Genomic DNA, 58,059 nt, shown 5'->3' with positions numbered 1-58,059 from the left:
ATGAAAACAAATAACAAATGAAGACCTAACATCCTCGAGCCATAGGAATAAATTTATAGAAATAAAAAGAACAAAAGGAATACAATCAACCTGAGCAACGATGTTTTAGTCTCGAAAAATAAAATGAAATGAAATAGAAGAAAAGGAAGAAGATAAATGCCAAATTTCCACGATGATCCTTCCAATCTCATGATTTGAAATCCATAAAACGATTAATTGCCAACTTGATATAATTGTCCAAATTTAAAGACTAAACATATAACAATAGAAAATAAATTAAAAAACAGTAATTGCAATAAGAAAAACGATAATAACCAAGTGTACAAAAACATTTTTTTTTAAAAAAACAAGTATAACAAATTTTGTTGATAACATGACCTGTAGTTGACGATAGATTTCTATTAGCGATATAGTCCATCCACAAGAGTTGAATCTTTGTAACGAACTTAATTAATATATTTACTAATATTTTATTTTATTTTTAATTCTAATAAACTAAATTATAGACTAAAATAATTAAAAATTTCTTTTTTAGGTACATCATGAAGGTAGAATGAAATATATTTTGAAAGTTTAAATAAAAAAAGGATTTTTTTTGAGGGTTTAAAACCAAAATATAATAATCTCAAAAGTTCATTTAAAAAAAAAGAAAGAAATAGAAAAAAACTCAAAAGTTTAGGGAAGAAAAATGAAAATGAGAAAAATGAAAAAGAAAGGGGAGAGAGAGAGAAAGAAAAGAAAGAAAAAAAAAAGGAGGGGGCAAAGACAGAGGAAAAAAGCTCTGTTTTTTCCCTTTAATCAATGACTGTGCCCTGTCTCTCCTCGTCTCTCACACACATTGTTTTTTCTTTCGACATTTTCAGGTTTAATGTTACCAAAGAAACGGATTAGATTAGAGATTTTCAAAATCTCTTTACCAAAATTCCATTCCCAATACAAAATTACACCATAACCCACATCCATTAATGTTTATTTTCTAATCTCCCTCTTTCTCTTTTTCATTTCTTCTTTTCTTCTTCTTCTTCTTCTTCTTCTTCATTCCCCCTTTTCCCTTTTTCTTCTTCTTGCCACTCATTCTCTCCTTCTAGGGTTTTGAAAACCAAATCATACCCAATCCCCACCAATTTCAGCTAATTACATCATTAATTTTTCCTTCTTAATTCTTCTCTCTTTTGGGTTCTGTAAAAAAAAATCCCTTCTCTCTGATCACCTCCTTCTCTGTACCCTTTGGGGTTAATAATTTTTCCCTTTTGATTTCTGGGTTTTCATTCTTTTTCCCTTTCTCTTATGCTGGGTTGTTGTTGTTGTTAGGTTTCTTTTACCGGGGTTGTTGATAGGGGGCGGTTCCTGTTGTTGTTTCTTGCTTTTCTTTTTGTGGGTTGTTCTTGTTGTTGATCATGGACTAGAATGTGGAAGATCTGATTCTGTTTCTCACGATTTTTGGGGGATCCATGTCTTGGTTTGCTCCCCTTTACCTTGATCGAGTTTTAATGGCGCCTTGTTATTGACATTTGTTCTTCCCTTCCTTGGCTGCAAGTATATTAGTTTTTTCTCAAAATGCATTTCGCGAAGCTTGATGACTCTCCTATGTTCCGCAAGCAGGTTAGCTCTCTCTTTCTCTCTCTCCATTTCACTTTATAATTAATGTGTGTGTGTTTGTGTGTTTTTTTTTAATTCATCTTCTCTATTGAGCTCAATTTTGATGGGTATTAATTATTATTGGGTTTCTGAGACATACAAGGAAACTAGCTTAAGAATTTTTAAGGGCATTTTTTTATTTCGACGAACCCTTCTGAGAATCCTGGAAACCGTCCTTTTCTTTTAATGAACACTTTCCATATTTGTTTCAAATAGTCAATTTCATTCTCTCGGAAAATTCCTTTAATGAGAGGATATGCCAATAACTATCACCATTCAGTAGATTACTAGCTAGTTTGGTCATTGTTTAAACGGGTAGATATTGTCTCAATGAGCCTATTTCAGATTATCTCATATTCCCAATTTTGAAATTTACTTGCTCAGGAAAATTGGGTTGGTAACTGTGTTAGCATGGGGATTTACTAGTCCTTTATAGCAGTTTTAGTAGGAGTTTTGACAAATCGTGTTTGAGACTGCAAGGATAATAGACAATTATTCTCGTGCTTGAGTGCATTCCCCATAATACATGAATGTGTTTTGTTTTTACATTTAAATTTTTTTGTTATGTATTCATCAGCAGAAAAGAAACTATGGTCCTTGATAAGTGTATAGGCTCTGATTTGTGCATTCGCTATGCTAATTAGGATTTTGAAGTTTCTGTATGTTTGTGTGGGTGTGCGTGTCTTCTGGAGGTCTCCCAATGAGTATGTAGCGAACACTCATATAGGGGAAAAAAAAGGAAAACAGTTATTTTGGCAGGCTCATAAACGATTGAATGATGTCTTGGTATTTTTTAATTGTGAATTAATCCTATATAACTTGACTACTACTACTATTCTTTAATGAATAACCAAATTTCCCAACGAGAAAAAAACAGACATAATAAAAATAAACCACAGAAGAGAGCCTAACTACAAAAGGAGCTCCAATTAAATAAAATAAAACCTAGAGTATAATTACAAAAAGGCATTGTCATCAAAGGCCACAAAGAAACGTGAATTCATCCATGGACTAAACGTTGTTAGATAATGTCTTACACTCTCTGAAGATTCTATTATCTCTGACGCTCAAAAGATCCTATAAAATTGCTCAAACTCTTGCTTGCCACACAACTCATTCTCATAGCAAGGCGAATGGAGATAAGCTCCTAGATTGTCTCCCTACACTCCTAAGAGCTGGCAAAGCAAAAGCCGGATGTCTCCAAGAAACAACTCCAAACAAAATCGACAGAATCACTTCTTTAGAGGATATGATCCACGTCTTTTGTTGCCCTCCACAAAGAATAAAAGAAAGCATGCCAGCCAAAATTGACCCTTGCTCAAGATCCTATTCAAGGTTTTAACCCTTTGTCTTTCTGTGCATAATCTGCCTTACGAAAAACTTAGCCTTCTTGGAAATCTTCACCCTGTAGACTGAGGAAAAGACAAATCACCTAACTAGGAGGAATTCACCAAAGTCTGGAAGAAAAAATTTCGGGGAAAGCTTTTGGACTAAGAACCGGGACTCTGATGACAAGCATCCTCTTGTGAAACAAAGACATCTGTTTCACTAACTTGAGTTGTATATAGGAGTTCAACCAAAACAGTTATTTTAAGGAACGCCAATTGGATAATTTAAACCTTGCCTTCTTAACAACACACTCTCCATTTCCTGTCTTGTCAATAAAAATTATTTATCCTATCTGCTGAAAAGAAATTATGTTCTTTTTCTGACATGAATCCCATAGATGCTTCTCGTCCACTAATTATGCCTGGAACAAAATTGTGCCTATAGAAAGGTATTTGTGAGGCTCACGATGATCAGAAGGTAAATCTTTGAAAATATTATCATAAGTTAGAATTCCCCATGGGAAAGGAAACGGAAAGTAAAAAATGGAACAATGATGTATGCTAAATGAATGCAAGAGTTCACTGAAGCCTGCAAAAAAAAAAAAAAAAAAAAAAAAAAAAAAAAAAAAAAAAAAAGAAAAAGAAAAAAGAAAAGAAAAGAAAGAGAAGAAGAAGGAGGAGAAAAGAAGAAAAGAAAGAAATATGGCTATTGTAAATTCTGTCATTGGCTCTGAATGCAGTTAAATACATCTTAAGATTAATTTATGTGAAATGTGCATCTTGCTAAGTTTTTCTTACAGTAAGTCTAAAGATGGGCATATACTCTTGTGGCACCCATGAATGAAAAGTAGGTGTTATTTCTGCTGTTAATGTCATTTTGTGATACAGATACAATGCTTGGAGGAAAGTGCTGAATTATTGAGGGAGCGGAGTTTGAAGTTTTATAAAGGATGTCGAAAATACACGTATGTTTATTTTGGCATTTTTGATTCTTTAGTTTGTTTATTGTTTAAAAAAATATGTAGAGTTTCTATATCAACCCAGTTGGGCTTCTACTTGACATCGGAGTCTTCTTTAGAGGACTTATTCAAGTTGGAAATTCCAATTAGTGTTTAAGTTCTCTAATTTGCTTCTTTCATTTTTTCTCAACAAAAGTTGTTCTTATATATATATATATATATAAAAGGCTCTCTAATTTGCTATTCTCCATTATAAACTTCTTTTATGATGTATATAATCCTGATCTGTATTGTTACATGGGAGATGATAGCATTTCATGTTTTCCTATGATAAGGAAATTGAAATAGAATGTTATTTTATGGTTATTCATGTTTTATGTGCAGATGTCTTGGGTTTACGATGTGGTTGTACACCAATGACATTAATTTTCTTCATTTACTCTCACACATGTAAAACTTATAAAAGTTCATTTATTAACAATAGCTACTCACACAAGGATTTTCTCTACTATTCAATGTAGTCCTGGTTATACTTGGGTTTGGTCAACTTTTATTCTCAAGGCCAAGATTTTGCAATAATTTTCTAATTCTTTATTTTTCTATTTTGCAGTGAAGGACTTGGTGAGGGATATGATGGTGATATTGCCTTCGCAAGTTCCTTGGAAACTTTTGGGGGCGGGCATAATGACCCAATCAGTGTTGCTTTTGGAGGTATGCTTGTTTATTTTAAAATTTATTTGGTAATGTTAGATGTGTGAGTTGTACACCAGCTTGAGACGTTAGACCACAAGAATTTTGTGTAACTCTTGCATTGATGGTTGTGATTGTTTTGTAGCATTTTCTTGTTTGCTTTGTTTGAGTGTAGTCATATCAACATCACTTTATTTGCAAATACTCTTGCTTTGTTTCCTTTATTTTTCACTTGATAATTGCATGTATGACATATATTATAAATTTTCTTCCTATTTGAAGTTGATCTATATCTGCTAGTTATGCTTGGTCAATTAACTTTTAGATGATATTTCAGGACCTGTCATGACCAAATTTACAATTGCTTTGAGGGAAATTGGGACATACAAGGAAGTTCTTCGTTCCCAGGTATATATATACATTACAAAATCAATGACTTTTCTTGAGAAAAAATGAAAGAATACAAGGGCATACAAAAAAAAAAAAAAAAATAGAAGTCCACGAAAGCGCCCTCTAAAGAAAGGGTTTCCAATTCCAACTAAGTAAAATGTTATCTGGGGAATAATTACAGAAAAGCTTTGAAACTGAAGCCCATAGTGAGACAGATACCTCACTAGGAATAGCCTGTCTCATATATAAATTTCTTCTAGTCTTCCACTATATTTTCTTTAATCACTGTCTACAATTGAAGTTTTTACCCTTCTTTCCTGCAATTATAGTTTTGCCTTGTAAAAGTGGGATGAAATTTATATTTTGCTTTGAGTGGTGATCAGTTTCTTTGACTAACTCCTTCCTGCGTAATATTCTTCTCTGAATTCAAGTTCTGTAGGTAGAGGACTCTAAAAGAGTTTTTAGACGTTGAATATTATCTTAGAACTTTAGAACACATTTTCTATTTTCATTTTTCTTTTTGTTTTCTATTCGTTAGGTGGAGCATATGCTTAACGACAGATTACTGCAGTTTGTCAACATTGATTTGCTTGAAGTCAAGGTACTACAAATTACAAATTGCTTTTTAACATTCATTCTCGACGAGTGAATTGGCCAGTTAAACTTCCTTTTCCTTTGGTTGGGTGGTCCAAGGGACAAGCTTCTTGAAACACAACTATGTCATTACCATGGGTTCAACTATCTAAGATACTATATCCTATGAATTTATGAGACTAAATGTTACCTGGTTGACTAAATCCACGTAATTTGGTACAAAAACTCATGGTTTAACGAAACCACATTTGATTTTTGCATGCAATCACTATGTTTGTACGATTTTATTTGAATCAGGAACTGTGGAAAAGTTGGGAGAATCTTGATCTTCTCTTTTTCCATTGTTCCTATGACCAAACCTTATGGGGAATGGTTTCTCTTTTAAGATTTCATTTTAGCTTGGCAGCTTCAGAATCTCTCCCTGTTTACCATCCTTTAAAGAGAAAAGAAAGAGTTCTTGGGACTTTATCATTTTGTCAATGGAACTGTATCTTTAAAAAAAGAAAAAAAAAGGTTTCCTTTGGTTTGGGATACTTCCAAGTTTCACTATGGATCTTTCTCTGAAAACTCTTTTTTATACTTTTTTGAAGTTCGTTTCCTACATAAGACTATAAGGAACAAAATATGCAGCTTGTCCGTTTGTTGTTGGGCACCTCTTTTAAGGTATCTATTGTTAGTGCAGGAAGCAAGGAAGCGTTTTGACAAGGCTAGTCTTCTCTATGACCAGGTGTGTGATTTTTGTAACATCTGTAGTTCTGTATGAAATACATATAGGTACACTCCCATGTGCGTGGAAAAAGATTTATGAGTACATCATCATAACCATTTTAAATACTAAATAGTTATTTAATTGTTTGTTATTAAATTTTGTTTACTTTAAATATTGTGAGGTTCTAGAGGCCAGTGTCTTAGCTTGATCTAACAAAGGTTTCCTTGGATCTATCCAGCTTATTTGTAAGCCTAAAGGACAGCTTCTGAAGCATGTAATAATTAAGTGCATTCTTTTATTTTATTAATGAAAAATTGGACTTTCATTGAAAAAAAAAATGAAAGGATACATGAACATACAAAAAGGAGAAGCCCAGAAAAAGGCAGGTCACTGAAAAAGGCTCGAATAGAGTAAAATGGGATCTAGCAAATTATTACAAATAGATCTGGGAACTGAAGCCCAAAGCGAAATAGATAATCTAACAAGGGATCAAATATCGAAAAAAACTCTCCCAACCCCTCTCTATTATTTCTCTCCCACTACCTAATAGCACAAACTCCAACCTACTAGAAAACAACCCTTTCTCTGAAATGGTGGATGGAGTAGAAGTTCCCCTATCATCTCCTACAACTTGGAGAGTTGGCGAGGCTAAAGCTAAACACGTTGAAGAAGCCACACCAAACAGCCTGAGCGAATTCACAACTTTGTAGGATATGGTTGAGGTTCTCAACTGTTGCAAACTAGGCGGACAGACGAAAAAAGGCCTCTCATCAAGATTCAATCATGGTGTTAACTTGTCTATGCAAAACCTACCACACAAACAACTTGACCTTGGAAAATTTTCACCTTCCTCATGGAAGAAAAGCATAGGCTCACTGGCTGCAAACGGATTGGACAAGCAATGGAAGAAGAAACTGCAAGAAAAACCTTTGGAAGGCAGGCCAAGGACTCTAAAAGTGAACATCCACCTATCAAGCAAGGAAAAAAGAGCAAAGACAACCGTCGATTTCCTATTGGTCAACAAACATTGGAAACCCAAAATAGGAGAAGGCGGGCCACTAGTCAGGACAGGAAAGGAAAGATGCAAATGAATGATTTCTAGATGAAGATAAATGGAATATACATGAAAACAAACAGCATAGGGGTCTGTCCCAACCTCTTATCCCCCCTAAAACAAGCATCTTCCCATCCCCCACTTTTGTTTATAAATGAAATGGGAAAGCAAAGGATACTCGGGCGAGATAATAAAGTGAACTTTGAAGTGTGGCTAGGTTGGCGAGACCTGAAATTCAAGAGAGGTTGTAAAGTGACTTTTGTAGTCTGCAAGTGACCGAAACAACTTCACTCTAGTAGTTTCAGTTCGTTTGAAGTTATTTTAGTAAGTTCTAATGTTGAAGTATCGATGTCGTCTTTGATTTTTTTCGTTAACTTTAGAAAAATATGACATTGCAGGCTCGTGAGAAATTCCTGTCACTGAGAAAAGGGACTAAAAGTGACGTTGCTAGTCTTTTGGAAGAGGTATTAAGCTAACCCCAAGGTTTTAAATGTTCTCATCCCATTTTTTAAGCGTAGAATTTAGTGGTATTTATTTTGCTCACTAGGTCTAATTTGGTCTTCCAGGAACTTCATAATGCAAGATCTGCATTTGAGCAGGCGCGCTTTAGTCTAGTAATTTCTGCAATATACTTTGACTCCTGATATATGATTCAAATTATATTTCCTAATAATTCAACTCAAAATTTTATAATTTTATCCATCTTTGTAGGTGACTGCTCTTTCTAATGTTGAGGCCAAGAAAAGGTTTGAATTTTTAGAGGCGGTCAGTGGGACAATGGATGCACATCTTCGTTACTTCAAACAGGTCAGCTTTCAAATTAATTTTAGCACATTTGTTAACAGTATTGGTGTGTTCCTTCTCATCTTTTAACTTTACCCTGTAGGGATATGAATTGTTGCATCAAATGGAGCCTTATATTAATCAGGTTAGCTTCTATATGTTTTGGGCTAAACGTTTAATGAGTGTCGATCATTATTATTTTCACATCTCCCAGTTTTAGAATAACAATTAATTTGCTGTTTCTTATAAAAAAATTAAAAAAGAACAAAAAAGAAAGGAGAAGGAAGAACAATTACTGAAAGGAAGATCAACGAGACGAGAGAGTTTTGTGCTGAATGTTCAATAAATTTAACTTCAAGCAAGGATATTTTGCTACATCATTGGAATAATTTTCAAATTTGGTTTGCTGGAAACCTGAGGTAATGTAAGGCTCTGCTGCTTAGGAGGATAAAGTTAGTAGTTTTAATTGGGACTGATGGACTGTTTTTCATGCGTTAATTTTATTTTTTGGACCAACCAGCACCAAGAAAAGAAAGAAAGGGCAGTATCCAAAATCTAATCAACAGAAAAAATGCTGTAATCTTTGTAGCTGCAAAGAAAACTTCCCGCATCCCCCCATTTTCTTTTCATTACTTGGAGAAAACAACAGAGAAAAATCCTATTGTTTTCTCCTTGAATTTAGTTTCTGATGGTACAACCATGGGGTAGAATTCCCACCACTGTTCAAGTTTGAAAATATGAATGAAGCTAGACTTCTTTGTTCCCAGGAGGGTTGGCACGCAAGAGATTTTGGCTAAGACCTGGTATAGCTAAACAGTCTTTAATTTGTTCATAAGGCTCTCTTGTTTAGTGGGGATGGAAATTAAGCTTTGGATAACCTGTCAATGACCTCTAATGTACGTGCTTAAGAAGGCTTCTACATTGAAAATTAATTGTCTCAAACCATCATGAGTTGACCTAGTGGTAAAAAGGAAAATATAGTCTCAGTAACCAACTAAGAGGTCATAGGTTCAATCCATGGTGGCCACCTATCTAGGATTAATTTCCTATGAGTTCCTTTGACATCCAAATGTTGGTACCTCAGTTGTGCATCAAAAGTTTTGGTGGCAGTTTTTCAGCAATTGAATTGGGAAATTTTTTACGAACCAGATGGTTTTTGGTTGGAATTGAGATAGTGCAGCTCTTTCGTTTCATCCTTTTGAGATGCATCTTCTTCAAGCTTCTAAAAAATTTCTTCTTTCATGGTTATGGTTTTTTTTGGCGCTCTTTTGTTTTCCCTTCCCTTCATTTCGTTTGGGTTGAATTTTTTTTCAGTTGCTGTTTTGATTGTTTTTCTGCCTTGTTTGGGTTTGTTAAGCTCTTGGACCTCGTTTTGTTTGTCCAATGTATTTGGTTTCAGGTTTCTTTGTCCCTTAGAAATTCAAGCTTTTTGTACTTTTACTTTGAGCATTAGTCTCATTTCATCATATTAATGAAGACGCTCGTTTCCTTTTTTAGAAAAATATTTTGGTAAGAATGGAATCCTTTCCGTTATTGGTGTTAAAATCCCTATAAATTTTATTTAAAAGAAACCATTGTAAAACATGCTTATCTATTGACCTGTGTTTTGACTTGATAAAAGATAGTTCCTTGTGAGGTAGTTTCTGGTTTCACACGCACTAAATTATCGGAAACCTGACTTGGTTTAATATGTCAATATTACATGCCTCTGTCAAACAGTATATTTATATAATACTGGTGTTAAAATAACTGATGTACTTTTATTTTGCAGGTGTTGACCTATGCCCAGCAATCGAGAGAAAGGTCCAACTATGAGCAGGCTGCTCTTAGTGAACGGATGCAAGAGTACAAGAGGCAGGTTGATCGGGAGAGTAGGTGGTCATCAAATGGTTCTAATGGTTCTCCTAATGGAGATGGTATTCAAGCCATTGGTAGAAGTTCACATAAAATGATAGAGGAAGTCATGCAATCTGCTGCAAAAGGAAAGGTCGGAAATATTTCATCTTTATGTTCATTTGCGTTATATCACTGATCTCCCCACAAACATTTATCTATCTTTTTTGGGTGACTAATTTTTCTTTCCATTTTGCCCGCATGGCTTTAATTTTTTTCTGTTCAACTATAATTTAGGTTCAAACCATTCGACAAGGTTATCTCTCAAAGCGTTCTTCAAACTTGAGAGGTGACTGGAAAAGAAGATTTTTTGTTCTTGATAGCCGGGGATTGCTGTATTATTATCGCAAGCAGTGTAGCAAATCATCTGTGAGTAATTTATTCATGTTACCTTGTCGTGAGCAGGAAGTTTTTTCCCTCCCTCTGTTAAATGATAGTGGCTGAATTTGCTTCATGTGTATGTGGGTTTGTAGGCGTCTCTATCACAACTAGGAGGTCAGAGGAATAGTTCAGAGCTTGGTTCTGGCCTTTTGAGCCGCTGGCTTTCTTCCCATTATCATGGTGGGGTGCATGATGAGAAATCTGTAGCTCATCATACAGTAAACCTGCTCACTTCAACAATCAAAGTTGATGCAGACCAGTCTGATCTTAGGTTCTGCTTTCGCATCATATCACCAACCAAAAGTTATACTTTGCAGGTTTGATTTAGGGGCTAGTTTGAGCTGTAAATTGACGCTTCACTTCCAGAATTGTTGTATGAAGATTCTATAATTTTAAGGTTCCCTATAAATCTATTTCTGCATGTTAGTGCAGGCAGAGAGTGCACTTGATCAAATGGATTGGATTGAAAAAATAACTGGAGTTATTGCTTCATTACTAAGCTCTCAGGCTCCAGAGAGGGTATTTACTCTGCCTTTCTTTTTGCTCGACTCTTGAACTCTTCAAATATTAATGTTCAAAGTTATTTGTGCAACTTTTTTATCTGCATATCAGTGTCTTGCGGGTAGTCCCATGGGAAGTGGTCATCACAGATCTACTAGTGAGAGTAGTTCTTTTGAAAGTTCTGACTTTGATCAGACTGCGGTTGAAGAATACACATCGGAAAGAAGCCTTAGTTCCTCTCATATGGACCGCCCTTCAAGAAATTTGCAACAGCAACGATCAGTGATGAAAATTGAGAAGCCAATAGATATACTTCGTAGAGTATGTGGGAATGATAAGTGCGCGGACTGTGGTGCTCCTGAACCTGACTGGGCATCCTTGAATCTTGGTGTTCTTGTTTGTATTGAATGTTCTGGTGTTCATCGTAATCTTGGTGTTCACATATCAAAGGTATCTTAAACTTGCTTTTCATGCACTTTATCCAGTAGTGGTGTATTCTATGTGCGATCTCCTACAATTAAGAAAGCATCATGCTATTATAAAGGGGCCGTGTATGCGTGCGACATATGTAATTATCTTGTTAATGATTGATTGAAAATGTGAAAATTAATTCCATGAAAATGATCTGAGTAGCATGGCAGCAGCATCCAAATGGCTGTTGGGTAATCCTCGACAAGCCTTGCGTGATAAAACTTTTGTGGAACTAACCATGTAGACAAAGAAATTCACTCAGTATTTGTGTTGTAGTTCTGTCGTGTTCCTAGTTCTATTTGAGTAGGTAGAAGAGAATGCTAAAAAACTTGTCAGTCCCATATGTGAAATAAAGGGTCCCTAGTGGAAAGTAACGTGGGAAGAACTCATATAAATAACTGTAGTGCTGATGTTGCCTAGGTGGTCTCTAGGAGCAATCCTCCAAGAACCAAGATTGTGAATCTTTTATTAGAATGAATAATGTGTTCCATACAAGAGGGAAATACACCTATTTATAGAGTTTTATTACGAGTGGGGATGGAAAGGAAATTAACTTAGAGTATTAATTAATTACCCAGTTAACCCCTATTCTTCTTATATCAGCTGTTTTATGTCAGCCCCTATTTTTTTTAATCTCATTGTGGTTTTCCTTTGTGAAATGGAGTTGATTATTGTTAACGCCTCCTTCTTTACCGTTAAAGGTCAATGTGTGCAGCCATAAGACAATTTTACATCACAATAACTCGATTACTAGCTTTCATATAGTTACCTTATAATAGGACCTTTGGTATTCATTTCACCACATCAATGATATGCTTTTGTTCCATATGAACAATATAGTTCTGTAACCTTTATGTGATATTGCATTTATTGTCCTGTTTACAGGAAGTATGTGAATGTATTCCTTGTTGCTTTTTAAAAGTGAAAAAAATTAACCTAGAAATTAATTTGGTTGGTACACAAGATTGCTAAAAGTAAAAAGCTTTGCACTTGGTCGTGTTCTTGGTTTTTGATAAAGATGTTTCTGTGGTTAGTAATTCTTATTGTTTCCTAAATGCTAAATGCTTACCTCTGCAACTGTGTAGGTGAGATCCCTTACATTGGATGTCAAAGTGTGGGAACCTTCAGTTATCAGTTTGTTTCAATCCCTTGGAAATACATTTGCGAACTCGGTTTGGGAGGAGATGCTGCAATCTAGAAGTGCCTTTCAGGTTGATCTTGTTACGGCAGGGTAAATGAACTTCACTATTCAGTCACAAGTTTTTCAAGACAATGTTCAATATCCAATTTCATTTTATTTGGTTTTGCTAACATTCACCTATTATTTTTTGTGGCGAAGCTTGTACAAGTCTGATAAACAGAATATGCATTTTATCAGCAAACCTAGTCATTCTGATCCAATATCAGTGAAGGAGAAGTTCATTCATGCAAAGGTATGATCACAAATCTTCTAGGTCATGAAATTTATACAAATGTTCATATTTTTTTTTCTTCCTCTTAGTAGATTATCAAAAGCTATTTGTACTGGAAACTCAACGAACTTGATAAAAGTACCTCTAAAATTGTAGTATAAGATTCTGTATAAAACCTTTAAATATGGACTTCCTAGTTGGATGTGGCCTTAAACTTGGAAAAAATGCCAATTTTCCATAAGCTAATCTCTAGAGTTTGACAAGTTTTTCAGAATGATCTGCACCTGTGTTTCCAAGAATGAGAAAATCAACATGAAACCTGATTGCTTTTTCCTTCTTTTGAAACGGAAACAAAAGTTTTCTTTTCATCTGGCAAGTTCATGAGCTGGCCATTACTTGTGGGACCTGTGCAATTAAACTGAGCAAGTAAAAGAGTAAACATCTATCTAACATACACATGATTAGCTCCTGGGATACCGAATGGTAGCAAAGTTCATAGCAGATTGACGTCGTAGATGTATGAATAACAGCGACAATCACAAAGGCCTCTAGTATTTCGGTCCTGAGTTAAGCCAAAGTTTTTCTCAGTCTTGGATTTTCGAGAGTGTATTTCAGGCAATTGTATCATTTTCTGTAAATACAGAATCCAAATCTCAATATCAGTACAACCATCTTTTTGTTCATCAACAATAATCCTTTTATTTACTAACTTCTTGATTTTGAAAATAAATGATGTTGCAATCCTGTCATTTATGATGTAAGTCGTAAGCGCTTTCTGCATTAACATTACTTTAGCAAATATGGTGTTTGAAATTAGCTAACAAGTACTCTATCGCTTTTATTGGTTTTGAAGTTAAATGAATTCATGGTTATCACTTCTCTTGAATGTTGGCAGTATGCAGAAAAGGCTTTCGTTCGGAAACCAAAGGAAAATCAATATCCACATTTAGTGGCGCAACAAATATGGGACGGTGTACGCTCAAATGACAAAAAAGCCGTTTATCGTCACATCATAAACTCGGAAGCCGATGTAAATGCTGTGTATAAGCAAGTGCCATGTGGCTCTTTAACTCTTGCTAAAGTAATGTTAATGCAGGAGCCAACTGGCCTTGAGCAACATAATTACAAAGCCAGTGATTTTGTTGAGAGATCAACAAGCTCTTCGATCTCAGAAGGTACAAGTGAAGGCCAAGCTATGGAGAGCCTAGATGGCTGCACACTCCTACATCTCGCTTGTGAAACTGGAGACATTGGTATGCTCGAGCTCCTTCTACAGTGTGGGGCAAATGTTAATGCCATCGACTCTCGACGTCAATCGGCACTCCATCATAGTATCACTAAAGGAAGAACTGCACTTGCCAAATTGCTTCTTTCCAGGTAAGATAGTGATAAATGTGAAGGGATCCTTCTTTAACTTCAGTTCTTTCCACCATGCGACCATTAACGGTTCTACGAAATGACTATACGTTACAGGGGAGCCGATCCACGAGCAGTGAACGAAGATGGTAAAACCCCTTTCGAGTTGGCAGTAGAATTAAAACTTAATGATGCGGAGATTCTTGCTATACTATCTGATGCAAATGGATGAGATTGTTGTGGAAATTCAAGAAAAAAAGGAAGAAATTTGAAGGCATCAAGATATAAGTTAAATGAAATTTGTAAGATAGAATGTATTTATGACTTTGGAGAGGTGGGTGTTTTTTCTGTTCTTTTTCTTTTTCTTTCTTTTTTTTGGAAAAAAAATCCGGTGGGAAGTAAAATGGCAAGAGTGTTTTTGAGAGAGGGGTTAAAGAGAGTGGTAGGTCAGCTTGCCTGCCCTCCTGGGCAATCTTTGCAAGTTAGTCCAACAGAGTTGTATTATTGTAAAATAGCCCCAGTTTGGCTTTGGAGTTTTTGCTGTGGCCTGATGAGTAGTCAGTCAAATAGCAGCTTCAACTTTGAAGCCAAGCCATAAAGGGCTAATCCCTTTTGTTTCTTTTCTTTGGTTTTATTCAGTTTGCTTCCATTTCATGGTGAAGCTTTTGATGATTATTATTAATCTTTAGGGCGTTGTGTATTTGTACATTGGTTTCTTATTATTCCCCCCCCCTATTATTTATTAGTGAAGCCTTAGCTGTTTGTTGTATCAATATCACTTCTTCTATCACTACTATGAAAATCAAATTTGGTGGCCACCCAATTAATAAAAATATTTATTATTGTTTTTTTAAGTAAATACTTAAACAACTCCTTGGTCCTATTGGGTAAGAAAAAGAATTAAAAAGGTAAAAAGGAGGATAAGATATATAAACGAACAAAAAGTAAAGAAAAAAACATATAAAATAAAAAAATAAAAAAGCAAAGTGAAAGATAAAAAGAGAGTATTATTATTATTATTATTATTATGTATAATTTTCAATAATAATTAGAAAAAAGAAAGAGCAATTATCGGAGGGAAAAAGGAAAAGAAAAAGAAAAAGGAAGTTTTAGTGATTATGGTCAGTAATCAATATTACTTAGCAAAAAGCAAAAATAAGCAAAAGCACAAATTCCAAAGACTTTGGCAACCAACGGTCAGGATGTGTTTGAGAACCAAGATAGTGTTGACGTGGCCAGTGGGACCCACTGAAAACTCTCTCAAAAGGCGGGAAGGAGAAACTCTGTTTTTGCTCTGTTCTCTTCTGTTTTGTTGTGTCGCTAAGGACTCGGGAAGAAAAAATGGGGTCCGTCTCTTTGCCCTTGCAGCAGTTGCATTCTCAACTTTCACTCTCTGTCTCTTACAACCCTCTTTTTTGTTTTTCTGCGTTCTCTCTCTGTTTTCCTTCATTCGGTGTTCATTTTCAATCTCTCTCTCTTTGAATTTTTCTATTTTCTTCTTGTCCGTTTAGGAGCTACTACCATTCAGGCGGGCTCAGTTTGTATGTTTTGTCTTTATTAATTGAGTTTTGGAGTCGATTTTTTCATTTGGCTATCTGAAACTTTCCAATTTCCTCTATATTTTGTTGTTTTTCTTTCTGGGTCTCTCGCTTTTGTTACTGGAAAGAGCTACAGAAAGTGTGGTTGTTGTTTATTCAATGGTGAGAGTAGCGGATTCTCATTTGACTGGTCTCTCATTCCCATTACGGATCAATTTCTCTAATGCCCTGCTTCCTAATTTTGATTCTTTTGAGTCTTCCCCCCGAAGATTTTCCTCCTCTGTTTGATATTCCCTTGCATTTTAACTACTTCCTCCAATGAATCCATGGACACGTCTCCTTCAACTTGAGGGATTTCTCCATTAGCTTCGGTACCCAGTTTTGAGATTCGAATATTTTTCTCAAATGGGTTTGAGTAACTTTAATCGCACTATTATGTAGGAATTGAATGAAGAAGCCTTGTTTGGAATTAATTTGGTTTTCAAATGGGGAAGAAAAGATATAGCGTTAAGTTTATGATTCTATTACTGTTAGTATTCTCTTTTTTCCATCTCTCCGACGAAAAATGCCAGGAAAGAACAAGCAATCACTTCGCTTCTTCAGGACCGCCATTGCCAACAACATCATCAACACCAACAAGCTCTCCACGGTTCAAAAATGGCGTCCGAAGAATCATCTTCAGTGTTCTATTAGGAGTAGTTATAGGCTTAATGGGTTCCTTTCTTTTTGCTTGTTTAATCCGCAGCTTCGTCCGTTACCTAAACAAAACCCCAATTCTCAAAGGCCCTGTCATATTCTCCCCCATAATCGACCCTAAAACCCTCCATCTCGCCCTCAGAAACGAAAATCAGCTTCTGGGGTCCAATCCCCATGGGAAATACTACAGAACTATTCTAGATAACGGGCTGACGATCGCCGTGAAACGGCTTGAAGGGTCCGAGAACACGGCAAGGAAGTCGGAGAAGAGGCTGACACAGCTGCAACTTGAGAGGCTGGCCAGGCTTAGACATAGGAATTTAATGAGCTTAAGGGCTTATGTTGGGGAAGGAGAAGGAGTGTGGTTGGTTTATGATTATGTGGGAACAGGAAGCCTTGAGGATGTGATGAAGAGAGTGAGGGAGAATGAAGTAAGGTTGGGATGGGAAATTAGGCTTGGGATTGCAGTTGGGGTTATAAAGGGTCTTCAGTATCTTCATTTTGAGTGTGATCCTCAGATTCTTCACTATAATTTGAAGCCTTCAAATGTTATGTTGGATGGTGAGTATGAACCAAGGTTGGCTGACTGTGGCTTGCCTAAGTTGTTCTCTAACTTGAACATGGCTTCTACCTCTGCCTATACCTCACCTGAGTGCTTGCAGGACTGCAGGTTAGGATTCCATTACCAACTAACACGTTCGTATGATACTCTCATTTTGATTCATGTTTGTTCTTGTGTTTTGAAACTTCGATGTTGCAAATGTTAAACTACTGCTAAAACGTGTGAGGAATGATGATGTTGTAGAATTGTGAACATGGGACAGTCTATTTTCATACTATAGCCAAGTACTATCGAATCCAAAAGGCTAAAAGGTTGAGATATTTGTTCCATTATTAGTACGAAAATGATTTAGTGGTTGGAATATCTTTTGGTGCTTATGCTAAAGTTTAAGATAGGAGTTTGAACCGAAGTTCTTTTAAACCACTATTAGAAGATGAGTTAATCCATGGTGGCGAATAGCTACTTATGATTTAATATCCTACAAGTCTTTTTGACAAATTGGAGGATCGTGTGAGTTGTTTTGTGAGTTTAGTTGATGTAAGTGTCAACTCGCTAGGACATTTGTGGATATAAAAAATAATGGAAATAAATCGCTTTTAAACTCAAAAGCTTAACTGGTATTTAATTTTTAATGCATCATCTTTAGAAGGAAAAAGGTTTAAGTAGGCCAGGATATATTGTTAAATGTGTAGCATCTAGTACATGAAAATTAATGTAGAAACTAGAGCAAACTAATATCACTTTGATGGAGATATAGAAGTTAGGATATTCAGAGTTACTCTCTGTTTAGAATCTTGATTGACGAGCACTTGTTTCGAAAAGTAGTAGAGTTAGTACTAAGTGGATTCGACTTTTGCGGTCTCCAGTTTAAACAGGTATAGCGATAAGAGCGACATCTTCAGCTTCGGGATGATTTTGGCTGTTCTACTGACAGGTAAAGATCCAACAGATCCGTTCTTTGGAGAAGCAGCAAGCGGAGGTAGTTTAGGTCAGTGGCTACGACATTTACAGGTTGCCGGGGAGGCACGAGAAGCGCTAGATAAGAGTATCATAGGAGAAGAAGGGGAAGAAGATGAAATGCTAATGGCAGTGAGGATTGCTGTTGTTTGTTTATCAGAACAGCCAATAGATAGACCTTCAAGTGATGAGTTGGTACACATGTTAACCCAATTGCATAGTTTTTGAAAACTCATCCAATTCAATCTTGAATTAGGATTTTTATTTTTATTTTTTAGAATCTGAAAAGAAGAAAGAGTATTACTGTAAAGTGGTTTTTGACCTGTCTGTTGATGATGAAAAAGAAGCTTTTTTGTGCAAAGGAAATTCCATTTTGGAGAGTTATGATTGTTTGATGAAATGACCATTCAACAAACATCTAGCAGTGGGGTTCTGTTTCCTGACAAATCCAACCTTTATTTGAGCTGTTCTTCTTTTTTCCTTTCAGCTGCTTGTTTCCCAAAATTTAGAGTTTTTTAATCTGAGAAAACAAACATAATCTTGTCCTTCAAGATTATAATGTAGGTCACTTTTGATAATTATCAAGTTTACAAAAGTTTCATCTTTTAAATATGAAAGGCAAAATTTGAAACCTACAAATAAAAAAAATCTTCATTTTAAACTATTGTATTTAATATATGATTATTAAAAGGTATCAAAGTTTTTATAAAGTTGACCAAGAATTCAATTTTATTATATGAGAAGTTAGAAAACTATGAATAGAAAATAGTGTGAAAACGAACGTAATTTTGAAAAACCAAAAACAAATTATTTGATTCTTGAAATTTACCCTTCTTTTCCCACCAAATCTTTACAGTAATTTTCATCATTTCTAAAAAATTTATATTTAACTAAATATAGTAAAATGAACAAAAATAAATTATAAAATATAACAAATTTTTAGATTTTATAAAAAAAATAGACATTGGTCGAAAGATCGATGCTTGATTAGGGTCTATTGAATCTGAAATTTTACTATGTTTTTAAATATTTTCAGCAGATTTGATATTTACAATAATTTCATAACTTTAAAAAAATTAAACTATAATACATAAATAATATTTATAAGTTTAATTTAAAAAAGTCAAATGATTTTTAAACAATACCAATATCATAATAAAATAAAACTTTAAAACTCATTATTTCTTTTTTAGTTTTTCCGTTTCTAAAACTTGTCTAAGATAAACATAGTTCAACAATAACTGACAAAGTATTATCTATTTGAAAGTATAAATCTCACGTCTCATTTGTTCTCCTTAAAAAAACATTTGACTTAATCTTTTACAGCGTCGGTAGAAAGCTAATAACAAATTAAACATACTTAAAAAGAGGAAGAGTAATGCTTTATAAATTTAATGGCCAAATAATTATAGAACAGAATCAAGTAATTGGTTGACATAATAATTGTTTGTGTTGGGGAAGAAATCATCCAAAGGGGTTGGTAAAGAGTCTTCTTCAAGTGATGTTACCTTCATGAGGAAACGCAATTTTTTTTCTCTTTTCAACTTTTTCCTTCACCCTCTAATCCACCAACACGTGTTAGGTTCGATCAGTCAATTCCAACGGTAGTAAAAAAAGAAATCCTAATTTCGTTCCTCTCAAGTTTAGTCAGGAAAGAAATTATAGACAACTAAATTATGAGTACTCATCTAATTTTAAGTAATTCTGATTACATTCCAACTTCTTAATGTACTCTTTAAATTTTTAGGAAACATATATATTTTTTTTCTGTTCAATTGATTTCATTTGGAAAAAAACATTTTAACTAATGGTAATTAAAAAGGCCATTCTTATTTCAATTTAGTTGCATCTCATGCCTTAAAAAAATACATCAAGTTCATGCATTGTTAATACACATGTGATGCCAAAGTAGTACTAATAATACATAAATGCCGACTGATTTGATCCACACAACAAACAAATCATTGAAAAACCATCTCAAATAGTTAGAATGAAATCAAGTCACACACACAAACTACTTCAATATGTTAGCCTCCTACTCGTTATTTGTGATGCTCTAACGCCACTTCATTATACGATCTTCCTTTTTAAGGTTAGAGGTAATTCAATTCACCATCTTTATAGTTGTTATACTAGAGTTAAAAAAAAAAAAAAAAACTAAGTTTGACATAATAAAGAACAAACTTGTAGACATCTTAACAATGTTTTTGGTTCATTCAAAACGGTTTCATATCATCCCTAATTCAACCGATGTGTAACCTCGATTACATACTTCAAATTGATAATCAAATCATCGTGTTTTCTTTTCCACTTATAGGGGAGGAAATTTCAAAGATAAAAGGGTAGGTGAGAAGGATGTTTGAGAATTGTCCGAAGATGGGCAACAAAAGTGAAAGAGTGATGGAAAATGAGAAGGGGGTTTGGTTTGAAAAATGAAAATGGATTGAACGTTACAAACAAAATAATATAGCAAAGAAAAAAAGAATTGTGCACTGCAAAGTCGTCCTAAAAGTGGCACCACGCTCCAAAAAGAGTACCAAAACCTTTCATCTCATCCCAATGTCCATCCAACCTTTCTCTCTCTCCATCTTTTTTACTATAAGAATCAAATACATTGTCCCCTCATCTTTATGTAATGCATTCAAGTCTTCAATGGTAAATTGTTCAAGTTTGATTTTTTTTCTTTTGTTATGGAAGGAGATGCATAAAGCTTACTAATCTTACATTTTACGTTCTATCTCTTATGCTCTATTTTCTCATATAAATGTAATTACTAGAGAGATTTTGCATCAACCTTATCAACATATTCGTGAAGTTCAAAGACATTCATGACTTTGCTTTTGATACCATCCCAAAAATCCTTATATCAATGGAGATAATTGTCTTCACTTATATGTCAAATATTATACAATGCATTTTTTCTTAGATGATATTCAGATATATAGTACTTTATATATTACTTCTTTTTTATATATATTAAAAAAAGGCATTTTATATTTTAAAATATATGTTTAGATATACTGAAGTTCTTTTTTTTTTTTTTTTTTTTTGTATACATAAACTTTTGCAGTGCTAAGACTAATAAAATATCTCAAAACAATTAAATAAATACTAAATAAAAATTTATAATATCCCAAAAGTGTTATTAAAAATATAAAATACAAATACCAATAAAGTAAAATTTTAATAAGCTCTTCCATTTAAAAATTTAAAATACACACATTTATATATATATATATATATTTAAATAACTAAATAATGAAATATTTAATAAATAATGGATCATTCCAAACCCAATTCAAACTCAAATTTAAGGATGGAGTCATGAGGGGTAACGGTTGAAGGTTGGGTGGGCGCATGATGCGAGCCCAAACAATGTCTTTAGGCTCTTGCACTTGGACTTGAGTTTAGGGTCTCTACTTGCTTGACCGGCCCAAAGTGAACCCTCTCGATCATTTGGACCCATAGTTCACAATTAATCTAAATTAAGAAATTAATTAAAAATGGGAGGGAAGGATTAGTGGATTAATTATTAAATTACTCAAGAAGAATAATACTAATCTACATTACTTTTCATTGATTATAAGATGGTATAGATAATGATTAAAAAAGATTTAATGAAATTGAAAATATAAATTGGAATTGGTGATCCATTCCACTCCTTCAAACATTCGAACATAGAGTCAATCATTTTTCCTTGACATAAAGTTGTGAATATCTTCTCACATTCTTCTCCTAGAGATATCACCCTTTCACTTGTTAGCAATCTTGTTCCTAACTCTTATAATTGGTAGGATCTACGATTCTTGATTTGGTTTTCAATTTTAGAATTTCTATCTTCATATGCCAACCTTACATTTTCAACCTCCTTCAATAAAATTGCCTTTAATTCCTCTTCGAAAGCATCGATCTTTTGAAAAATTGAAGTGTTTGCGTTCATTTCATTTTCAAGCTAAGTGCATGCTCAACAAGAGTTTGCCTCAACTTTTGCATCAGAGGGTAAGTAGCAGTGCATGGATCATCAATGTATGCAAATGTGTATTCTCTATCAATATCTTTAAATAGGATCTTTCTCACAAAATCTTGATGCGTGAAGCACGATGTGGTCAACACCTTTTTTACTGCTTGGCAAATTTCAATACCAAAATAGAATTAGAAAGAGCATTAGTTATATCATTGTTTCTCTTCCTTGAACACCCACGTAACTTTAATTAATTCAACCCATTACATATTAAACATAAACCAAAGTATATATATCATTACTTTCAAAAATAAATATTTGCATTTTTAATATAATTTTTTTTGGAAGAAAATAAATTACTTTATTTTTTCTAATTAGGTTTCGGTCCAAATTTGCATTCGATATTTTCACGTTTCTATAAGTTTGATATCAATATATGAAGAGTGAATCGATATTTCTATTATATCGTACAAAAATCCACGAAAAACAAAAAATAAGCATCAAAATGTCATTACTATAAATAATAGACATGTTTATTTATTTAAAAATAATAAAATGTTTATTTACCGAATTAAACTTAAAGTTATAAACTTTTTTTCTAATTATAGTGAATACATTTGTACTCCTAGTAAAATTTACAATTGTATTAATTAAATTTGGGAGGGAGGGCAAATTGATACACATATAAAAGTCTATCAATTTTATCTTGATGTAATATTTTATCCGTTCAAGGTTTTAATCGATAAAGTTTAGGATTATACGTTAATATTTTTCTCAACTTTTCATTGGTGACTGATATACTTTATCAAAATATCACTGATGCACTATGAATTATTAATTAAGTAAATAGAGATTACTAATATATACTTTTCATTCCTTAACATAATTCTGTACAATACTCACAAATAAGATTGACGTTTATGATTTTGGAACATTTTATCTTTAAGAATAACACTTGATATTTTAATCTCAATAGCTTTTTTGGAAGGCAAAAATCAATGCATCAGAATTTTTTTAAAAAGAATTTTAAAATAGCAACTAGAAGTGACTGATATAATAAGATAATATCAATTTCTGATTAAAACTGATTTAACAAGTAAGAGTAAAATAATAGCAAATACAAATGTGTGTTCTTATCTTTGGACAATTTAAAATGCTGCGGTTCAATTCAACTAATAGAGCATAAGAATTAGCAAAGAGGAATGGGTGCTCCATTCCACTCCTTCAAGCATTCGAAGATAGAGTCGATCATCTTTCCTTGACTTAAAGCAGTGAATACCTTCTCGCACTCTTCTCCTGGAGAAATTACCCTCTCGCCAGTTAGTAATCTTGTTCCCAACTCCTCTCTCACAAATTTGTATATTGGGTAAGATCTGCAATCCTTGATTTGATTTTCAATTTTAGAATTTCCATTCTCATATGCCAACCTCACGTTTTCAACCTCCTTTGGTAAAGTTGCCTTCAGCTCCTCTTCGAAAGCACCGATCTTTTGGAAGATTGAGGTGTTTGTGTCCGTTTCGTTATCGCCATTTTTAAGTGCATGCTCAACCAGAATTTGTCTTAGTTTTTGCATAAGTGGGTAGGTAGCACTGCATGGATCATCTATGTATGCAAAAGTGTATTCTCTGTCGACAACTTTGAGTAAATCTTTCTCACAAAATCTTGATGGATGAAGAGCGCCATTAGAAGAGGTAGTCAACACTTTTTTTGCTACTTGGCTCACCGTGTTTTTCACCGTGCTCTTCAAATTTTCCTCCAAATGCCTCAAATCAATTGCTTGACATAAAGCAACTAAGAATGTGGAAGACATGAGTTTAAGAATATCGATGGCTTCAGCTGTTTTCCTTGAGGAAATTAAACCAAGAGAGTTAACATCTTGGTTGTGTTGCTCCGCGCTTTGGACATGACTTGTCACAGGATTTGCAAGATATTGAAGCTCAGAACAGTACGAAGCCATGGCAATTTCAGCACCTTTAAAGCCATAATCCAAGCTTGGATTTCTACTTGCAGAAAGGTTAGAAGGCAAACCGTTATTGTAAAAATCATTGACCAATTCTGAAAATTGAGCAAACATTAGCTTTCCAATGGATGCAACGGCCAAACGAGTGTTGTCCATAGAAACTCCAATCGGCGTTCCTTGGAAATTACCTCCATGTAGCGCCTTGTTTCTTGAAACATCAATCAAAGGATTATCATTGACTGAATTAATTTCCCGCTCAATTGACTTGGTGGAGAAACGAATCACTTCAATCAAGGGACCCAACCATTGAGGAGAAGTTCTAAGAGCATAACGATCTTGTTTGGGCTTTTGGAGAGGATCCATTTCATGCAATTTCTTTGCCGTTTTCATGTAGGAGCTTCCATCTAAAATGTGCTCCATGATTGCAGCTGCTTCAATTTGACCAGGGTGGTGCTTCAACTTATGGGTCAAATGGTCGGTGAATTCGGGCTTTCCTTGCATCACCTCAGCAAATATGGCAGATAAAATTTCAGACAAAACAGCTAAAATATTTGCCTCAAAGAGAACAATGGAAGCCAATCCAGAACCGACGGCAGTGCCATTAACAAGAGCAAGGCCTTCCTTAGGTTGCAACTCAAAGAACCCAGAATCAATACCAGCTTGTTCAAAAGCAGCCTTTGCATCGAGGGTTTCTCCATTAGGTCCAATAGCTTTTGAATTGTGACGACCAGTAAGCAACCCCGCAATATAAGACAAAGGAACCAAATCTCCAGAAGCAGTAATTGTTCCTCGAAGTGGCAAACATGGAGTGACGTTGTGATTCAAGAGATTAGCAATCGCTTCCAAAATCTCAAATCGAATGCCAGAATACCCTTGAAGAAGAGTGTTGATTCTCACCAACATGGCTGCTCTTGTTGCAGAATGAGGCAAAGTGTGATTCGGTTCACTTCCATTCCCAAAGATGCCAGAATTTAGGAATCGAATCAACTCCTTTTGAAGTGCTCCACCTTGATTGGTTCTTCTATGGGAAGTAGCACCAAAGCCCGTAGTGACACCATAACTATCAGTGCCTTTACCCATGCTCTCCATCACCCAGTCGCTGCTAGCTTTGACGCCAGCCCTTGCAGACTCAGCCAATTCCACAACGACATCATTATCACGAGTGGCAATGGCAGCAACTTGAGAAATGGTGAGAGTTTCTCCTCCAAGCTTCACCAGAGGCCTTCGATACTCTTCCACCATCCGTTTCACCTCATCCAAATGACTTCCCTTCATGGACTCAGCCGCCAGACCCCAGTTGAGTGGATCCTGACCGTTCATGCACAAGCTCTCTAACGAACCATTTTGGGAAGCCATGGCAGTAGGAAGAAGGAAAAAACGGACAAAAAGGGGAGAAAAATAAAAAAGAATGAAGTAATAAAAGAAGAGAAGAATTGAGTAAAATGAGAGTGTTGTTTATGGTGAGAGTCTGAGAAGAAAGGTTCTTAAATAGAGAAAGCTTTTGTGTGTTAGGTGAAGGAAAAGTGGTGGAAACAGCACACCACTGAGAAGGAATTAGGAAATGAATGGTTAGTTTAGAAATTATATCTCTTTACTTAATTATTTTCAATGGTCAAAATAGATCGATTCCAATTTTAAATTTTTTTAATATTTATATACATTACTTTGGCGGCTGTTTTGGGAGTCTTTGGTCTTTCTTGGTTTTGGCTTTTGAGACCAAAATTTATTAAATAATTATAATAATTTTCATAATATATTTTTAGAATTTATAGTAAACATGTCGTAAATTTATTAACCAAAACATTATTATCATTGTCTTTTTAATATAACAAAAATGTGTGGTAAAGAGAGATTTGAACCTCTGACCAAAACATTATTATTAGTATTGCTTTTTTAATACAACAAAATAGGGTAAGAGATATTTAGTTACTTAAACATTAAATAGTCAAGGTTATAAATATTTTTAATTAATACGACAATGGTAGGATTCTTTCCGATTTTTATTGAATCAAGCCCTTTGTGATGTTTTAATCTTAGATTGAAATAGACATAACTTAGCTCTATGCAATTTTTTAGGTTGGAAATTGGAATCTATCATATTATAATAGAAATTAGGAGTCTCCAATTAATTAATTATATGTTCACCAACCCAATGTCACTCACACACTCTCTCTCTCACCTCATCTTTTTCTAACTTATTGACTATATATTTTTTTTATTAAAGATCTAAGTGGATTGAATAAAATGAATAAAGTTAGGTGCCATATCATTCTATTCATACTTTATATCAATATTCATACATATATTTAACTACCACCCACCCATATGAAACATATTGGACTTTTACCTACTTATTTTCTCACCCATTAAACAAATTTAATTACAAAAATTTGATCTTTTTTATGACTTTAAGTATTTTAATTTAATCCTTTGTAATTTAGACTTGCTTGAAATTTAGTTCTTATGCTTTATGGTTAATTTAGTCAAATTTCACCAATTGCCATATATTAATTGACAATTTTTTTTCATGGGGTAGTTTTCTATTTGGGTGTTATTGTGTTAGTTAATTCAAAAATAATGTACACATATTGTTTGTTCAATTTTTTAATTTTGCAAAAAAAAAAAAAAAAAAAAAAACAATTTGTTTTTCATTTAAGAATCTTTATGTTATTTGTGTAGAACTTCGAATTAAACATATGAATTCAAAATGTTATTATAAGATTATACCCATTGATATATATACACTATTAGCTTATTAATGGAACAATTTTCATATATAAGTACTAAAGTTAGTTTTAGCCTTTTCAAAGCTAAATAATATAGTTAAAGGTACCGTTGGCGCTAATCATTTGAGTTTTTATTTTTTGAAAATTTAAGTCCTCTTTTTTTCGGTCTTCTACGATTGTTTTTCATTTTTCTTGAATAAAGTAGTTGAATTTTAGTTAAATTCAAAAAACAAAAAATATATTATCAAAAAACATACTTCTTTCTAATTTTTTTTCCCGAAAGTTAGAGGTAGAAGAAGTATTTGTAAACTATAATTTTTTAAAAATTAAAAATTACAAAAAATAAAATAAAACTATAGGCCAAAATATAGGAAAAATAATCTAATGTTAAAACCGGGTTGTTTTCAAAGGTATAAAAATTGAACCAAAATATTAAATATTGGTTTTGTTATTTAAAATTGTTTTTAAAATAAGGTTTTATTTTTATTTTTTAATTAAAAAAATTTGCTTCGGTAGTTATTGATGATATTTGTGTTCAAATTACAAAAGATTTGAAAACTAAAACTATTGCATGTAAGTGTGTATCTTTTTCTTAACAAAATAAATAAATAAATAAATAAATAAAAACGTTTTTGAAAATTTTGTTTTGAAAAAACAAAGCTGGAATCAAAGAAATTCACATATGATTAAGTTCACCAAACACTTGATTGAAAGCACATCAATCCTGACCCAATGAAAAAGAGTGAGATTGGTATTATATATATTATTCTTTGACCTTTTTGTTTCCACACCAAACCTCCCAACTCTCTCTTTCCTCAACGCTTCCCTTGGTCCTTTACCTAACCCGCCATCGTCCCCACTTTCCCTGTGGCTTAGTACTACTCAAAAACTCTCCATATTTAATCACAACTTCATCTTCCCCATTTCCCTTCAAATCTCATCACCAGATAACCAATTCAGATCCAATTCCATTCATACTTGAACTCCCATCTTTTCGTTCAACTCTGTACTGATCTTATCTTTGTCGTTTATACAAATACAGTTATATATGGCTCAGAATGTTTGTGCTAACCAAAATGGTTCGGTGGAGAGCTTGTGCAATAGCCATCAGGATCCACTCAACTGGGGTTTGGCGGCTGATTCCATGAAGGGAAGTCATTTGGATGAGGTGAAAAGGATGGTGGAAGAGTATCGAAGGCCTCTGGTGAAGCTTGGAGGAGAAACTCTCACCATTTCTCAGGTTGCTGCCATTGCCACTCGTGATAATGATGTCGTTGTAGAATTGGCTGAATCTGCAAGGGCTGGCGTCAAAGCTAGCAGCGATTGGGTGATGGAGAGCATGGGTAAAGGCACCGATAGTTATGGTGTCACTACTGGCTTTGGTGCTACTTCCCATAGAAGAACCAATCAAGGTGGAGCTCTTCAAAAGGAGTTGATTCGATTCCTAAATTCTGGCATCTTTGGGAATGGAAGTGAATCGAATCACACTTTGCCTCATTCCGCAACAAGAGCAGCCATGTTGGTGAGAATCAACACTCTTCTGCAAGGGTATTCTGGCATTCGATTCGAGATTTTGGAAGCGATTGCTAATCTCTTGAACAACAACGTCACTCCATGTTTGCCACTTCGAGGAACAATTACTGCTTCAGGAGATTTGGTTCCTTTGTCTTATATTGCGGGGTTGCTTACTGGTCGTCACAATTCAAAAGCTATTGGACCTAATGGAGAAACCCTCGATGCAAAGGCTGCTTTTGAGCAAGCTGGTATTGATTCTGGGTTCTTTGAGTTGCAACCTAAGGAAGGCCTTGCTCTTGTTAATGGCACTGCCGTCGGTTCTGGATTGGCTTCCATTGTTCTCTTTGAGGCAAATATTTTAGCTGTTTTGTCTGAAATTTTATCTGCAATATTTGCTGAGGTGATGCAAGGAAAACCCGAATTCACCGACCATTTGACCCATAAGTTGAAGCACCACCCTGGTCAAATTGAAGCAGCTGCAATCATGGAGCACATTTTAGATGGCAGCTCCTACATGAAAACGGCAAAGAAATTGCATGAAATGGATCCTCTCCAAAAGCCCAAACAAGATCGTTATGCTCTTAGAACTTCTCCTCAATGGTTGGGTCCCTTGATTGAAGTGATTCGTTTCTCCACCAAGTCAATTGAGAGGGAAATTAATTCAGTCAACGACAATCCTTTGATTGATGTTTCAAGAAACAAGGCACTACATGGAGGTAACTTCCAAGGAACACCGATTGGAGTTTCTATGGACAACACTCGTTTGGCCGTTGCATCCATTGGAAAGCTAATGTTTGCTCAATTTTCAGAATTGGTCAATGATTTTTACAATAATGGTTTGCCTTCTAACCTTTCTGCAAGTAGAAATCCAAGCTTGGATTATGGCTTTAAAGGTGCTGAAATTGCCATGGCTTCATACTGCTCTGAGCTTCAATATCTTGCAAATCCCGTGACAAGTCACGTTCAAAGCGCCGAGCAACAGAACCAAGATGTTAACTCTCTTGGTTTAATTTCATCAAGGAAAACAGCTGAAGCCATCGATATTCTTAAACTCATGTCTTCCACATTCTTAGTGGCTTTATGTCAAGCAATTGACTTGAGGCATTTGGAGGAAAACTTGAAGAGCACGGTGAAAAACACAGTTAGCCAAGTAGCAAAAAAAGTGTTGACTACCTCTTCTAATGGCGCACTTCATCCATCAAGATTTTGTGAGAAAGATTTACTCAAAGTTGTCGACAGAGAATACACTTTTGCATACATAGATGATCCATGCAGTGCTACCTACCCGCTTATGCAAAAGCTAAGGCAAATTCTTGTTGAGCATGCACTTAAAAATGGCGATAACGAAACGAACGCGAACACCTCAATCTTCCAAAAGATCGGTGCTTTCGAAGAGGAGTTGAAGGCAATTTTACCAAAGGAGGTTGAAAACGTAAGGTTGGCATATGAGAATGGAAATTCTAAAATTAAAAATCAAATCAAAGATTGTAGGTCTTACCCATTATACAAATTCGTGAGAGAGGAGTTAGGAACAAAATTGCTAACCGGCGAAAAGGTCATTTCTCCAGGAGAAGAGTGCGAGAAGGTATTCACTGCATTAAGTCAAGGAAAAATGATCGACTCCATCTTCGAGTGCTTAAAGGAGTGGAATGGAGCACCCATTCCCATTTGCTAATAGCTTAATCCTTATGCTATTCGTTTAATTGGACTATATGCATTTCAAATTGTTGAAAGATATGATTACATACATTTTGTATTCGGTATTGTTTTTTATTTACATTAATTAAAATCATTTTTAAACACAAGTGATACCCACGTATAACTTTTATTTTTTGAATAATCACCATATATTATTTTTGTTTTTAATGATGAGACATAATCTAAACCTAAACTAAAGTTTTCAGGCAGCATAATTGAAATCTTATATAGATTTTTTCAGAAATACATTCCATGAAAATCATCCCAAAAAAGAGAAAAAAAAATCTCCAATCAACCATGTGATTATGTAATCGATAAATATATGTCGAAATTATCTTACGTTCCAGTAGAAATTTTCAAATGTTTGGTTGCTATTTAGAAAACGATTTTTTTATTACAATTTTTAGTCTTACCAAAAAGTTATTGAGACTAAAATATCAAAATTTGCAAGTGTTCAATCCAAAATTTTAAAGAGTGAAAAAAAAAAATCAAGCTTCAACCTTTTATGCGTATTATTGCACAAAATTATTATGTATGTGTATTAGTAAGACCTTATGCACTTAATATTATATAATGCATCAGTGATATCATATAAATTTTGGTAATGTATATGAGTAAGGTAATTAAAAAATGGCAAGTTATATAAATTAATTTCTTCTCAAGTTGTATTAACTAAAACGGCCTATTTTGATAGTTGGTATCGAGTCATGTTTTACCAATATTTCGGTAAAAATTGTTTTGAGTCAATTAAGCTCCTAAATTTTCATAGTCAATCGAATTAGACTCTCTTTAATATAATAATGCCTTAGTTCATCCATTAATTGTCGAATCGTGTAGACTTTTTTTTTTTTTAAAATGAAGGATTAAAGTAAATGCACGTGTGATTTTCAAAAGAAACTTTTAACTAATAGTCTACGAGTTGATGAATTTATTAAAGTTTAAGAATTTAATTAACACAATTATATTAGTTTTACGTAAGATTTATCTTAAAAGGAACGAGTATAAATTGATACTATTTCTATATTTTTTTTTATTACAACTTCTAAGGTTTAGAAAATATAAATTGATATTTTTTTTAAAAGTGAATATATATCAATAATGATGTTATATAGTGATAATTATGAATATGATTGTTATTTAAGTATATGTATATCGATAACATAGTTACTGATATAATAATTTTACTATATTTTTAAATATTTTCAACAGTTTTACTATTTAAATTTGTGATTACATTTAATAACTTTCCTGGTATCCGTTATTTTTTATTTTTCTCAAAATTTACTTGAGAAAGCTGATTTTTATTATTTTTATTTATTTATTAATATGTAAAAGAGAAAAAGTGTAGACACCCTTGAAATTCATTTATTTCTTTATATGTAAACTAAATATTTTGTGACCAATATATGTCATTGGAGATAGAATCACTTTCTCATTTTCTCTAAAATTTATAGCTGCCAGAGCTTTTTATTAAAATTGAGGATTAGGTTAATAAAAAATTTCCCACCAACATATTAAATTTAATCAAATTACATTAACAACAAAAAATAAATTAGAAATGCAAATGAGTCAAAGTTCACCAACCCCATCTTTTCACACTCTCGTATATATATTTTTGAAAGTAATGATATATATAGTCCATATTGAACTTTCACCAAATTCTTTAACAAAACAAAACAAAATTTTTACACCACATAATATCACACATGGAAATAATATACTGACAAATAAATTATAAATAAAAGTTATTACCAATGCAATTTGTGGTTGGAATGCCTTGACCTAATTAATCTTCTACTTGCACGAAAAGATTAATAATAATTGATGTTTTGGAAAATTATCTGTTAAAATAATAATTATCTATATCGTAATGAAATTTTAAAATCTATTAACGATAAATATTGATAAGCTTTTATTTACTGTCTACCAATGTCCTTTGATATATAGAAATTGATATAAATTTATCAGAAACTATCGATGTTTATTGTTAATATATTTTGAAATTTTGTTATATATATATATAAATATTGGAAGTATTATTTTAAGTCATTGTTATCGATCTCTAAATTAGATATACCATTTGTTTGATGGAAAAAAATGTGAATGTGACGAATGTTTGGTACTATTATGTTAAAAGTAAAAATTTACGTTTTCTCAAGTACTCTATGTCTTGTTAAACAATCAATTTAAAAAACTATCGGTAAACACTTAAAGTGTTTGTTTTTAGGTGTATTTTTTGAAGTGATAGGTGAAATAGTGATTTTAGATAAAAAAAAATTAAATCGACGTAATTATCTTTAAAAAATTAGTTTTCACGTATTTCGTTCACCATTATTTAAAGCGATTTCTGCTATTCTTGAATTGCTATATTTAATTTGTGATTTTAGAATTACATATACATTACTAAAATTAGTTTTCTTAAGAAAATCAGCACATAGGTGATGCATGCAAATTTTAATTTTAAGAAAACAAATTAAAAAGGTGGACAACAATTTTGTGGGTTGATTCCCTCCATCACCCTAATAATAAAAGTACATTTTAATTATGGGTCAAAACATAGTTCTAATTTATTTTAGATTTTTGTAAAATGATGTTAATCTTTGTCAAACATAAATCTTTAAAAACGATTATTATAAAAGTCATTTTAATCAAATCAGAATGAGTAATATATCAATCAAAACATACCAATAATGCCACAGAAAAAAAAAAGTTGAGAGAAACTTTATTCCTCTATTTAATAATCAAAAGAAATCACAGGGAGTAAAAGAAAGTGAGAGGAGGTGGCCAGCAAACAAAAGAATAGTACTGATGATCAACTTTGACCATATGACCATGTATGTATATATAAAATAGCTTTATGATTATTATTATCATTAACTACTTTGACCTTTCTTTCCACACCAAACTAACTCCCACCACTCTCTCTTTCCTCAACCCTTCCTAAGTCCTTTACCTAACACAGCTCTCTTCTCTATTTAAGCACACAGCTTCTCAGTTTCTCTTCACAAAATAAACTCAGCAACCATTTGAAACCCAATTCAAATTTATCATCTCTCATTATTCCTTGCTCTCTGTTCACTCTTAAAATGGCCCAAAAGGTTCATGCTAACCAAAATGGTTCAACGGAAAGCTTGTGCTGCAGCCATCAGGATCCACTCAACTGGGGTTTGGCGGCTGATTCCATGAAGGGAAGTCATTTGGATGAGGTAAAACGGATGGTGGAAGAGTATCGAAGGCCTCTGGTGAAGCTTGGAGGAGAAACTCTCACCATTTCTCAGGTTGCTGCCATTGCCACTCGTGATAATGATGTCGTTGTAGAATTGGCTGAGTCTGCAAGGGCTGGTGTCAAAGCTAGCAGCGATTGGGTGATGGAGAGCATGGGTAAAGGCACTGATAGCTATGGTGTCACTACTGGCTTTGGTGCTACTTCCCATAGGAGGACCAATCAAGGTGGAGCTCTTCAAAAGGAATTGATTCGGTTCTTGAATTCCGGAATCTTTGGGAATGAAAGTGAATCAAATCACACTTTGCCACACTCCGCAACAAGAGCAGCCATGTTGGTGAGAATCAACACTCTGCTTCAAGGGTATTCTGGCATTCGATTCGAGATTTTGGAAGCGATTGCTAATCTCTTGAACCACAACGTCACTCCATGTTTGCCACTTCGAGGAACAATTACTGCTTCAGGAGATTTGGTTCCTTTGTCTTATATTGCAGGGTTGCTTACTGGTCGTCACAATTCAAAAGCTATTGGACCTAATGGAGAAACCCTCGATGCAAAGGCTGCTTTTGAGCAAGCTGGTATTGATTCTGGGTTCTTTGAGTTGCAACCTAAGGAAGGCCTTGCTCTAGTTAATGGCACTGCCGTCGGTTCTGGATTGGCTTCCATTGTTCTCTTTGAGGCAAATATTTTAGCTGTTTTGTCCGAAATTTTATCTGCAATATTTGCTGAGGTGATGCAAGGAAAACCCGAATTCACTGACCATTTGACCCATAAGTTGAAGCACCACCCTGGTCAAATTGAAGCAGCTGCAATCATGGAGCATATTTTAGATGGCAGCTCCTACATGAAAACGGCAAAGAAATTACATGAAATGGATCCTCTCCAAAAGCCCAAACAAGATCGTTATGCTCTTAGAACTTCTCCTCAATGGTTGGGTCCCTTGATTGAAGTGATTCGTTTCTCCACCAAGTCAATTGAGAGGGAAATTAATTCAGTCAACGACAATCCTTTGATTGATGTTTCAAGAAACAAGGCACTACATGGAGGTAACTTCCAAGGAACGCCGATTGGAGTTTCTATGGACAACACTCGTTTGGCCGTTGCATCCATTGGAAAGCTAATGTTTGCTCAATTTTCAGAATTGGTCAATGATTTTTACAATAACGGTTTGCCTTCTAACCTTTCTGCAAGTAGAAATCCAAGCTTGGATTATGGCTTTAAAGGTGCTGAAATTGCCATGGCTTCATACTGCTCTGAGCTTCAATATCTTGCAAATCCCGTGACAAGTCACGTTCAAAGCGCCGAGCAACATAACCAAGATGTTAACTCTCTTGGTTTAATTTCCTCAAGGAAAACAACTGAAGCCATCGATATTCTTAAACTCATGTCTTCCACATTCTTAGTGGCTTTATGTCAAGCAATTGACTTGAGGCATTTGGAGGAAAACTTGAAGAGCACGGTGAAAAACACAGTTAGCCAAGTAGCAAAAAAAGTGTTGACTACCTCTTCTAACGGCGCACTTCATCCATCAAGATTTTGTGAGAAAGATTTACTCAAAGTTGTCGACAGAGAATACACTTTTGCATACATAGATGATCCATGCAATGCTACCTACCCGCTTATGCAAAAGCTAAGGCAAATTCTTGTTGAGCATGCACTTAAAAGTGGCGATAACGAAACAAACACAAACACCTCAATCTTCCAAAAGATTGGTGCTTTTGAGGAGGAGTTGAAGGCAATTTTATCAAAGGAGGTAGAAAACGTAAGGTTGGCATATGAGAATGGAAATTCTAAAATCGAAAATCAAATCAAGGATTGCAGATCATACCCACTATACAAATTTGTGCGGGAAGAGTTGGGAACAAAATTGCTAACTGGAGAAAGGGTAATTTCTCCCGGAGAAGAGTGCGAGAAAGTATTCACTGCTTTAAGTCAAGGAAAGATGATCGACTCTATCTTCGAATGCTTGAAGGAATGGAATGGAGCACCCATCCCTATTTGTTAATCCAATTGGACAATACGCACTTAAAATTGTTGAAAAATATTATAGCCTTTGTATTTGCAATCTCTCTTTATTTTCTTAATTATTTTCAATAATAATTGATACCATTTAATTCTTCTTCAGTACTCTAATTTGTTCATTAATTATTTCTGTCCTACTCCAATCCAATTAATTAACTTCTTAGTTGGAAGTATTAATTTAATTTGTGAATTATGAGTCCAGTTGACTCTAATATCAAATCACCAATGTTTTTAAAATTATTTAGAATTCATCCCAAAATAAAATTAAACAAATTCCAAAGTATGAAAATTATATTTTAATTAATCCTAAAATTTATTTCTTCGAAAAAATAATAAATAAACTTAGTCAAATAGTAATTGACGTGGTAAATTGATGATTAAATGCAACACCCTAGAAATATATCAACAATAATTTTGCAATTTGATATCGATGTCTTTTGCTTTAAAAAAAATAAAAAGAAAAATAATCATATTTATTATTAATTAAAGTGAACATAAATTAAAAAAAAAATGAAGAAGAAGAAGAAGAAAACTATACGTAAATTATATTAGAATATAATGTGTAAATTAAACAGTACACATGATTTAAGTAAAAAAACAACTAAATTTAGGAAGAAGTAATTATTATGTTGTGTGATGGAGGGAGTTTTCTCCTTGGCGTCCAAGATCGCTGGTTGCCAAAAGTACTTGTCTCTAGGAAGAAACAAAAAAGAGTTTATATTAAAATGTACCAAAGTTATGACTTAATTATGTGTGAGCGATTTAATAGAATACTAAACGCATAAATAATCACATGTTTAGAAGTGATTTTGAAATTGTTAACATCATTCTTGTGCAAATTTAATTTATTTACTTTTTTTTTCCTTAAAATCACGATTCGAACTATTACTTCTTAACGTAACTTTAATGTATGTTTGGAAATAATTTTTGAAAGCGTTCAAAACATGATTTTAGAGTGAATTTGGTCGCATGCTACCAGAATTAACTTGAACTATATATCATAATCACTTTCAAACGTGTTCTTAATCACTCAAAACTAACATAGTTTTTTTTAAATGATTAAAACATATTTAAGAATACCAATTTTGACTAAACCACTCCCAAACTTGTCTTAAATAAACCAAAAAGGAAAAAAATAATAATTAAGATATCACATTTTTTTTTTAATTTATTCAAAATCTTAGTCCTCATATAGCCAATAAATGGATTAAAAAAACATTAATTTTCATAAAAAATAAAATATATGAATATATTTTGAAAATTTATGGTAAAAACGTTATCATTAACTTTTTTTTTCTTTTTAAAAAAATCAACAATGTGATAAATCCTACACTAATGGAAAATGTTAACGAAATTATTAAAAATATTTCTAAATATAACAAAGAAAGATCACGGTAGACAATCTATCAATATCTATCACCACAATAATATTTTGATTCATTTTAATTGTTATTGAAGTTAATGGATGATACACATAAACCAAGATTGTTAGTTACTTGAAAACATAAAATACTAAAATTAAAGAAACATCAAACAAGAAGAAGAAGAAGGGAGAGATTATAACCTTATTGTTTTGGAGGAAACATCGTAGACAATAACCACTTGCTTTGTAAATCAGGCTCCAACAAAGAAAATAACTTGGCATCAAGTTGGTTTCGAACGAAATGTTCACAAGCATTTAATATTGTGATTTTACGAACGTTGGGTATTTGTTGGGCAGCCTTAATCGCAATTACACTGTAATCTGTGGTCTCATTATTAATGTTATTTGTCTGCTCCATGTCTTTCTTCTGATATTCTTCTTCGTCTTCTGCGATATATATATGAAGAACATGAAGAAATGGATGAAAGGAAATGAGGTTGGGGATGGGGAAAGCCAAAGAGACGTATGGAAAAAATGAATAATTCATTAAACCAATAATAATCCATTTTCCCGATGCTATATATTAATTCATTTTCTTTTGATCAGTTTTAATCTGTTTCCATTTCCCAATCTTTTCATCTCATTGTGTATTTTTCTTTTTTCTTCCCCTTGGAAATCATAGAGATAAAGTAGATAGGATTTGGTTTGAATGCTATTTTGATCTTTTGTAATAAGTTTTTTGTATGATCTATTCGTGAATTTAAAAATAAATTTCTTGTTTAAATAACAAAAAATTGAAATATATAGTTGCCAAAAACACTTATTTTAAAAAATACTAATTTTCAAAAAAAAGAAAAAAAAAAGTTTTCTAGGCTTTCAAGTGTAGTCAATTTTGGAAGGGTTAGGGTTTATATGATTGGATTTCTAAATACTAATTGTTTTTAGAAACGTTGTTTTAATTGTTGATCAATGAAAACAACTTGGTCCATTCATTGGATAGTAAGTTAATTAAATATGTTATGTTTCAATGCATGGGATGGTCTTATGCTATCAATTTAGATTATGTGCTATTGAAATTTGGAGTTTTGTAGTTGGTCGCTTGCAAGAGATTTGTGTAGTTCTTTACGAGAATGGTACGTAATTGTTGGTATTTTGCAGTAGTTGGTTTGAAGTTGTTTTATAATTATATGCATGTGATTTTATATATTTTATTGTTTGTGTATAAAGTACAGGTTAGGTAACCGAGATACTTTTGATTGTAAATACAAACTTCAATTAAAAGTTTGTTTAAGGTTGATTACAAGTTGCATATATGGGAGGGTTGTAACAATCCGTACTTTTTTTTAAAGAAAAAACGGTATTGTTGATGGGTAAAAAAACATTAACAAAAGTGTATAATTACATTCAAAAAGTGTTAATAACAAAATAATGGTTGATCGATGGCCAGAAATCATCAATGAAAAGAGAGTTCTTGGAATTTTTAAAAATTAGTTAACGGACAAAAAACGTCAATAATACCTTACATGGGCTTTTTCATATACTCATGGACAAAAAACAACGAAGTCCCATTTCTTGATGGTCGTAACCATAAAAAAAGGGTTTTTATTGACGTTTTTTTTACCATCAAGGAAAGAAATTTTCTTTATCGTTAGGCTTTTTTAATATCTGCATATTTTACTCTTTTTTTGTCCATCAAAATAGACATCTTTTGATATATAAAATTTAACAGTGCGGAGTCCATTTTAGTTCTCAGTATATACATGTGAGTTCTTATAGACAACCAATTTTCTTTCTTAATTGAATGGATGAGAATGAGAGGAAATTTAGAAAAAAAAATGTAGACAGAATAAACTTAATAAAATGATGGCTTTTAAACTTCTCATGCAAAGACATTTTTATACTAACTTACACATTTCTCAAGAGCACTCCTAAAACTCAAAAACTACTTCAAATGTTCCATAAAATTTGGAAAGAAAAAACCTAAAATTTAGTTTTGGTTGTGTTAAAATTAACGATATGAAAAAGTAGGTCCAATAAATTACGTTCGATGTTGTTTTCTTGCGTCATGTACCCGTAAATCTTCGCTAATAAAAAATGCAACCTAATTAATAAGTAAAGGGTGGTCGATCGAATTACATTCGAAAATTATGTTATCGTTACAATTAGTTTTACTATATTGCATGTGAAGTATGAATATGTCATATTATTATTATCGTTACCGTTTGACTCTGAACAATAAATGTAAAAAAATTATAATTTTGAGTCAATAGGATTAAAAAAACAATCAAATTACATTTGCAAAGATTAATCCACAAATGAAATTTCATTATAATTACACTAATTTTCATTATACATTGATAAACATGACCTTCCTTATAAAATTTATCATGGATTGGAGTGATAAAAAGAAAACATAAATAACTAACTAAGAGATTATATGTTTAATCCATAGTAGCCAGTTAACTGGAAATTAATTTATTACGAATTTTTTTGACATCCAAATATTATAGAATCAGACATGTTGTCCCGTGACACTCGTAAATTGTTACTGTGGTTTAATAAAACTTTGGAGTTGTTTACAAAGAATAGATTTGTAAGTTTAGTAAGAATTATGGAATCTAATATAATTTAATTTTATGGGAAAAAGCCAAAAAGTTTGGTTAAGAAAAGGTAGGCTGTGCTGACTAAGACTGGCATGTTGCTTAAAATGGTGCCACGTGTTAGAAACTTTTCTATTTATTTTTTTGGGTTTAAAATCTTTGTCACTAATAACCACCTCCATATATTATGGACCATATCTTATCCTTCAAATTGGATAATAATAATCCCATTTCTCTCTTCTTCCCTTTCAAACCAAACACACACACACACACTAAACTTCCATGGAAATTGGAGACCAAAAATGTTCATCATCAGGCTATGGCAAACCTCCATGGAAATTCAGAGGAAGGTCATTATTATTGAATTCAAACCCTCCATTTTACTTTTTTCTTCATTCTCTTTTCTTTTTTCTTTTTTTCCTTTTATTTGACACTCCCCCATTTCTCAGGGCCTTGTATCAACTACATCTTGTTAAGGCTGGAACTGCTCGAGCTTGTATTCCTAAGGAGTTAAGACTTGTTGAAGCATTTGGGTATTGTTTAATCATTATGAATTTGTTTAATTTCTCTCTGATTATTGAAGATACGATTAATGGGTGTTTTGTTTTTGGTATGAAATCATGAAATGTGACTCGATTGATATATGATTTAATGGTGTGCTTTTGTTTAATGTATGCTTAAAATGTGTTGTTGCTGTCTATTTCTCCCTCTACAGTTATACTCTTGGTGGGTTTTTTCTTGCTAACTATGATGATAGTCCAGCAGGAACTTTTGATGAGGTCTGGTTTTTTTTTTTTTTTTTTGCCTTCTTTTTTCTTTCTTTATGGAAATTAAATCGATGGAAATTTGGTTCTTTAGCTAATATAGAACCCCATGTTTTGGATTTTGTTTTGGCAGCTTGTAGTAATTTCTGGAATTGTTTGGAACCGCCCGACCTCTTGCGCGTAAGCTTTTTCTATCACCCTTTTGTTCCATTGATGATTATGAGAGTGGTTGAATGTTTAGTGGCATACTTTTGAAATTTTGTTTGGTTGATTAGTTTGATCAATGTTCTGATTGAACCGGTTATTAAGTGGAGCTGGGTTTTTTTGGACCGGCTTGGGTTTGGCCTGGAGTGGAGTGGTGGTATAGTTTGAATGATGGGTAAAAATAAGATGAAAGGGGTTTGCAAGAACATTGAATTTGGGAAGACCTATGTCTTATTATTATTATTTTTTTTTTCTTCTAGTTCTTGTTGATTCTTACTTGGCTTTCTTTTATGAAAGCAGATGGGCAGCTAAGGTTCTAGTGAACAGTGTTGAAGCTTGTGATCATGGAAGAAAGGTATGGCATTTGAAGGATTGTTGATATTGATTTCTGAGGCTTGAATATGTATGGAATTTGAAACAAATATTTGTGAACTTGTTTGTTATCGTCCCATGTCTGTTTCTATGGTAATTTGAACATTCTGAATATTGTTTGTTCTCCATCTGTCCTGTAGTCTCTTCTAACCATTCTTTACCCCTAATATATATGAGTGGAGGGATAAGCCAAATTGTCAATATACTACTTTACCCAAGACACTCATATGCCATTCTTGGTTTATCCAATGAGCAAAAGATGAAATTTTTTTTAATTTTCATAGTACATATTTGTGGTATGCTAGAGCCTAGTAGAGATGGAAGTTATCATGCATCACTTTAGGGTTCAATGTACACATGACCCATTTGGTAAGGCCCAAGTGAAATCAAGATCACTCTCAAAGTACATAAGTTTTAGGAAAATCATTTTAAATAGCAAAATTTTAAAAAATATTTAAAAATATCACAATTTAAGATATAGATAGAGTCTATCGTTGTTCATCATAGATCAACTGATGTTTTGCTATGTTTTGTAATTTTTTTTTGTTCATTTTACTATTTTTTAAAATAGCTCTATGTTTTATAACATTGTGTTATCGGGTGAAATTACAAAATCTACTCTATTGTATACGGTAATACTCAACTCTCGCTCTCGATCCTCTCTACTTGTTGTTCGTTATTTTCTTCTTTCTTTTCCTTATTATGTGACTTACTAACGTCATTCTCTTTTTTTTTTCTTTTTTTTTTTGTTTAAATTCTAACTACTAATTACTGCGGACATTTTAAAGGAATGAAAACTCAAAGAAAAAAAAAATCAATGAGTTACGAGAGTAAGGAGCGAGAATCGAAAGTATCAATAGGCATACACAATAGGATGATTTTGTAATTTCATTTAGGCAAAAGGTCACAAAATTTATATATTAAAGTTTGGTCACATCTTATTTTGGCCTTGTCTGAAGGGCATCAATTCCATATTCTCATTACTTTGCCCAAAACATCCACTTTTTCATTGGCTCTTCATCTTATAACACTTCAGTTGCCATTGAAATTTAGTCCTTAAAAAGGTGTTTTTAAGCGAGCTAAGTTTTTAAGCAAGCTAAGTTAGTTATTATAGTCAAGTAGTTATAATAGGATGTGACATGTGTTTGGATGCAAACTATTTTAGTTTGAATTATAATATAGTTTGTGTTTGGAGTGAAGATTATTTTAGTCTGAGTAGGTAATAGTAAACATTGTAACACAATAGGGAGAGAAATGATGGGTAAGAAATAGTACAGAGTAGCAAAGAGGGGTTTTAAATAGTATAACTATAGATAATTGTAGTTTATAATAAAATGGTTGTAAACACCACTATTTTAATTAGAGCCTCAAAAATGAAAGGAGCTTTAATAGCTCACTCCCACCAATTTCAAGTTGGGGTCCTAAACACCCCTTTAGTCATTCCAAATATATGTCTTTTAAGGTCTTAATTCCAACTTTTCAAGGTGATAACATAATGGATTACCAGACCCTAGAAGTGGATAGCATTTACCTTCCATATCAACATACATTTAGTTTTCACCTTTTGACTTCCAGATGTTAGCCAAAATTTTATGGCAATGATAGTCCATACTTCTCTTCAAAGTTATACTTGTAGCTTGAAAGATTTCTGTAAAAAGAAATTCTTGAACACTGTCCCTGTTAGATATTGTAGACTTTGGGTTTCCATAAAACTGGATGATTTGGGATATTTTGGGGGTGAGGAATGATAAGGTGTTTAGAGGAAGGGAAAGGGACCCTTAAGAGATTTGGTCCTTTACGAAATTTCATATCTCTTTGGTCTTCAGTTTCGAACCTTTTTTTTTTGTATTTATTATTTTTCTTTAGTTTATTTCCCTTAGTTGGACCCTCTTCTTAAAGTAGGGGTGCTTTGTTGGGCTGGTTGTTTAGTGAAAGTTGTTGTTTCGTAAAAAAAAATAATAAAACAATTGGCAATGTACTAGGCAGTTATTGAAGCTATATATAGGTGTTATAAATGGAGTTGTGAAGCTTGGTTGAGTTATCTAGCACCATCAGCAGTGTCCTCTCTTTCATTTAGGTTTTCCTTCAATGACTTCACTTTCTATATCGATATTGTCCCAACCTTTTATCCCAATGCTTAAGTTTCTATAATCTGGTAGCCAGTTTTAGATTTTAAAATGCTTCTTTTGCCTGGGTGTAGAGTAAGGCCAAGTCTTGTTTGACAATTCATAGAACCTGTATAAAATGATATATTTTAAGAATTGAAAAATACCTAGGTTAAATCACCAACAAGAATATTTATTGGAACAAGTAATTATTTTATTTTTCCTATAAAACAAATTAAATTGTGCAAAGATTCTCACTACGAGGCTCCTTTTGTTAAGCTCAACTAAAAAATGTAGTTATCATTTATTCTTAGATGTCAAGAAATCTGAATATCTTCATTTTCTAGCATTTGAATGTACCGCCACTCAATCTCTCTGGGAGTTTGTGGCTCCTGACAGTATAATATTCATTTTGATCTTTTGTGATGGATGACATGCAATTCCCGGCATCCTACTGTTTTTCTATGTTTTTGGTTCATTTTTCTATTAACTTTATTGCATTATTCTCTCTTGCAGGAAGTAGGGCTTCCAAGTCATGTTGCAAGGTTTACAAAGGTAGGCTAAAATTTTAAATATTATGGTTTTTCAATATGTAATTCCTGGATACATGCTTGATCAATGTTATAATGCTGTGACCCTTTTATTAATAAGTGTTGCAACATTCACTCATAATAATTATTCTTCTCAATAATATTGGCAATAATCATCTGACCTCCAAACGACATACACATTCTCCTGATCAGCTGGGATTCACTCAACTATTATCTTTATACACTTTTTAGCATTTTGAGCAACATCAGCAAGAACTAATGTATTAAACGGAAACGACATCGTCCCCTGAAACAGAGGATTGAAGCTGTTCCAAAGCGTCAGAGTGAGAGAGGACTTCTCAGCTTCTTACGTGAGAATAGTAATTTCCACAACCAAAAGAATCAGGAGCATGTCCAAGTGACTGAAGTGAAGGGTCCTACGTCAATAGATGTCTGCAATATCAACCTTTCTTTTTCTGGTGAGCTGCTTAATTGTGAAGCCAATATTGCTTAATACTTCGAAAGAGAAAAAATTAGCCCTTCTCATCTCAACTACTCTACACCAATGACATACCGTTGATGTGTTGTGTCATATTTCTTCTGCATTGTCTTCAGATCCTTATCATCTGATAGAGTTCTATTGATCTTCTTAGGAAAGTGGCATCACTAACACTGAATATTCTGAAAACTCAGTGCTATAGGATTATTGTCAAAAAATGTCAAGTTCTCTGCTTGTATGTCTTGCGGATTATATCTTCCATATTGCATCAATTCTATCTATGATAATCTTTGTGGTTGATGTGGGACGTTGAACATGTTCCATGGAAAACCATAAAATAGGATGCCCTACATCAAAAAGGTTAGTTATCTTTTTAGTGGTTGATATAACGTGTTCTGATCTATATCCCCTAATTTGAAAGATTAGTGGACAGTTCTTTTTTGCCTGTTAAGCCTACCATTGTGGTTTATGAACTTTCTTTTCCTAGTCCCTACTTTCAAGGAGTAGTGAGCAAACTTTTATTGGTTGGATTTTCCTGTTCAAATTGAAAGTTCCTTGTGTTTCTGATAACAAGCTGATGTTGGCAGTTCCTTTCAGCAAATGGATGGGACCAGCTATCAAAATGTCTCTCCCAAGTTATAGGTAACTGAATCTTCCAATGTACTAATGGTTATGTTTGCCAAATTTGCACTTCTTTGGCTTATGACACTTTCATTATTCTAAATATCAGCGGGCATACGGAATATTCTCCTGAACTACTCAAATATTCCTGTCAAATTCAATGCCGGTTTGTGTTACGTTTAAGATAGTCAAGTTTAATATTTCTTTGAACTGGAGCATTTGAATATATAATTTGCATTTAGGGTGCGAGCTGTAAAGCCAGCAACGGTCTCAGTCGAACTTCCTGCATTAAACAGAGCAGAAGATGGAGACCACCATTCTCACATTACAAGAAGTGGAGAAGATGGGGAACATGAACAAAGCCTTTGTACATCTGTGCTATTGTCAAAACCTATACTAGCTTTTGAGTTTAGTTGCATGGAAATGCAAGTCCAAGCTCCCACTGTTGTTTCTCAATATTTTAATCACTCACTCAGAACACCATGAACACATTCTATTACATTCTAGTTACAGTTAAATATTATGAAAATTCTTGGCAGAAAATGTTGTACAATCTGAAATACATCACTAATAAAACTCTCTTCTTCCCTCAAAGTTCCAACTGATTCTCATTTTTGTCCGAATGAGCTTTCACAATAAGATGACTCAAGAAAATAGAATTTACAGAATTCATGAAAGATGACAAAAAGAGCTCTGTTCGTCCCTCTTTTCTAGTACAATTTTCTCCTTTTTACCGATGACCTTTACAAAAATCTTCCATTCCAGTGTTGATTAATGACACTGAAGGATAACATGGGAAATAAATTCACTCTCAGATTATTACTTAGGCGATCAAACTTCATTCTCTTCGATCACGAGCTCGACCTGAATTATCTATCAGAAAGCTTCTGGTAGAGGCTGACTTTGTAAAAATGACTTGAACAACACCAATGATCTTTCAGGTTGTGAAAATGGTGCCTCATGTGATGCCCCTCTGATTGTGGCAAAGGAAAGAATATTGCCGTAAACTTGAGTCCACCCACCAACCTGAAGAGCAAGAACCATCCAAATTCACTCATATCTCAAATAATTCTTAACTTTAATGTCAACAACAAGAGAGTTTTTCTTGAACTGTTTATGGGGTTAGGCAACAAGATTTACCTGCTGCCCCTCAAACCAGACTCGATAAGGTACGGTTGTTTGTAGTCCCAACTCTTTGGCCAGTTTGTGAACAAGCGTTCTACTTCCTGTGAGTGGAATGACGGAATCTTGATCTCCACTGAAAATTCAAGATGTTTGATGCAGTCAGCTTTAACACCTTTACGATTGACAAGTATCATGAAATGACCGCAAGAGGCGTTTCACTTTCACATACCTATAGACCAACACTTGTATCCCTGCATTGATCAGTTTTCCCACGATGTTGATAGTCGGCACCTCCAGGTCCAACAGCTCATAATCCAGTATGCTATCAATTTCAAATGAAAAATGTCAATCTGAATGAACATCAAGCTTTTTATGAAAATACATCAAGCTTTTTCATTCTTGGTGAATATTGTTAGTATGAAGAAGTCTGTACCTGCTGCAAACAGCCCATCGCCGCACTCCCACTAGACGTGCATGAAGTGCCTTGTGAACATCTTGCCTATTGAGATAGTTGACTGTTTCGTCCTCCACGCAGACATCAACCGACTCAGTTACTTGCTACACACGATGAAAAAGATTGGAATCAAAGTTTAGTTAGATTCCGATAAAGTGAAAAAGAAGTAAGTTAACTGGTTCACTACTCACTTGAGGGTTGAGGATTTTGGATTGAGAGAACACAGACGATATGCATACATCAAGGGTAACGTCATACTTGTCAACAAATCTACTGGTTTCTTTACTCACTTGGCTCATCACCCTTGAGCAAATGGGTGAAACAGACCCCCTGTAGTACTCACCCACGTAACGAGAGTAGTTGCACATTGACGTAAACATTTTAAATGTTGAATCCGATATTAAACCGTGTGACCAAAGGAACTCAGCCCTTGAGTTGAAGTCAGTAGCAAATTCTAGAACAGGATTGCCAATCTGCAAATGGATATAAGCAGTTCGTTAAGTTATTGAATCTAGAGGTACCTCTAACACGATGTAGTGGTACTGGGTAGTTTAGATTTTAAAAAGGGGTTTGAATTATCTTTTACTTACAGCAATGCCTCTGAGGTTGAATGAGGTTTTGTTAGATTGGACCATAAGCTCTGCCAGTTGGGGAACATAATGACCTACAGAAATCAAGAAAGTGATTATTATTCTGCTTTTCTTCCCCTTTTTGCTTTTCTATTCAAGGAAGATGTGATTTTGAGGAGAAACGTTATCATACCAGCATAGCTTTCTCCTGTAATGAACAAGCTTCTGTTTCTGTAATGTGGGAATCTGACAAACCATTTCTCCAAAAACTCCAGATTGTCCCTTGCTGCAGATATATCAAACATAAACATCACCAAACATCCACTTAGAAACAAAGACATTAAAGAAAGGTATTTTTTTTTCTTTCTTTATTTTTTTACTTATTTAAAGGAAGAATACAAAACCCACCACCCAATTAAACTTTCCATTATAATTGAACTCCAAAACCTTACCAAATCTTTGTCCTTAATAGCTCCTTTTCAAAGCACTACTAAACTTATACGTTATAATAATGATTCAAAATGAAAGTTACTACAGTGATTTTTGTAATTTTCTTTTTCCTACTAGAACAGTGTCACTGAAAATGGCAAAAGTGCAGTTTCCACCAAAAAGAAAAATAAAAATGATAAAACAATTAAAAGAAGAGACGGAAAAGAAAGGGGGAAAAGGTAGAAAAGGCAAAGAAGCATTTTCAATTTCCACTTACTAACAAACAAAAGAAGAGAGGGACCAAGCAATTAGGAAGTGAAAAAGTTGACCTTCAAGTGGTCTTTTTCTTATGAAGGTAGGAAGTTATTTTCAACAACGTCGGAAACTACCATCATCTCACTTTACAGAAAAAAATTACAGAACAAAAAAAAAAGATCCAAACAACTTCATATTCACATATTCCCACCTGTGATTTTGTCTCCCACGGCCTCATATGAAGAAGTATCAGTTGAATACGAAAACCCCACTCCCACAGGCGTCTCCAAATACAACATATTCGCTTCTAAACATCAAAACAAACAGAGGAACAACAACCCATTAACACTCACAAAGTCTTCAAAAAAACAAACCAAACCCATTTCATCAAACACTTAGCAGGCATTACAATCCAAACCTGTATTCCAACTATGCTCATTCCTAACCAAAACCTCCCCTCTAGGCCTAAACGGTCCATTTTCAGAGAATGCCCCAACTCCCAAAGAAGAACACCCAGGACCTGCAAAGTGCAAAGAAAAAAAACCCCAGTTAACCAAAAAAAAAAAAAAGAAAACCCAAATGGGGATTACCCCATTATCCAACAAGTCTGAAGAAAAGCAGAAAATCACCTCCATTAAGCCAAAGAACAAGGGGTTTAGAAGGAGGGTCGACTTGGGCTTCAGCAAAATAATAAAACAAAGCCTTCTGATTACGATCACCAACATTAATATAGCCAGAATAATGACGAAATCCGACAAGGGGTTGACCAGGTAAGGAAGAAATCTTGTCAAGAAGATAAGGGGAAGAGTAAGCTTTAGGAAGAAAGTGGAAGAAAAGCAAGAAGAAAGCAAAGAGGAACAGAGACATGGCGAAGAAAATGGGGGTAGTAGTAGTAGAAGAAGAAGAAGAAGAAGAAGAAGAAGAAGAAATGGGAGAAAGGAAAAGAAAATGTGGGTAGAAGAAGAAGAAAGAAATGGGAATGGTTTTATAAAAAGAAGGGGAAGAGTTGTTGTTTTGTAATGATGATGAATTTCAAAGATTGGGACCCCATTATATTTATTTTTTGCAATTCCAACAGTGGGAGAACATGGCCACTGTTCAACTCAAGCTCTCTCTCTCTCTCTCTCTCTCTCTTTCTGTGTGGTTAATGGATATTCAAAAAATGTTTGGATTTGCTTGTAAGTTTTGTAAAACCAATGAACGAAGAACAAGCAAAGGAAAGGAGTACTGTTTTGTTCTTTTGTCTTGGTGGTTGATTTTTTCACAACACTCTAATTTATAAAAACAAAGTGTGGCAGGAACAGGAACAAGAATAGGATAGTGATGATGATGATGATGCTCTTTGTAAGTTTTTGTTTTCTTTTAAATGCATCTTTCTGTGTAAATATTCTCCAGGTTAGATTAGGCTCTCTTTTTTTTTCTCTACCTTTTAATACTTCTTTTTACTGATTAAAAAAAAACAGTTAATTACACACTTAGTTCCATTGGTTTTAGAAACTAAAATTTTGTTATATTTGTAAAATTTTTTTATATTTAAAAACAACTATTTTACAAATTTATTTTGGTTTTAGGAATTTTGTCAAAAAAAATTTAGTTCTTAATACTTTGAAAATATGCAAACCACTCAAGAAAATAAGAAAAAATAGGTTTAATTTTTAAAAGTCGAGGAAACAAACGAAATTTGGTTACGAGCCTTAATAAATAGTTTTTATGATTTATTAATTCAATGATAAATCATACCAACTAAATTTTAATTTTCTTCGAATTATAAGAATCTCAAATTTACGATTTAAACTTAAATTTACCATATGATTCTTTCATGGCGTACACTTGTACTAAAAAAGACTTTTATAATACATAAATTAGACAATTACAATCTTGTCGTGTTTGGTAATAGCTTATACATGTTATAGAACTACGCACAAATAATTTTAGCTTAATTAGATCAAACATATATATACTAATCATCAAAAAAACCAATAATAAGAAATCTTCAACTTTAACTACTTTCATATTTAAGTTTTTCGAGATCAAGTTGTCTCTCAAGAATGGAGGAATAAATTGATAGATAATCATTTTATTCTACTCGAAAATTTGGACAGTTTATCTTTAAATTCAAATCGTTAACCTCATTAAAATAGTCGGTGAGCAACTCGATTTCAACTAATGGAGTACTCGGGGGAACTCGTGTATCGAACATGTCTACTTCGGAATCTAATACATTTCTTAAATGTTGAGTAACAAAATTTATGATTGAAGTAGAAAAGAAAAGAAAAGGGAAGAAAAGGGAATGGTGGAATGTGAGAGAGAAGTGCAATAATGAGACTTTAGAAATGTAGAGAAAAGTAAGTATTAAAATGAAGGAAAAAGTGTGTATGATACATCATGACATGAGAGGAATTTTGTCAGCTTGATGAGGCTTGTGGTAAAAGATCTTCCTTTTCTTTTTTGTTTTCCCATGTCAAATTTTCTCCATCATTCATTTTTTCACTCTCTCATTCCCCAAAACTATAAGTTAATTCCTAAATATTATTATCCATCCAACCCTAGTTGTTCCAAAAAGTAGGTCCCGTTTGTTTACCGTCGATCAATTAGGTTAATTAGTTTGATTGTAAAGTTAAAGGTGATCGATTTGGTTGTCTCTGCCCTCATATGTTAAATATTTTTACTATTGCAGATTCGGTCTTAACTGTAACGACGGTAACAATAAAAAGATAATGATATTATAGTAGATAGCCTTAATCGTAATTAAATTAGGTTTACATAATGTTTAAGCAAGCATGATCAAAAGCAATTCAATTACATTTACAATTGAGCTCTTTGCGTTACTAACAATTAAATCAATTTTGATTACATCGTGTTTAAGCCAACACATATCCGTATATTGCAATTAATTTTACGGGACAATGAACAAGATTTATGGATATAGATGAGTAAAATCTTTTTATAGAAAATTTTGTTAAGATTTCAAAAAAATATTCAGACCATCACATTTGTTTTGTAAAATTTTTTAATAGGAATCTCTTAAGATGATGTATTGTTTTTGATTTAGTCTGTTTAATTAATTTTATATAATATTTTACCATATTTTATAATTTATTTATTTTTTTGTCTTGAATTGAATTTGTATTAATTTTAATTTTTTTTTAATAAAAAGTTTGATTTACAAATTTGTATTAGTTTTAATATATATGAATGTGACATTATATGTTGATATTGTACATTATCAAGAAAAATTAATGAAATCAATTTGTCACATGTTAAAGTGGATTATTAAATGTTAAAATTTAAAGATCGAAAAAAATATCTCTCTTCTCATATTATTTTTTAAACAAATTAAGAGAAAAAGGAAGAAGCGTTACCAGCGCTAGTGGTGTCACTTCTCGATCAACTCTTTTTTAAGTTTAAGGCATGGTTTAATGATTAACACATTTACTACTTCAAAGGTTTAAACTCGGTTCTTATATTTATTTTATATTAGGTTGAAATATAATTAAATCTTATGATCTCCCAAATTAGAAAAAAAAAAAGATTATTGTTAAAATGAAAAAGGGGGAAGAAAGAAAAGTCATCCCCTTCCCCTATTTGCTTCTTTACTTTTTCACTGCCCTACAAAAGAGCCCCACCATCACCATGTCCCATCTTCCCTTTTTATCCACTTGAATATTTCATCCTCTCTCTCTCTCTCTCTCTCTCTCTCTCTCTCTCTCTCTCTCACTCTCACCATTGAAATGATACCAAAACACAATTGTTCAAAATTATGTTAATTTGTCACTAGTAATAATGTGTTGTTTGAATTAGTAAATTACAAGGCGTGATTCAAAATTGCCTTTAGTAATTTCATTTTAATTCTTTTTATTATAAAAAAAGTGTATCAATTAACTAGTTTTGTTACTATTTGTTTATTTTTAATTAGGTACTTAACAATTAATTAGTTATAAAACATATTCAAAATTTCTCAATCATATGCTTCTCACATAATCACCATATATATATATATATATATATATATATATATATATATATATATATATATATATATATATATATGTAAGATAAAAAGAAAATTAGTGAATATTAAATAAATACTTAGAGAGTAGGCTTTAAAAGAGTTTAAACATATAAAATATGAATATGAAATGTAATATTATTATAAAGCATGAATTAGGGCATAAATGTTTGTTCATGAGATTATTGGACGACAAATGTTTTTATTTAGATGAATTGTATTTATTATGTTTATGATTAAAAAGTTTACATCTAAAGTTAGTAAAATTGAATGAATATTAAAATAGAGATACCAAAATTATATTTTATTAAAATAAAATAATAATAAAAATGTTAGGTTTTTTTTTTATTATTATTATTATTATTATTTATTCAAATGTATGTATTGTCACTATCATGTTATGGATTATGACATAACATGAAACGATATTTCTCTATTACAATCAATTGGAGAAAAATTACAAAAACTTGTTGGAAAAAAATGGAATGTTTTGTTCTTATACTTTTTTATGCATTTTTTGTTTGTTTTTTTCATGATTTTTCTAGGATCGATATTACCATTTTAACCTTATGAAGTTTATGAAATTGTTGGGTTTGGATTTTCTAAGTAACTTAGTTTGATTAATTGCTCCATTTTTAATGTTTTACCTTTTGAAAACCTTTCCAAACTTAAGCCAAAATCATAGATCGGAAAAGCGAGGAATTTTACTTACCTACGTCACTCGAGATTGTCTTGTCGAGGATTGTTTAAGATTTTATTCTAAAATCCACGTGGTATCGATAAAAAGAACACGCATGTTAGACGACCTTTTTGAAATACTAATCAATCAATTGAGTTGGAGAATATATAGGAGGGATTCAAACAACCTTAAGCTCCGGAACATTTACATCCCTAATACTTGCTGTCACGTGAAACTATTAGACGTTCGTTCGAGAATAGATTTAGCTTACATAAGTAGTCCAAGTTGAACACTCCAAAGGAGAACCCAACCTTTCTTCTCTTTAGTTAAATTAGTCACTCATCATGTATTAAATCTAACTTCATTAAACCCCAACACTGCAGTAAGTACAAAAGTCATCTCTTTAAGGGTTTAGATCAGATCAGAGAACATCAAAACAAAACTAAGGAGAAGGTATAAGTTCGGAGGTCAAACCAAGAAAGCCACCAAAGACCAGATTGTTGCAGTACTGACTACTGATATGTAATATTAATGGGAAAATGAGTTTAGGGTACAGCTTGCAGCCAAGACCCACTGTTTATTTCTGAAGAAAATTCAAGACCACATCAATATTTGATAGTACAGAAAAGAAAAAAAAAAAAGTCCCATCAGCTACTTTATTGCTGAAATTAATTATAGAAGGAAAACAATGTGAAATCCTTTTTGTTAATGGCATACTTTGAAACATTTCAAAATTAAGTTTATATAGTGTACAAAGAATATAATTCCTGGAAGAAGAAAGTATATAGATGAAGCCAGCTCAATAGTTAATGAGTCATGCACCCCCATATATATTATGTTTAATAAATTTAGTACAGGATATTATTCTATATTCAGCAACAAGTGTTAATAGATCAATTGATGCAAAAAATAAACATGAATTTAATGAAAAAAAAGAAAAGAAAAGAGAAAAGTAAGTAAAGAAAGGAAAAGGTGAAAGTTGTTGAGAGAAAATATGAATTGGAAATGATTTTAAAAATAGGGGAGTTTGACTCTGGAAAAATACTAAATTCATAATATTATTAATAATAATAACTCTGGGAATTGGTCTTTTAAAATTGGAAACTGCAATGCACCAAAATTAATGCACAAAAATATTTATATTCACTTTAAAGTGTAAAGAAAAGTTTTATTGGAATATTATTATTAGTATTATTATTATTTATTATGATTATTATCAATTACCAAATAGAAAGATATGTGTGATTTCTCTCTTTTTGCCTTTTCCATTTTTCTCCATCGTATGATTGTAGAATACAAAATGTGGAAAGGCTTTGGAGAGCTTTGCTTTCTTTACAAGTCTCTTAGAAGTTAAAAAAGAAAAAGAAAAGTTTGCACACTTAATTATTACATAAAAACACATATATATTTATATATATACATTATATATGTTATTGTGTTTTGGGTCATGTCCCCTAGGGTTGGTCCACTTCAATGAGTGAAATAGTAACATTATCGAGAAAAAAAAAAGAGATTAAATGTACGGGTTGAAATGAGATATTACTCAATTTGTTAAACTAGAGTGAAAAATTCTAAAGAAAATACAAAAACCTCTTGTTCTTCGTCTCCGATCTTTTGACAAGCAATTGTTTGTTTTCTAGGGTTTTGAAATTAAGAAGGAAAATTAAGAAAATGACATTTCTTAGAAATTTGAAATAATAGGTGTGTTTGGTTTCTAAAATTTCAAATTTTACTTTCTTATTAGTCCTCAAGTTTTTAAGAATATATGTGTTCGGTCTAAAAAATTTCAAAATATCTTTTTAGCTTTAAATTTTTTTTTAATAGATTTAAAGGGTCCATGCATTAAATTTTTTAGGGTTATTTAAAAAGACAATGAGCACTTTTTAGACTAATAATTAAGTATATTAAAAGAACACGAACGTAACAAAATTTATTAGTGTTAAAGTTCATCACCAATAAATTATTATTTATCGATATAATTTATCATATTGATAGTCTATTAACTAATCAACTTCCAAAACTTCGTCTCTAAACTTTGTTATACATACGAATTCTTTTACAATTTTGAAAATTCAAAAACCAAGTGTAATTATTCTTACAGAAACTTGAAATCTAAGAATGGTACGTTTCGAAGTCAACAACCGTTTTACAAAATTCAAAGAGAAAGAAAAAAAAAGTAGAACTAAAATGTTGTTATATTGTGGGCATGGTTGAAGATGGGGTCAAGTTGGGGAATGATTGGCACTTGAGAATGTTAGAGAAAAAACCTCTATATAAATTCATGAAGAATATAATGTGATCCATGCATGCTTCAAATATTAATGGCCCCATTGCATATACATATATATATATATATATATATATCCTCTTCTCATTTCAATTATAATTATATTCAAACATTATACTATATTATATCTATCTAACCCCACTTCCCACTCCAAAATAATATGCCAAATTTTTCTTCTCTCTTTTGGTGTGGCCTACCAACTAATTCCCACTCAAACACCAATGCCTCCTCCTACTACCATCAATGTAATGTGTAATGTGTAATGCTTAAAAAGTGACCTTTTCTTCGAATTGAGATGTGTTTTAGGGCATCCTTGTGAGGTCTTTTTAAGTACACTATAATCTTTGTGGACCATGTCTACCTGATTTGATGTGTACATTTATGTCTTTTAGTATGATTCGTAATGAATTATTAGCAAGTGTAAAGTTAGGAAAACTATAAATATATTACTGGTAGGAGAGGGTTTTTATGTATAAGCTAGTCACGAGTTGAGACCATCATCATTTGGGTGGGTGAATAATAATAATTAACTAGCTAGGTGTGGTAATGAAAACTCATTGATATATTTAAGAAAATCATAGAGTGAGAGTACACAATAAGTGATGTAATTTGGTTCAACCCAAAAACATGCTTGCTATTACATTTCTTAACATTATTTTATGGCTATTATATCCAATGTGACTTTTAATTTTTGCACCAACATTTATACTCAATAGTGGCATTAGACGACTAAGAGTTGTCGGAACTTAACTACATGCGTGCTAGCAACATTCTTGAAATTACTTGAAGATAAACGAATCGTTTAGCCTATATATACGTTATATTTGTTTTTTTATGGAAACTGACCCTAAATAGAGTAGAGAGATTTTCTCTTTCAAGTAAGGCCGGAAACTACATTCTTTAAAATATATACGTAAAATTTTTCTCATTTTTCTTTAATCCATCGTTTTATCAAAATAATAAATGAGTTGGTAAAATAGTTTATCTGATGTCAATAGATTCATTAATTCTTTTTAAAAATTTATTGAATCTCAATAGGTGTATCGTAATGTTTGTAAGATACGTCGGTAAGATATCTTGACTTAACAATGTATCGACTCTCTTAAGTCATTTTTTTAACCTATATATTTTTACTTTCTTAAGGTTGCAACCTATCAACTTTTGCACCAAAAAAATTGAACATAAACTAATCAAATGATTAGTAAAAAATAAAAAGCATAAAGAATTAATAATAGTAAAGTTATTAATTTCCTAAAGTTTGTAAACATGAAAGTTGTATTTGGTCGTTGGTCTTTGTGAGTTCAAATTTTAAAGAATATACATTGTGAAGTTTTCGAGAGTTAATGAAATCAGAAAAATTGTGAAGTTGTGGAAGACGAAGTAAAGAATTAGTAAAACATAAAATTGATGTATTTTAATCGTGAGATTTTCGAATTGGTAATTGATTTTATTTTCTGTTTTGAAATACAAAATGTATTTTATTAAGCTTCCTTTTTTTTTCAAGTTTTTTTTCATAATTTAAAAATAAGTTTCTTATTTAAAAAACAAACAAGTGAAACACTTATTTGTAGAGAAATTCCTAAAAAAATATTAAAATTTTGAAGATCCAATTTTTATAATTAAAATTTTAAGAATGTTCAATTACAACGCAATCACCATACTCAAGTTTTACGATTTATTTCTTTTTCCTATTACAAGAATCGTAGGATAGTAAATCAAATCATTACTAATCCGTATAATAATAATAACAATAATAATTAATATCTTATTTACTAAATTATAGTCAGGTTTACACGTAATTAACCAACTAACCCTAAAATCTAACTCAAACTAAAAAAATTAAAACCTAAATATAGTTTGAATTATGTTTATTTAGTTTCTCTAAACCTTGGAAAGCTTAGGAAGAAAAATGAAGATTTAAAAAGTAAAGAAAGAAAGTAATAATGAAGAGAAACAAAAAGAAAAAGTGAAGAAGAAGAAGAAGAAGAAAGAAGGTAGCCAAAAACCCAACTACCAAGACAGAGAAGAAGGTGTTAGTTTTTGGGTATTTGTGGTTTTTATTTTTCAACTTTACAATATGTCTCTTTGTGTGAAAGTGACATCAATTTTAGCAAACAATAAATAAAAACACCATAACTTTTTTTTATTATTATTATTTTTTTAATAAATATAAATTATTAAATATGTGAGTGAGTGAGTGAGTTAGTGGGTAAGTTGTTATTTGGAGAGAATAAAATAAGAAAGAAAGAATGATGAATACAAACAAAAGTGTTCAAAGTTTGTCTCTTTGGAATGAATTGTTTGGTCTAATTTTTTTTCTCTACCATCTCAATATTTTATTATGCACTTTTTCTTTTTTTTTTTTTTTTTTACAAGAAAGGTCATTATAATCTAAAAACAATTGGATATGGAACTATAAGATTAGATCCAATCCAAAACACCTTTTTCCAAATTCTTCTTCTTTTTTCTCTTATATAGAGATCTCTCTCATGCTCAATGTTTTCAAGAAAACACTCTAAAAAAACAATTGTTTTGGTTCTCATTCTTGGAGTAATCAACCTCACCAAAATTGGAGGACACAAAGAAAAGAAAAGGGACATGGACATGGACATGGACATGGTGGGCCAATTAGTGAAGGGTTTTTTTGTTTTTAGTTCTTTCATGATCTTTTCTTTTTTTTCCATTTATTTCCTAAGAGATAGGTAATAAAAATTATAAAAAGGTTTTGTTTCATTGCTATAGTTTGGTTAAAATCTTTCTATATAGTTCAAACTTTTAATGAAACAATCAAATGTTTGTAATAGTTTGTCTAATTATTGTAAATGTCTAAACTGTTAAAAATATTTATAAAATATAAAAAAGTTTCATTTTTTGTGTGAATGTTTTTTTTTTCTTTTGATATTAGTTTTGATTAAAAAGGATAAACAAATTTTCTAAATCTTGATCGATACTAAATAGACAAAATAAAATATATGACCTTGAAAAATGCATTAAGTAAAGTTAAGAAACTCCTAGGAAATTTAACCAAAATATAAACTAAAAAAGAAATGTCTAAGGTCAGACAAAATTGAAATACAACTTAGTGAATTTAAAATAATTTTAAAGTTTAATTAACCACATGTTATTAGCTAGAGCAAGATTAACCATATTTAAATCATTCTCGATCATTTTTAAATATAGTAAAAAAAAAATTTGAAACTATTTATAAATATAATTAAGTTTTTTTTTTCTATATACGAAAATAGTTTCTTAAATGATAAAATTGATACAAATATTTACAAAATAGCAAAATGTGAAAGCCGATCAACACGATTATTGATTTATTATTCGTGTTTATCATGATACAAATAGTAGTCTAATGTAGTTTATCGCAATCTATACTATATATATATTTTTTTAACATCCGATTTGATTCGTTTTATCCTATTTAAAAATAACCCTTAAAAAAATGGGCTCTTTTTTCTTTCCCAAACATGATGGTAACAATTAGTTGTTAAATGAAAATTTCAGTTGTTGTTGTAGAGTTACTTTTAATATTTTAAAATTTAAAATATTCTTTTATCCATTTGTTTTTTGTAATTAAAAAAAGAAAAATTATCCATAAAGTGAAAATATTTAATTAAATAAAAAAATACAAAGCTGACAAAATACTTCACATGGAATATAATGTGGAAGAATTAGAATATGATAGCCTGATTGATTTGATTATAAATTGCATATTTAAGCATATGCTAATTATTATATAATTAATTTACCACTATCTTTGCTTTCAAGTCAGGTATGACAATTTAAAATTTTGTTATTATTTAATCTAATCTATTTATTTATTTATTATAACCCTACTATGCTCCCATTTTGATATAGAGTGGTGTAATTGTACTGTCTTAAGTTTCGGAAGGGGATATGAATGAATCGATATCACATTTGAAGAAGAAGGATCCTTAGGACATGCAAGTAATGTTAAAGAAAGAACTTAAAAGAATCAAAAGTTACTACCTATACAAACAGGATGCACCTTCCTTTCGGTGGCTCGATCATAGAAACACCAAAGTTTGTATTTAGCTTGGAATAATTCTATATTGGGTGGCCTTTTGGAAAATTTTTCTAGGATGCATGTGAGTGAGGACAAAACAATACTGAAATGACTCGTGTGGATGCATGTGAGTGAGGACAAAGC

The 58,059-nt window shown here is 32.5% G+C and overlaps 7 protein-coding genes across 7 annotated transcripts; 5 read left to right on the top strand and 2 right to left on the bottom strand.

Moving 5' to 3' along the window:
• Positions 1–777: 777 nt before the first annotated feature.
• On the top strand, positions 778–14,865 carry LOC103494631 (ADP-ribosylation factor GTPase-activating protein AGD3). The gene is made up of 19 exons (XM_008455918.3): positions 778–1,602; positions 3,855–3,931; positions 4,536–4,636; positions 4,953–5,023; positions 5,544–5,606; positions 6,282–6,326; positions 7,761–7,826; positions 7,929–7,976; positions 8,074–8,169; positions 8,249–8,290; positions 9,917–10,132; positions 10,276–10,407; positions 10,512–10,736; positions 10,852–10,938; positions 11,032–11,370; positions 12,477–12,622; positions 12,731–12,824; positions 13,699–14,180; positions 14,277–14,865. Exons 1-19 carry the CDS (start codon positions 1,558–1,560, stop codon positions 14,389–14,391), a joined length of 2,490 nt encoding a protein of 829 aa, XP_008454140.1. The 5' UTR covers positions 778–1,557; the 3' UTR covers positions 14,392–14,865.
• Positions 14,866–15,444: 579 nt separating this feature from the next.
• On the top strand, positions 15,445–18,312 carry LOC103494632 (inactive leucine-rich repeat receptor-like protein kinase CORYNE). Its single transcript, XM_008455919.3, has 2 exons — positions 15,445–17,063; positions 17,822–18,312. Exons 1-2 carry the CDS (start codon positions 16,183–16,185, stop codon positions 18,138–18,140), a joined length of 1,200 nt encoding a protein of 399 aa, XP_008454141.2. The 5' UTR covers positions 15,445–16,182; the 3' UTR covers positions 18,141–18,312.
• A 4,610-nt stretch (positions 18,313–22,922) lies between these two features.
• LOC103494630 (phenylalanine ammonia-lyase-like) lies at positions 22,923–25,279 on the bottom strand. The gene has a single exon (XM_008455917.3). The coding sequence runs from the start codon at positions 25,187–25,189 to the stop codon at positions 23,063–23,065; it is 2,127 nt and encodes a 708-aa protein (XP_008454139.2). The 5' UTR covers positions 25,190–25,279; the 3' UTR covers positions 22,923–23,062.
• A 2,207-nt stretch (positions 25,280–27,486) lies between these two features.
• Positions 27,487–29,879, top strand: LOC103494629 (phenylalanine ammonia-lyase-like). The gene has a single exon (XM_008455916.3). It carries the CDS (start codon positions 27,608–27,610, stop codon positions 29,747–29,749), a length of 2,142 nt encoding a protein of 713 aa, XP_008454138.2. The 5' UTR covers positions 27,487–27,607; the 3' UTR covers positions 29,750–29,879.
• Positions 29,880–32,791: 2,912 nt separating this feature from the next.
• On the top strand, positions 32,792–35,119 carry LOC103494628 (phenylalanine ammonia-lyase-like). Its single transcript, XM_008455915.3, has one exon. The coding sequence runs from the start codon at positions 32,859–32,861 to the stop codon at positions 34,998–35,000; it is 2,142 nt and encodes a 713-aa protein (XP_008454137.2). The 5' UTR covers positions 32,792–32,858; the 3' UTR covers positions 35,001–35,119.
• Positions 35,120–39,165: 4,046 nt separating this feature from the next.
• LOC103494625 (protein NEOXANTHIN-DEFICIENT 1) lies at positions 39,166–44,669 on the top strand. Its single transcript, XM_008455910.3, has 10 exons — positions 39,166–39,330; positions 39,430–39,513; positions 39,696–39,759; positions 39,878–39,924; positions 40,249–40,303; positions 42,942–42,980; positions 43,272–43,434; positions 44,042–44,096; positions 44,185–44,241; positions 44,318–44,669. Exons 1-10 carry the CDS (start codon positions 39,263–39,265, stop codon positions 44,559–44,561), a joined length of 876 nt encoding a protein of 291 aa, XP_008454132.2. The 5' UTR covers positions 39,166–39,262; the 3' UTR covers positions 44,562–44,669.
• On the bottom strand, positions 44,608–48,214 carry LOC103494626 (serine carboxypeptidase-like 45). Its single transcript, XM_017045962.2, has 10 exons — positions 47,537–48,214; positions 47,326–47,427; positions 47,119–47,214; positions 46,417–46,509; positions 46,245–46,318; positions 45,846–46,127; positions 45,634–45,758; positions 45,430–45,522; positions 45,216–45,333; positions 44,608–45,101 (listed from the first exon to the last, which is right to left on the bottom strand). Exons 1-10 carry the CDS (start codon positions 47,772–47,774, stop codon positions 44,952–44,954), a joined length of 1,371 nt encoding a protein of 456 aa, XP_016901451.2. The 5' UTR covers positions 47,775–48,214; the 3' UTR covers positions 44,608–44,951.
• Between the last annotated feature and the right edge of the window lie 9,845 nt (positions 48,215–58,059).

Source organism: Cucumis melo, chromosome 7 (genome assembly GCF_025177605.1).
Source record: "Cucumis melo cultivar AY chromosome 7, USDA_Cmelo_AY_1.0, whole genome shotgun sequence".
In the NCBI taxonomy this organism is placed as follows: Eukaryota; Viridiplantae; Streptophyta; class Magnoliopsida; order Cucurbitales; family Cucurbitaceae; genus Cucumis; species Cucumis melo.
Note: the sequence above shows the minus strand (reverse complement) of the source record. Positions and strands in the feature narration are given on the sequence as shown.

Coding starts and splice junctions, on each gene's coding strand:
- LOC103494628 (XM_008455915.3), top strand. CDS start 32,859: ATGGCCCAAAAGGTTCATGCTAACCAAAATGGTTCAACGGAAAGCTTG.
- LOC103494630 (XM_008455917.3), bottom strand. CDS start 25,189: ATGGCTTCCCAAAATGGTTCGTTAGAGAGCTTGTGCATGAACGGTCAG.
- LOC103494631 (XM_008455918.3), top strand. CDS start 1,558: ATGCATTTCGCGAAGCTTGATGACTCTCCTATGTTCCGCAAGCAG. Junction 1,603..3,854: donor CTCCTATGTTCCGCAAGCAG/GTTAGCTCTCTC, acceptor TTTGTGATACAG/ATACAATGCTTGGAGGAAAG. Junction 8,170..8,248: donor ATCTTCGTTACTTCAAACAG/GTCAGCTTTCAA, acceptor TTTACCCTGTAG/GGATATGAATTGTTGCATCA.
- LOC103494632 (XM_008455919.3), top strand. CDS start 16,183: ATGGGGAAGAAAAGATATAGCGTTAAGTTTATGATTCTATTACTGTTA. Junction 17,064..17,821: donor GAGTGCTTGCAGGACTGCAG/GTTAGGATTCCA, acceptor TGCGGTCTCCAG/TTTAAACAGGTATAGCGATA.
- LOC103494625 (XM_008455910.3), top strand. CDS start 39,263: ATGGAAATTGGAGACCAAAAATGTTCATCATCAGGCTATGGCAAACCT. Junction 39,514..39,695: donor AGACTTGTTGAAGCATTTGG/GTATTGTTTAAT, acceptor CTCCCTCTACAG/TTATACTCTTGGTGGGTTTT. Junction 44,242..44,317: donor TCCTGTCAAATTCAATGCCG/GTTTGTGTTACG, acceptor ATTTGCATTTAG/GGTGCGAGCTGTAAAGCCAG.
- LOC103494626 (XM_017045962.2), bottom strand. CDS start 47,774: ATGTCTCTGTTCCTCTTTGCTTTCTTCTTGCTTTTCTTCCACTTTCTT. Junction 46,510..47,118: donor CGTGGGAGACAAAATCACAG/GTGGGAATATGT, acceptor ATATATCTGCAG/CAAGGGACAATCTGGAGTTT. Junction 46,128..46,244: donor TCAACCTCAGAGGCATTGCT/GTAAGTAAAAGA, acceptor ATCCATTTGCAG/ATTGGCAATCCTGTTCTAGA.
- LOC103494629 (XM_008455916.3), top strand. CDS start 27,608: ATGGCTCAGAATGTTTGTGCTAACCAAAATGGTTCGGTGGAGAGCTTG.